The 60,948-nt window shown below is 42.1% G+C and overlaps 2 pseudogenes; one reads left to right on the top strand and one right to left on the bottom strand.

Annotated features, from left to right (window-relative positions):
* The first annotated feature begins 825 nt into the window (after window positions 1–825).
* LOC118633525 lies at window positions 826–2,117 on the top strand (annotated as a pseudogene).
* A 24,596-nt stretch (window positions 2,118–26,713) lies between these two features.
* On the bottom strand, window positions 26,714–27,882 carry LOC118633379 (annotated as a pseudogene).
* Window positions 27,883–60,948: the final 33,066 nt, after the last annotated feature.

The following is a 60,948-nucleotide window of genomic DNA, read 5'->3' as shown; positions in this document are numbered from 1 at the left end:
AGAAAGAAACGAAGAAAGAAATAAAAAGGAGTTGAAAGAAGGGACAAATGTAATAAAAGTCTGGAATGTGGATCACAGGAGCCCCTGGAGAAGAAGACCAAAGAAAGGGAACAGAACAAGTGCTAGAGCTGAGAGTCGAGAACGCTTCCCCGAAATATTTCCTGCAACGTCTGAACCGGCGGTGGGAGGAGCACAGCCTGCACCTGAGTATATTGGCCCAGAACTACCAACCAGGACCTTTGCTAGAACAATTGCTGGGCTTTCCAGAAGAGTAAAAGATTTCTCTGAGCACTTAAGGCACAAAGAGCTTGTGCCTTATGAAAGAAAGTAAATTACATTATTATCAGGCTTTTTGACAGCAAAGATTAATGACAGAGAAAATGGAGTAACAGGCATACAGGGCCTGAGAGGGAGAACAGGAGCGCTGGCGGAGAGACTGACCCGTGCTGTTGGGTCCCCCACCCAGCCTCTAGCCACAGGATTTGCTTTCTGCTTGCTCTGTACTGAGGTACCCGTGAGGGAGTTACCCGAAAGGGAGAAAGCCTGTTCCGGGTGAGCCCAGGCCGCCCCGGAAATGTGACAGCTAAGGAGTGGGTGCCAAGGACCAGACTGAAATTGAGTTTCAAACCAGGGTACGAATTCTCCTAGTTTAGATCAAGAGCTCAGAGTGTGTAACAGTGAAAATGGCATAATCTGCATTTCCATCGCACAGTTGGAAGACAGGACAGTTAAGGAACACGCATGGACTGTGGCACATGGATATGTGTACACAGAAAAAGGCATCTGAAGTTCTCTAAAGGCAGGAAGGTATTCTTCCTCACGAAAATGGGTGCCTTCTGCTGTCATCAAGTTTCAGAATCTCCAAGAGACTGTGTCCGTAGGTCCCCCTGTAGCCCTGGTGTAAAGCAGTATGTTCTTCCATGGCCACGACTGACTCTGTGTTGTGGTATTGGCCCTTACATGCACCTGGAGGGAGTGTGAATTTCACATTGATAAATTGAACTGTCCTGATTCTTTATAATTACTTCAGTGACATATCTGTGGGTCCTGGCTTCATCCCTCTGGGGTGGAAACTGGAAAATTCTTTGGATAGCAGGTATCTCCAGTGTTGTCAAATCTGCCAAGTACACAGGGCACTATGGTCACATCACTGCCAAAAGTGTCACAGGTGTGTGATGTGGATGGACCATCACTGACCTGGGATCAACAACTGTGTGGTTACCAAAATCATGCTTCATTCACACTGTTTTTCTGTTCAGCGCCACTGGGTTGTATTCATGCTGCCGTCATTTTTGTTGCGACTGTATACACACAGCCTTACAACTAACTGGCTCCCTTTGGGTGGGACACGGTAAAGCATGGTAGGAGTGCACCCGGCGAAATCCTCATTCCATCATCCATTGGGATTAGCTTCATTTGGTGCTACCCCATGTGCCTTGGGATTGGTTTTAGGAACAACCATAGCCATTGGGGTGTTGTTTTTTATCCAGATGAAAATAATTCTCAGAAAGCAAACTTCTATTGAATCATGGATTGAAGATAAGGCTAAAGTTCCTTATGATATGGGAAGTTGATGGAAGAACTTTAAACAGGTATTTCTCAGGGGTCCCAGAAGGAGATGGGCTGGAGTGGCCAATAAGAGATGGCTGTCACCAGTACAGCTTAACGATAGAACAGTTGAAATAAAAAGCAAATAGAAGAGTAAGGAATGTTCCATATAAAGCAATAGAGGATTACACAAGATTAAATAAAGGAATCAAAACATTCCTCACAAGCCCCTGCACTGAAGAGCCTCAAATAAAGCTACAGAAAGAGGAGTTTATTTTAGCCATGAGAGGGTACAATACTGGTTGATTGGAGACAAAATTCTTGATGATTCCTTTATAGAAGGTGTTTCAAGAAGAAGAGGATGGTTCCCTAGAAACTGCATGGAAAAATGTTTCTGTGATGCTGAGACAGATCAAGCCCCAGAGGGCGAGAAGAAAAACAGATGGCCTCTATTAAAATACAGTTATTATTTAAGTCCATCCCATTATTTGAAAATTGTACATATCCCTGAAGAATTATGCAAGGAGCCTACTCTGGTGAAGGTGTTCTTTTCCTCAAAGGTGCCCTAGTGCCATGATCTAAATATTTTTATGACCATTTTGAAATGGAGAAGCCATTCTGTATATACCTTTGAATTACTGCCCCTCGTTGTCACCTCTTTCTTTCTCCAAAAGAGAAAACACTTCACCTAAGCAAGTCAATTGCATTTTCTCTAGGGTTTCTAATGCACTGCATACTATAGACCTCACCCGCAAATATTGTTTCGTCTCTGCCAAGAGCATCTGCATGTGATGCTTTTATCCTGTTTCCCCCTCAGTTAATATTTCTTATGTAATATTCTAGATACTATAGAACTTAATTTGTCAGATTCAGTATAAGCTCACATTTTGTTACCTGTCTTTTAATATGCTTATTTTGGCCCTGGCCAGTTTGGCTCAGTGGTAGAGCTTTGGCCTGTGGATCAATGAGCTGCGGGTTTGATTCCGGTCAAGGGCACAAACCTTGTTTGCAGTTTGTACCTGGCCCTGGTTGGGGTCGTGAAGGAGGCAGCCAGTCGATGTGTCTCTCTCACATTGTTGTTTCTTTCTTTCTCTCTCTCTCTCTCTCTCCCTCCCTCCCATTGTATTGGAAGATAAATAGAAAAATATCCTCTGGTGAGAATTAAAAACCAAACAAACCAATAATATGCTTATTTTATCAAATCACATAATGATCAGTGGATGTTCTCTATAAATCAAAAACAGGAGAAGAAAATGGAATAATATACTTCAGATACACAAGGAAAGAAAATGTGAGCAAAACGTTTTACATTGAGTAAGATCGACATGAACTGTGTACAACACGGGGAATATCGTTCTCGTGGGCCCTTGTCAAAGTGTCTACTAGAGATCAAGTCTAATCTGAAGATTAGAGAGACATTGACACTGGGATTGATTGATGAGCATGAAACATATGGTGCTTGTAAAACTAAGGCTTAATGAAGGTTGAAAGAGGGAGATTAAAATATGTAAAGGTTATATGATTTGTCAACAAAGATCTAGTACAATCATTAAAAAAGAGAAGAGAATAAGATTAGCCTAAAAATTATGTTTTATCTAATAATACTTTGTGATGGTAGTATTATTATTGTTATTCTGAGAGACTGTTGTATAAACATTATAGATCTGAGCAAATGACGAGATATTCTAATTCTATCATCCCCAGGGGCCTTGAGAACTAGGATCCTTAGGGTGGAAGAGAGGAAATGCAATCCCTTAGTAACAGTCCTCCCATGCCCAGATTATGGTCTTGTAACACTATATTCCAGTGAAAGAAACTAGGGCCTCTTGGAGAAATGGCTGGTTCTAGTTCTGGAGTAGGAAGTGTACAAGATGAACTGGAACATTTCCATCTACCACATAGCAGGGAGGCTATCAAGGTGTGCTGGAGTTGTGGACAAAAGGCTCAGGGGTTATCTTGAAGAGGCTCCCTAGTCAAAAGTGAAACGATTTGAGCCTTAATGAGGATAATGTTCAAAATGTTTAAATCCATGATTCTATAATATTATCTAAAAAGAAAATGAATTGATCACCTTCTGAGGAAAACAGATAACAAATTCCACTGTTGTGAAATTTGTGTGAATAAAAACAAAGAACTGACTGTTTATCTTTTCTTTCCTTTATGAGCTGTGCAACTGGGTAACCAAATGGTAGATGAAGGGAAACATCTTGTTATAAAATTATTCCAGCCAATAAATGATAGTAATGTGATAAAATATCACCATACTAATGCTCTCAAATGAATTAATGAACCTAGGCATTGAGCACAAATCATTGCCAACATTAAAAAGGAGTGAAAAGCAGACATTATGTATCTCCTAGTGAAAGAACACACCGCCACTTTGTCTTGCCAAAGGAATAGACTCCGAGTCTCGAGTCTCGAGTCTCGAATCTCATCCATCCTCTGGATTCAGCAGCCAGTTTGCAGGAAATGCAGAGAATAGAGAGGAACATGCTGATCTGCACCATGAGCATGCAGTCATCAAAGTCCAGATTGGAGGAAACTTCATAGTGAAAAAAACCAGTGCCCTTCAACGGGTACATTGTAAGGGGAAGAAAAGCACAGAGTGGGATACACCAAGTTAAAAAGGGGAGCAAACTAAACTACTTCACACACTTCGGTGATAAAACCATAAAGTAACACAAGAAGGTAATTATTCTTTTAGAGGGAGAGATGGAGGCTGTGATTAGTATGGGGCAGGTGGAGGGTAGTTCACCAAGTGTACCGTCATTAACATATTACTATACTTGCTTTATTACATATGTAGCCATCTGTCTATCCCTCCATCCACCACTCTGTTTTATTTTTGGATGCATTTCAAAGTAAATTACAGACATTTTTATATTTTCCCCCTCAATAGTTTAGCACTCTATTACCACTAACTAGAGTTCAATATTTACTTACAGTTTTTCCTTTTGATGTAAAATTTACATAAAGTAAAGCACAGATTTGAAGTGTACTTTCACAGAGATTTGACAAATGCATATACTATGCAATTCAGATTCCTATCAAGATACACATTGTCATCACCCTGGAAGTCCCTCATGTTCCTTCCATGGTGATTGCAGGAGGAGGGGGAATGGGTGGGGGTGGAAGAGGGCATAGAGGGGAAAAATGGTGATGGAAAAAGTAAAGTAAAATAATAAAATCCAAATGTATTTTCGCAAATAATCAAATTTAAGAGTGAAATTGATTTCCTTTTGAGTAAAAATGAGAAATAATTTACATGCTTTACTTCTCTCACTCCCCTGACATTGCCCATTTTTGTAGATATCCTCTGGGAATCTCCCTTGGGATTATTGGAAGGTAGTACTGAGAGGCAGTATAGAATGGTAGTTAAGATTGTGGAGCCAGCCCTGGCCGGTTTGGTTCAGCGGTTAGAGCGTCGGCCTGCGGTCCAGAGAGACCTGGGTTCCCGCTAGGGGCGTGCACCTCGACTGCGGTTTGTCCCCGGCCCTGGTTGGTCGTGCAGGTGGCAGCCATTCGATGTGTCCCTTTCACGTTGATGTTTTTCCTCTCTCTTCCTCTCTCTCCCTCCCACTCTATCTGAACAAAAAATGGAAAAATGTCCTCAGGTGAGGATAAAAAAAAAAAAAAAGACTGTGGAGCCAAACAACCAGGGTTTGAATCGAAGCTCTGTCCCATATCAACAGAGTGACATTGCTTACTTCATTCATCTGCCTTGGTTTCCTCTCTTGAAAGATGGAGATAATACCTCCAGCAAAGGATGGTTATGAGGATTAAGTGAGTTAATATCTGTAAAGCACAAGAGTACCTGACACATAGTAAACAAGAAATAAGTACTTGCTTTTACTGACATTAAATTACCATTTTATACTGTGTATTATTCTTTCAAGAACTATTTTGACAATGGCCTTCAGATTTAAAATTACATTAACATAAATTATATAAAGAACAATTATTTAGACATAATTAAGTCGGAGGTTTGATTGGAGGCATCCAGTGACTTAACTATGGGTCATCCATGTCCCCTGGAGCCATTTGTTCTTGTACCCTCCAGAGACCGTCCATCTAGTATGGATCCCATGTGACCTTCTGTGAGATGTGAGGAATACCATAGACTCATGCAGGAGATTCATCAGACTCCTCACAGGATCTGCTTGGTAATAAATTAGATTATTCATGTGAAAACCTGTAGAAGTCTCTGGGAAATCAATACTCTACAAATGCCCGTGATTGCTGCTATTTATCATTCTCCAAGTGAGTCAGTCTTTTTCATCACCCAGGCATCCAAACTGTAGCCGCTGGGGTCAGCTTGTAGATCATCCATTACGGGTGTCTGCTTTCTTCTTCTTCTGTGAATCATCCTCCCCAAGGACACCCCCATCTCCACCCCCATCTTCCAGCCATTTTGCCTGTATGGCAAGCATGGTCAGCAGCCATTACAACAGCTCCAGCCCACCCACGACTTTTATAGGGGCTGTGAGACAGCAGGAAGACTTCTACAATTTCTTTGAAATAGTTAGCTTTGCAGCTATAGACTTTAGTGCAATCATCTGGAATTCTGTTTGATTTTTACCTTCTGCATGTTTACTTGAATGTGAGCACATCTCTGAGGTTTCCTGCCAGAATGTGCAGCAGAGACCTTATTCCACCAAGATGGATTTGTTTGATGTTAAAATAACGTGTGTTCTATCTTTTGAGGTGCATTGATGTCTTCTGTCTCTTAGATGTTTTTAACTTTCTGTCTTTAAAGTTAAAAACATCAAAACTGTCAATATTTATTATCTTATTAATGTCAGATTGAATTTTAACTTTTATATTTCATATGTTCTCTTGCATATATAATAAAGAACTATCAAACTCATATTAAATTTTCAAAAGTCAGTAGAATCTTATACGTACTTTACACTAAATTTTGAAAACATCAAAAATATGAAAATATGAATTCATAGTAATTCTAGCAAACTGAAGGAAACACGCCTTAAAAAGGGCTCAAAAACATGTCTATGATGTTCCTCAATCTACAAGAGTTCTGTCATTGCTGCAGAAAGGTGGTACTCTTCCCTCCCATTCTGTGGTTTCTCTCCCAGTATTTCCTTTGTCTCTCTGTGCTCCTTGTGACTGCCTATACTCATGTGATACTCCAGGTTCTATACTCAAGGATGACCACACTACATAAGGGAAAGGTGGCTGGACTGCCAGTTATGCCTCTCTGTCGTCCACTTGCACGAGCTAACACCACTGACATGTTTCTTGCAGCCGAGAGTACCTTATTCTTAGAGACACACAGAAAACTAACCTTACCTCCTATCTCCTATCTGCTCTGTGAATTTCTGGGTCCTTATGTTCTCACAGTCACCTCTACGTCTAACTTACTGTTCCGCTGAACTCTAGATGTCACCCAGATCTCGCCTCTTATCAGATGTTCTTCTCTCTGTCCTTGGTGCTTGCCTAGGAACAGAACATGGAACAGAACACCTTTGCTTTGCACATCCCAAGATGCCACACACAAAAAGCACTGTGAATCACAGATTTAGAACTACATAGAAAACAATTTCATTTATTTATTTATTTATTTATTTATTTATTTATTTATTTATTTATTGTTAATCCTCACCTGAGGATATTTTTCCATTCATTCCCCCCACCCACCATTGATTTTTTTAGATAGAGTGGAGGAAGGAGGTAGGGGGAGAGAGAAAGAAACATCCATGTGAGAGAGACACATTGATTGGGTGTCTCCCTTATGACCCTGACCTGGGCTGGGGATCAAACCTGCAACCCAGGTACATGCTCTTGACTGGGAATCAAACCTGAAACCCTTCAGTCCACAGGCCAATAATCTAACCACTCAGCCAAACTAGCCAGGGTTGTACAGAAAAACAATTTAAAAAAGTAGTTATCAGAGACTCCTATCACTCAACAACATTTCTCCATGGATGTCCCCTTTCTCCCATCACATCGTTCTACCCCTATCTCTTCCACTTTTCTTTCACACTTCCCCATCCAGTCTCATCACCAAGTTTTTCTTTATTTCTTGGGTAGAAGAGTTTAGCTATCACTTGGTGTTACAGTTTTACCTCAAACCATGACTGAGGTCTATTTTTTGGGGGGCACCTAAGTCAATTATATTGCTACACAAAAGTCTATGGTTCTGGCGAGAATTGCACCAACTGCCTTTGGGTCAGAAGAGATTACAGTTGAAAGTATTTTTTATTTTTATTTTATTTTATTTTTTTTATCCTCACCCGAGGATATTTTTCCATTTTTTGTACAGGTAGAGTGGGAGGGAGAGAGAGGAAGGGAGAGAGAGAGAGAAACATTGACGTGAAGGGACACATCGAGTGGCTGCCACCCGCATGACCAACCAGGGCCGGGGACAAACTGCAACCAAAGTACGTGCCCTTAGCGGGAACCGAACCTGGGTCTCTCCAGACCGCAGGCCGATGCTCTAACCTCTGAGCCAAACTGGCCAGGGCTGAAAGTATTTTTTAAATAGTAGTGTTTATTTTTACCTTTTACCACTTAGCACAGTACCCAGAAGTTGACTATGACCACGTTGGGATTTTGCTAGCGATCGATCTTTTTTTAGTTGGTTCTCTTTCAACTCTAAAGTGAAGTACTACAGAGGCCTTGGTTCTACCTCACGGCAGTTCAATCAGAATTGACAACATGAAAACACTAGACTGAGACTTCATAAAGTTATTACTATCTATTTATTTTTATTTTTTATTTTTTTAATCCTCACCTGAGGATATTTTTCTATTTATCTTCAGATAGAGTGGGAGGGGGAGAGAGAGAGAGAGAGAGAAAGAGAGAGAGAGAAACATCGATGTGAGAGGGGCACATCGACTGGCTGCCTCCTGCACAACCCCAACCATGGCTGGGGACGAACTGCAACTGAGGTACGTGCCCTTGACCAGAATTGAACCCGTGACTCTTTGGTCTGTAGGTCAATGCTCTACGGCTGAATCAAATTGGCTAGGGCTGGAGTTATAGCTTTTTAAAAAATATGGTTTTTTTTGCTCTGGCTGGTTTTTCTCAGTGGTTAGAGCATCGATCTGCAATTCAGAGAGACCCGGGTTTGGTTCCTGCTAAGGGCACGTACCTCGGTTGCAGTTTGTCCCTGGCCCTGGTTGGGTCATGCGGGAGGCGGCCACTTGATGTGTCCCTTTCACGTGGATGTTTCTCTCTCTCCCTCTTCCTCTCTCTCCCTCCCACTCTATCTGAACAAAAAATGGAAAAATGTCCTTAGGTGAGGATAAAAAAAAATGTTTTTATTGATATTTATTTATTTATTTTTAGAGCGAGAGGAAAGGAAAGGGAAAGAGAGATAGATACATTGATGAGAGAGAAACATGCCCCCTACTGGGATCGAACCTGTTATGTGGGCATGTGCCCTAATCAAGAATTGAACCTGTGACCTCTTGGTGCATGGGATGATGCTCAATCCACTGAACCACACTAGCTGGGCGATTTATTTTATTTTATTTTATTTTTATTATACACAATGTGTCTGTGTAGATATTTCTGCATATAACCTAATAACTTCTTTATATAATTGAATAGTATAATCTTGATTTGATAATACAAGTTTATTAAAATTGATTTGGGCTGCTGGTTCTGGAATAAGATGGACTAGATGCAGTTTTCCCTGATTCTTTTCTCTCTATATAACGAAACACACTTGGAGTTATTGAACAGATACTTATAAAAGGACTCTGAAGGCTAGAAAAAGCTATAAACTGGTAGAAAACCTTAGGACATGAGGAATGACCACATGGTGAGTTCCCTGGGTTTTCTTTTTGTCTCCCATACACCCCAGGCCTGGTTTCCAGAGAGGCCTGCAATCTGGAACCAACAACAGGCATAGACAAAAGAGCCTAAGAAAAGCCTGCTCTTTGGCCAAAGGATCAGGAGAGGGGAAGCCCAACAAAGACCCAGTGTAGAGCGACAGCCCCTGCTTACATCCTGGACCAGTAGGCAGTCCAGTCTGTTGGCAACAATGGCAACAGATCCCAGACACTGCTGCACAGCCAGGGCACTGACAGGCAGTCTGATCTGAACACAGTGGCAGGAGCAGTAAAGCCCTGTGTCTCCCTGCTTTCTGCTCAGTAGCATAAGAAGACCCAAACCCAGTAGTTTCTGCTCCATCCCCCTCCCCCAGAAGATTACCCAGTGAGAGCAGGTGGCTGAAAGAATTGCCTCTGCCCCTGCGGATGGCCCTGGCAGGAACTGAGCAGGAAGCCTAACAGCACCGGAAGAGCAAGGCACACCGGAATAGCATTGCAAAGGCTCTCAAAACCAAACTGTCACTGGAGCTAAAGCCCACAGAGGAGGTTAGAACTTACAGGATAAACCTAAACAGAGTGACAGTCTGCTAAAAGAGAAGGTTTTTACAAAAGTTTTAAGCAGGATCAAGAGTCTCCTAATGTTATAACCAAAGTATCCAGTGATCAAAGAAATCACTCATCATACCAAGAGCCAGGAAAACCACAATTTGAATGAGAAAAGACAACCAACTGATGCCAAAACTGAGATAAATCAGATGTTGGAATTTACAACCAGGATTTTAAAGCAACCATCCTAAGATTGCTTTAACAATATATTACAAATTCTCTTGAAACAAGTAAAAAAATAGAAAATGTCAGCAAAGAAAGAAAAGTTATAAAAAAGGACCAAATGAAAATTACAGAATTGAAAAAAAAATCTCATAATTGAAATAACTCACTGAATAGACTCACTAATGGAGTGGAGATAACCAAGGACAGAATCAGTGAACTTGAAGACAGCAATAGAGTTTACTCAATCTGAACAACAGAAAGAAAATAGACTAACGTGAACAGAGCCTCAGAGATCTCTAGTGGTACACTAATAAAAGAGCTAATGTTTGTACCATCAGCGTTCCAGAAGGAGAGGAGGAACTCAATGGTGTGGAAAGAGTATTTGAAGAAAAAATGGCTGAAAACTTCCTAAATTTGGTGAAGGACTGAAACTTACATATTTAAGAAGTGAGTGAATCCCAAAGGGGATAAATAAATCTATACCAACTTCTGAAACCTTCCAGACTTAAAACAATTATTGAAGTATAGTTGACATACAATTAATATATTCATTTCAGGTGTGCAACATAGTGATTCAGCATTTATAATTCTTATGCTGTGATCACCATACAAAGTTATTACGATAATAATGACTATACTATATATACAATATATAGTAATACCTAAAACAACCAATAACCAACTATAAAATGATATACTAAAATCATTATAAATAAATAATAATGGAACTCTAAAAAAATATACCCCAAAGAATTGGATATATGTCCAAAACAATTAAAAGTAGGGACTTGAACAAATATTTGTATACTAATGTTCACAGTATTATTCACAACAGCCAAAAGGTGGGACCAACCTAAGTGTCCATCAATGGATGAATGGATAAACAAAATGTGGTATATACACACAATGCTGTTCATATGAAAAATAATACAGTAATTAATAAATAATGATACAGTAATAAACTCTGTGTTGCATATACTCACAACTATAAACCTACTTTTGCCCCACCCTGTATATATAACACCACAATAAAAAGAATATAGTTAGAATATGCAACTTCTATAGCTCACTGGCAAGGGCTTGTAAGGGGGAAGAAACAGATAAATTATTACTATCCCTTACTGGCCTGCAGTAGAGGATCTGTACTCCAGGTAGGTCTCCTGAGCAGCCTGTGTTTAATGGAACCTTAAGCAATTAAGATAAGACATGGAAAGAAAAGCTACATTCTGAACAGTCAGACTTCAGGGTCTTTAAGTAGAAGTTCAGTTCTCAGTAACAAAGTCACTGAACTTGATGCAATCAGGTGACTGGGGAGAGCTTTGAATCACTAATTCCCCCTCCCCACCGTGTTTTTAGATACAAATCTGATTATCAGCCGTGGAGAGATAAAGTAGATGTACTGATCTACAGAAGAAAGGGCTCAGTGTTTTCAGCCAGGACTACTGGAAACCCTCATGTTGACCTTATTGCGCTCCAGTTCCTTTGTGCTCAGGCTCATTCATTCATTGTCTGTGTCCTTGAGCCATCTGCCATCTCAGTCAAGTGAAATGCTCAGGCTTCACTTCACCCTGGGGTCAGTGTGTCATACCCTAAGTGACTGGGGACACTGGAGAAATGGCCTGACACAGAAGGTGCAACCCTTCACCAAGACCAGACTCCCATCGTCCCTTCGATTGCACAAAGAAGGCTGTTTTGATGAGTTTTTGGCTGAGTTATCCCTGAAATTTGGCTGCTGAAAGATTAATTTGGCCTTAGCTTAATTTAAAAAAAAGTAAATTAATATAACATGTGAGGCGTTCAATATACTGTTTTCAAGAACAAGATTCTTTATATTAACATTTACTGCACATTGTGCATATGTTTATGTTGAACTATTAAATGTGTCAGTTAAGTTTTTAGACATCATTTATAGTTTTAATATATCTGGGATGTGGAATTCCATGTAATTTGTATCAAGGGAAGCATCTAATACTGTGCATTGCTAGCTGGGAGACCATCCATTCATTCATGACACATTATTTGATCAGTTAGTTTGTGTGAGGTTGTCTGCTATGCCTTGAATCCAGATCTAAACGCACCCTCCCTGTCATCCTTACTGCCACCAATATGCCAGACGCAGAAACTAGCCTGGGAGGCCTCAGCAAGACGCTTACGCTACACAGAAGCTGCTGTCCTCTAGCAAAGCCTGGGATTGCTTTGCTGACTTCTCAGGAACTTAGAGAACAAGGTGACAAGGTATTGGTGTTTGGTGCATAATGTTCCCTTTTCTTTTAATCATACCAATAAAGGGTCTTATTAATTTTCCATGTCACCAAGCATTTTCTCCTAGACATCCCTTGAAAGCAGGTGCCCACAGAGTGGAACCTAAATACGGATACATATTGGCCTACTCAAATCATCGACAGCTGGGGATCCCAGGTGCCAGGAAAAGAAGGTATCTCACTTACCCCTCGAGGTCCTGATGGTCTTTCCTCCTGTGAGATGCCTTCCTTCCCCTTCCCCAGCAGCCCTGAGCCCTCCCACCTCTTTTCTGCGGAACCCACTCTGCAGGCTGTGCCACTGTTTTCTGCAGTCTCATTTCCACACCGGGCCTGTGAGGCTGTCAAGCCGAGTGTCACACAGAGTGGCCTTCTACGGCAATGCTTTTGTAGCGATCTAAGGGAAACATGGACAATTAAAGTCTAGCTAGAAAACATGGTTTTCTATCTTTTAAAATAATAATTACAAAAAATTTGACACACACCTAAATATGTGTACACACACACACACACACACACACAAACATGTATGTAAGTTATGAAGGCTAATTATAAATTGAATACCAATGACACCAATACTCTGAATAATAAAATGTAACCAATACTATTGAAACTACCTTTGAATTTCTCCTTAATTTTATTCTTCTGCTTTCCCATTTCCACCACAGTCAACCACTATCCTGCATTTTGTGCCTGTCATTTCCTTACTTCCTGTTATAATTTTAATACATAGGTATATATCACAAAACAATGTATTGTTTAGTTTTGCACTTTTAGACTTTAGATAAATTACATCATACAGAATGTATTTTGGGTATCTCAATTTTTTTTTTTTAACTTAGCATTATAGCTTTTAGACTGAAACGTTGTTGTGGGTAGCTGCAGTTCATTTATTCTCACTGTGGTGTCCTATTCCATTGTGTGAATATTCTTGCAGTGTCTTTCATTGTTCTCCTGTTGATGGACACTTTGGTTGTTTTCAGTTTTGTTTTTTTGTCTATGTCTTTTGGTGCAGATGTGCAAGCGTTTCTCCAAGATAACTGGCATTCTTAGTTTGATTTACTCTGAAATCTATTCCTTGCCCTTCTGCTGGTCTGCTTGTATCAGAGGAGGCCAACTGCTGCAGGCAGTGTGTTTCAGGCTGTTGTATCACCTGGGAGTGGTAAGTGGGAGGCACTGAGGGAGATGAGGGCACAAGGAAGAGAGAAGCTGTGTATTTCTTCCCCTCTTTCTTTCTTGAGCAATATTTCTGGAAGTGACAGTGACGGGGTCTCCTCTATGTTCTAGGTTCTGGACAGGCCATTGTGGTTCTAGCTTCTGCCAGGAGACTGTTGTCCACATGTTTTCTATAACAATGCTTCCTCCCTATATCCCTCTTGCTAGAAGTCATCAGAGGTTCTCTCTAAAGGGCCAGATAGTACATATTTTAGGCTTTGCAGGCCCTCTGTTGGAACTACTTAACTCTGAGAAAGGCGGGGTTGTGTTTAAATAAAACTTTATTTCCCCAAAGTGGAAAACATGAGACTGTTTGATAGTTGTTCTATAAATTCCTGAGGCGCAGTTTACTTTTTTTTTTTTTTTTTAAGTTTTATTCTTTTTGTTTGTAAGATTGGATACCTTTTTTTTGTCTTCAAGTTTGGCAACATTTTCTTCTTCTATCAAGGCTATCCAGCGAACTTTCATTTCAGTTATTGTTCTTTTCAATTCTACAATTTCCATTTGAATCTGTAAAAAATATTTGTTTCATTGCTGAGATTCTTTATCTCTTCATACAGTAACATCCTGGAACATACTTACAGCTGCTTAAAGTTGTCTGTGAAATCCAACATCGGTGCTGTCTCTGGTTCACATTTTCCTGTTTCTTTGCATGTCTGATACTTTTGAATTGCATACTAGAATGTTGTAGAGACCCTGGATTTTGTTACTGTCATCTGAAAGTGGTGATTTTTGTTCTAGCAGGTAGTATAATTACTGGCAGGTCACCTTGAATTTGTGCAGAATTAGTTTTATGCTTTGTTAGGATAGAGCTGGAAAAAGCCCATAATGTGCCAAGCCCACCTCCAACCCCCTGAACTTGGCAAGACTCAAACTCCAAACCTATGTCTCCCTCACAGATCTTGTCAAGGCTGCTGAGACATCTTTTTCTTATTATTGTTTATATATTCTGGATACAAATTCTTTGTTTCTTGGGTATGTTACAAATACATCCTCTCAGACTATAACTTGGCTTTTCATTTTCTTTATGATATCTTGGTGACAGAAGTTATTAATTTTAATGTAGTAAAACTTTTCCATTTTTTTGAAGGTTAGTGCTTTTTTACCTTTTTTAGGAACTTTTTTCCTACTGCAAAGTTATAAAGATAATCTCTTCTAAAAACTTAAGTTTGCCTTTCCAAGTTAAGTCTTTAAAGCATCTGGAATTGATTTTTATACCTGGTGTGAGGTAGGAATTCAATTTAATTTTTCCATATGGAAAATCATTTGTCCCAGCACCATTTACAGTCCATCTTTCCCCCAAAGTGATATACAGTGTCACTTTGAGATAGGTTATATTTCTATATATCTACACCACTGTTTCAGGTAGTCTTTACTCTGTTTCGCTGGTTACTTTGTCAGCCTGTGTGCCAGTAAACATCACCTTCAGCACTAGAACTTTCTAAGTCTTGATATCTGGTGAGGAGGTCTCCTCATATTATTATTATTCTCTTTCGGGAGTGTTTTGGCTATATTTTGACTTTTGTTCTTTCATATATATTTTACAATCAGCTCGTCAAAGTCTGATTTATTAGGGACCTATCATGTTTCCAAGCTAAAGGAGAGTTTAGAATATGTGACTTGGTTTTGTTTTTAATGAGCTTACATTCAAATTGCCGAGAGGACCAACAGGCATGACCAGTGAATAGCAGAAGATGGTATGTGAAGTGAAGAATTGTGTGGAAGGTATTAGACATATAGGAGAAACCCAGAAGAGAGTTGGATAAAGAAGGTAGAAGAGGTTAGAGAGATCTCAGAAAGGGTGGTAGGTCTTGAAGGGAGAAAGGAAGAGGAGGGGGAGGGGGAGGGGAGGAGAGGTATGCTGAGAGGTCATAGAAATAAAGCTTATCTGAGTGTTAATGCATCCCAGTTTACAAAGTGCTTTCACATATATTATCTCATCTTGTTTTCAAATAATACTATTGGGCAAGACAGATAATATTCTTATTTTCATGGACATACGGATAAAGTGATTTGCTTAAGAATCCAGTTTGCAAGTGCTAGGCTGGAACTTCCAACCACATCTTCTGCTTTTAGTCCAGAATTTTCCCACTGCAACCCTTTCTCTCTCCATCCATAAGAAGGGTTTCTACGGAAAGCCAGGAGGCCTGGAACTGAGATCTGAGTGATGCTCGTGCCTTCTTTCTTACCCAGAGCAGCTTAGAAACCAGGACAAGCTGCTTGATCTGAGACCCTGTGCAGTGTTTTAGCCTCTAGGCCCTCTCAGCAATGGGGCCTGAAGAGATTATGGGGAGAATAAAATGAAAGTGGCAGATAAGAATCACATGTCCTCAAAAAGATCTTACATACCTCTTAGAAAATTAAATTTAATACAGAATCAGTTGTGTTAATCCAATGGCTCTATTATAAGAGACCTGTTGTTTTTCCTTAAAAGAAAAGTCACAAAGTAATGATATAGTTTTATCAGGCAAAATTTGGAGTTAGTATAATTTGCTCCGAGTTTACAATGTGCACACATTGTTTTGAGTGCAGACCTAGGCCGCCAATGCAAAACAGCTGAAGCTGATCAAGTTGATTGATACTCATCTCCAGCAATTTCCCTTCCTTCATCTACCCCAGCAATTATTGAGTTCCCCTGGTACCCAGTGTCCTCTTGATGACTCTCTCTCACTTCTAAGAAACACAGTGCTCAAGATAGAATGTGAACTGATTCATGCTAGGTAAACTGATATTTAAGTTATTTTGACATCTTTCAGGAGCATCTTCATTTGATTGAAGCAAAGCTTTAAGCTGAAGAGAGAAAGTGGTTGTCTTTCTGGCAGTCACCACGGTTGGGTGGGAGAAAACAAGTTTTAATTTTAGTCCATCACCTTATATCTGAAATCACACTAAATTAGCAAGCAGTTATTGAGTGCCTACAACATGCAAATGAGCAAACTTTTACTGAATGTCTCTAATATGTCTCATTGTGGGAAAAATGGTCTAATCTCAAGAAATTTAGGGTCTATTAGAGACAATATAAATTTAGAATTCTTAATTTAGGGTTTGTAGATTTTCCATGAACTATTTGAAATTCATGCAGTATTTGATACACACACCCCCCCCCCCCCACACACACTGTTTTTGGTGGGGGGAAGGGTTCAGACCATTCATCAGAATCTCAAAGGAATCTATAGCCCCACCCCCAAAGTTTAAAAAATTACTGGCAAGAGTTCTCTACTCTGTCTACTTGTAGACTCCAGGACTAGGGTGGGTGGGGCTCATTTCCTTCTCAAACAGTGATGTCATGGTCAGGATGTGGCATCACAACTCAAGGCTGGCTCCCGGTTAGGAGCTGTTGCAGGTTACGTTGGGAAGTAGACTCTGCAGCTGAGATTAGCATTCAGGACGTTTATTAAGGAATGCTTTTGGGCTTATCACTTGTGAAAGGGAAGGGAAGAGAGCAGGACTGGGCAGAGGGAGAAGCTGAGGTTTGATGCATCTCAGAGGACGCCGCCGTTGATCACATGGCGTTCTGAAGCTGGGGTGAGGAGCTTGGCTTTTGCCCCTCATATTGGTCAGTCATTGGACGTGGACTGCCCCTGTGAGGAATTGTTGCCTGGGTGAGGTGGCTACCTTCATTTTAGGCGGTCCCAGGGGCAGGGTGGGGTGGGGACTGACAGCGAGGGCTTTCTGCTGGAGGGTCTCTGAGCAGTGGGATTCCTTCCTTTTTAGTGTTCGCAAGAGTCTAGCCCTGGGCTGCTCAGATCCACTCTTTTGTTAAATTCTGGAAGAAACTCCCCCAGGATTGCGATTGTCATGTCCTCCTGAGTGAACTGACTGACTGGCATGGCAGTAGATTTGGTAGGCTTTATCTCCCACCCTCTGGAGAGCAGATGTCTCAACAAGTTCTCCAGTGTATTTGTCCATCTGGTCCTATTAGCATAATCACCATCTACACAGAGAATCAGTGTGATATTCTGTGGGGTTTCCAGCCAGACCACCAGGTTAATATAGCTCTGGGGCAAGGCTATAAATATATGCTATATGTAAGACTATAAATTAATACTGTTGTTTGTAGTAAGTGAATGTGAACTGTTTCTAATAATCTCTCAGAGAGTCAGAAAAGAATTGTTTCCAGATCATCCCCTGTACCTGAGGCCCCCTTAATCTGCTCTGCCATACAGCGCACTTGGCACAGCAGCTGCAGTCGGGTAGACCGCTTGGTTCAGTTTGCAGTCGTCTACTTCCATCCTCCAGGATTTGTCTTGTTTTTTTTGCAGGAGCCAGACTGGTGAATTCAATGTAGACACGATGGGGACTGTCCTCTCTGCATCCTTTAGTTCTTTAAGGGTGGCACTCATTTTTGCCATTTCCCCTGGACTCAGAATTGATTTGGATTTTCTATCTGGGCTTGGTGCTGTTTTAGGTCTCTGGAAAATAATGTCAATATGGACCCGTGTCCAACAGTCTTTTTGGGCAGTCCCCTCTCCTCACGCATGGTTACATGGGTAATAGCAAGAGACCCATTTGAGGAGGAAACGTGGGGGAAATTGCTGTGGACACTTGCTGTGAGGTCTCAGAAGCCTTCCATTTGGGAGTCTGGATTCCCCTTCAGGCAATTATTTCTGTGATTAAAAACGGGCTCAGGTTCAGAAACTGGGCAAAGGACCATGGCATTTTATTGGGGCAATAGCCCTTGGCTTCCTGATTATCCATCTTGATTTCTGTAGTTTGAGTAATACCATGTTGGCTTTCCACTTCTTTTCTCCCTAGGGATCCTATGTTCTATTAATCATCTCCATAGCTGTGTGTCTCAGGTCTCTCAGCTTCCCCTCTGACCTTGCTACTCTGTGATAATTACATCCACCTGCCCTCTGACAGTTAAGCATTGCCACCTGGCCTCTTTTGGGCGGGGGCAGTATAGGGTGGTGGGGTGGGTCCTATCACCCTCATCGCTAGACTGAGTTTAGTTTTATAATGGCAGCTCTACCATCAGCCCTGGCCCACAGAGGGCAGCCGCCCTTGAACTTCTTAGCTTCAGTAAGTGGTACATCCTCTGGTAGGTTTTCTGGTTTTGAATGGCATATCCACGCGAGTACCACCCACCCTGGCCTCTTAATCCTTCTTCCATCATCTGCCACAGCAGTTCTGGTATTTCTACTTCACTTCGTGTGGCCCCATTGCCTTTTCTGTGCTTCTGGGAGTCGTCTTAGTAATGTATTTGCACCATCTCCTGGGATCCTTGCCAGGGTGTGATATCATGAATCCCAGGAGAGTGCTCCCAAAGCTATGAACTGTCCATTGTTCAACCTTATGTTTTGCCCTCCTTGATGGAGCACCCCAGGACCCCGGCAGTGTGTGCCCTCCTCGCTGGCCTGCCCCGAAGCCCTCTGTGGTGTGGTCTCCTTCCTCCCTAACAGGCCACAGGCCCAGGCCCTCTTCTCTCACTTCCCTCCCAGCTTGCCTACACTCACAGCACTAATTAGTTACGATTACACAGCTGGATTACGTTGTGACTCCACCCTTGATAGTGGCCTAGTGACCGGAAGGGGAGGTGAGGGTGAATCCTGAGGGGGCACATGCTGCTTCGCTGGGAGAAGCCTGTGCATTATCTGCAAGCAAAGGGGAGTGCTGGCCCCCAACAGGGAGGACTGGGCCACTTCTGCAGGCTCAAAAGTTTAACATGTTCAGGTTAACCCAGCTGTCTCTATCCCATCAAAGTCCTGTTCTCTCCCAACCAGGACTCTGTCCTTGGCCTGGCAAATCCACGTTGGTGGGGTGTTTGATCTACTTGGGAGCTGAGCTGCTGTTATTATTAAGTCCTGGGACTGACCTCAGACATTTCTGCTCTCCCACTACAGGTGATAAGAGCCTCTTTGGATGCTATGAAAGAGGCCATCTGTCTTTCACACTTAGCTTTTAACTGATGATTAATCACTCTCAGCTTTTCAGTGTCAATTGTATTTAGCAACAGTAACCCAGTTTCATGATCCTTATTTTTACTATCTCGCCTATATTTCAAAGCATGACACATCGCGCCAACCAATGCCTTTCTTTCCACCAGTGTACAACCCCAGATTATAACGACTGTACTGCTGCCGTGTGCTGCCTACTGCCACACAGTTCCTCCACCGGTGATGGGAGTGTCAACTGGTAGTCCAGGTGCAAAATGCCTAACCTCGCGTTTGCTTTCCCATGCCATGCCTGGTACTGACTGGAAGATTAGTATGCAAGAGACTTATTAGGAATTGTACTTAGGATCAAAACCTGTGGAAGAGAAGGGAAGCTGAGCTGTGATGCAGTCTCAGTGAAGCTGGTCCCAGAGGGAGTTCAGAAATGGAGATGACATGGCTCTAGGATTGTCCTGAGTAGGGGCAAGAGGGCTTAATCTTTACACCTCCATGTCAAAGAATGATTACTGGGTGCAGTTTGCCCTGGTAAGGGGCCACGACTTTGGCTATGTGCCGGCTTCTACCAGGGTGATTTGCATAGGGATGACAGCCGAGAGCTTTTAGCTGGCAGTGGTCCTACAGCTGGGGGTGACTTTCATCCCCAACGGGAACAGGGTGGAGTCACAGCACCCAATCCAATAGTTAGGATTTCTAAACTCTTGGTGTGACATCTCCTGACGTCATCTGCCTTTGTTGAGGACATTGATATGATCGTCTTAAAAGTAAAGAGTAAATAGTAAACTTGAAGACTAAGCGCTCTTTTTTTTTCCCCCCTCACCTGAGGACATTTTTGCATTTCTCTTCAGATAGAATGAGAGGGAGAGAGGGAGGAAAAGAGAGAGAGAGAAACACATTGACTGGTTGCCTCCCACACGACCCCAACCGCAGCTGTGGACGAACTATAACAGAGGTACGTGCCCTTAGCGGAAACCGAACCTGGGACTCTCTGGTCCAGGGGCCGACGCTCTAACCGCTGAGCCAAACTGGCCAGGGTGGGACTAAGTACTCTTTAAGGTTAGGTAAGCTGAGTGAGAACAGGATCTGACCGTGTGGTCTTGAGCAAACTTCTCTGTAAACTAGAATGTCAATCCCTGCCCTGCTTGCCTTCTGTTCATTGAATATCTCGTTAGCCATTAGACAATGTATTTGGCTAGCTTCAGCCAACCTAGCATGGTTTTCTGTGCACAGTAGGACCAGTTACAAGTGATAGGTGGTTGAAGGGTCCCCTTTGTCCAAAGAGTTTCCCTACATTTTAAAACTTCATTTTACTGGAAGTCTTTTCAGAGTGCTAAACCTTAGAGAAAGAAAACATTTCAAGTTGCTAGTATTCATGCACACCTCGATGAGAAAGAGGGTCCCAGAAAGGAGATACAGTAGTCCCCCTTCACTGCGACTTCACTTTCCGCAGTTTCCATTACCCGTGGTCAACCAAAGTCCAAAAATATTAAATGGAACATTCCAGAGATAAACAATTCATAAGTTATAAATTATGCGCCATTCTGAGTAGCATGATGAAATCTCACGCTGTCCCACTCTGTCCTTCCTGGGATCTGAATCATTTTGTCCAACATATTCACTCTGTATATGCTCCCCACCCATCAGTTACTTAGTAGCCATCTGGGTTATCAAATCAGTTAGAGAGAGGGAGGGCTACACTCACATAAATGTTTTAATTGTTCTATTTTATTATTGTTAATCTCTTACTGTGTCTAATTTATAAGTTAAGCTTTATCATATGTGTGTACATATTGGGAAGAAAACGTAGTACATATAGGGTTTGATATTATCTGCACTTTCATGCATCCACCGAGGGTCTTGGAGTGTAATCCCTGTGGATAAGTGGGGACTGCTGTATGTGAGAGTGTAGGAAATACGCTGACCAGCCCTGGCCCTACCTTGAACACCTGAGTCACTGGCTCGATTACTAGGATGAGGGGGCTGTTGCTCACTGGGTTGCTCTGATGGAAAGCTTCAAGTTCCCTGGAAGCGGTAAAGGGGCTTCCTATTTTTCTAGTTAGATTCTAAATCACCAATGTTTTGTTCAAGTCGACTGAATTCCACAGAAACCCAGAGTCCCTCAGTGGTCTCCAAATCCCAACACTCCTGCCAGTGTGTAAGGAACTGTGCTAGGACTGGCACCGTTCACTGCTCGGTAGAATTCGAGAGGATAAAGAGAACTGATAAAATGCAGTTTTGAAATTTACCTCGTACATCATTTCTAGTGTTTTATGATAGCTAGTGCACTCCACTCAATCACCCCTCAACTCCTGGCAGGAGGTAATAATGACACCTATTTTGGGCAGAGTGGATAATGATGAAAATCCTTTGCATCCACAAAGAGCCTGCTCACAATGTTATTCTCGGCTCACAGAGTCCAACTCAAATGCAGCCTGTGTTAGTTCAAGTTCACGGAGAAGCAGACTTCAAAATGGCATTGGACAGGCAAGAGATTTCTTGGGGGTGGGAGCAGGAGAAAGCAGACAATGGGATGTGGGTCTCTCACCTGAGGAAGGAGGGAAGGAAGGAAGCAGGATCTGGTAAGAGGAGTCTTGGACTGCAGCACCGGTCCAAAAGAGGTTCAGCCAGGCCAATGGGGAGTCTTCAAACCAGTTACACATTGGAAGAGCCCCATGTCTTGCTGGAATGAGCTACCTGAATCTCCCCACTGTGCTTCATTATTGGCCGGGGCTGTCAGTCAGTTGCATACCCCACAGCAGGAGATCTGAGCTGCGTGTCTTCATGGCTGCCAGGGTCTACCCCTTGCACTGCACAAATCTTCTCTACACAGCTCAGGGAGCAGCTTGTCCATAGTTCCCATCAGTCCCTCTTCCTGAGGGGAAACCAAGAAGAGGTTAACGGGATGAACAAAGGCCCATTGTTGTGGTTGGTCTCAGTCCACAACTGGTGTTCATCCTTTCTCTCCTCCACCATCCACTGTAAATTCTCCTCACCCTCAGCCATCACCGTAGCAGGTTGCAGAAACTTACTGGTATTATGACTCAAACCTTCATATTGAGGGGGCTGAGCCCTTGGTAATCACCACTCTCAGGATGTTCTTGCTACACATATCTGTTCAAGTTACAAGGCAAGGGGATACTAGCAGGCACTACCCCACTACCCTTCTAGGCCCCGAGTAAAGGGCCAGCCACAGGCCGCAGCTCCAGAATCTTTACATATTCCCACTTAGGCCACATCTATACGTGTGCTTGGCCAAGAGCACTGCTCGGAATTCCACCCCTCGGGAAGCTGTTCCCTTCCTGCTGTCTTTCAAGGCCAACTCTGGAAGTGGCCGTAATGCAGCGGTTGTCAATTCTCAGCGTATGTCCACATACAGCTGGTGCCCCACATTAAAAAAAGAGAGAGGTATAATGAACATACCATCCAGATTGGTGAGTCAGACTTGGGTCTTTTCCTGCTCTTGCAGCTGGTGATGTATGACCAGAGGTGCAAGCTGGGAGAGAGGCACAGGTACTACCTGGTGGGCGATCTGGATCTGGGCTACCTGCTCACGTAGCTTCCTTGTGCCCTTTGACCCTGCTCAGCTCACTCTCAGATGTGCCATTTCCATTTGGGGCCTGTCCCACTTTATGACTTGGTAGGTCCAACAGAATCCAGCTCTTAGTGGACAGATGTATGGTCACTCGGCTACCCCAGGGTCAAACATTCTGTCTCTATCAGGGTCCAGTAAACACATGCAAAACTTTTTTTATTAAATTAATTAATTAATTATTTTATTAATTAATTTTTGTTACAGATGTTTCTCCTTTTCACCCCAACTGATTCCCCCCTCCCTCTCCCTCCCTGCCCTTTCCCCAGTTTGTTGTCCATGTACACTGTTCATGCATACATGCATATAAGTTCAAGATAAGTTTATCTCTTCCCCCACCACCCACCTCTTCTGGGGATTGTCAGTCTGTATCCCACCTCCACGTCTCTGGGACTACCCCATTCCTCAGACTGTTATGTTCATTATATTCCACAAATAAGTGAGATCATATGAAACTTGCCTTTCTCTGTTTGGCTTGTTTCACTTAGGATGATACTTTCCAGGTCCTTCCATGTAGTCTCAAAGGATAAGAGATCTTTCTTTCTTACAACTGTGTAGTACTCCATTGTGTATATGTACCACAGCTTTTTTATCCATTCGTTTACTGATGGACACTTGGGCTGTTTTTAAGGCATAAAATCCTTCACTACAGATGGCTTGGCCTTGCTCGAGAATCCCAGGCACCTGCATTGAGATTCTCCCCCTGGGGCTTGTTACAGGCTCCACAATGCATCTTTTCTCCACTACTAATACCCCCTCCATGATAGGGTCTGCGGGATTGTATGGCCCAAGTAGCAGGAAGGTGTGCTGTACCTGCTGTATAGCCCTTTCCTGCTATGGGCTCCACCTGAAGCTGGCAGCCTTCCATGTCACCTGGTACAGATTGGAGCAGTATTTCAAGGTGTGGAATGTGTTGCCCCCAGAACTCAAAGAGGTCTACCAGGCATTGTGTATCCTTCTTTGTGGCAGGGAATACAAGATACAGCAATCTGTCCTTTACTTTGGAAGGGGTTGTCTGGCATGCTCCTGACCATTGAATCCCTTAAAACTCCACTGAAGTGGCAGGTCCCTGATGCTTCCCAGGGTTTATCTTGCACCCTCTGCAGCATGTGTTTTACCAAGGCCTCCAGCAGACTAGCTGCCTTTTCTCATCCTATCATCGATGGGATGGATCAGTGTGATGTTCTGTGGGATGTCCAGGTGGCCAGATCTCTCCAGAGTATGTCATGACACAGGGCAGGAGAACTAACCTAACCCTGAGACAGTATTGTAGATGAATATTGTCATTGGTTCTATGTGGATGCAGAACTGAAAATAGTGCATTTGCCGCATTACTAGACAAATACCTGTACTGAATCCTTATTAGTGGGCTCTAGCATTAATACTGTGTTCAGCCCAGCAGCTACATCAGGACTACTATTTGCCTGAGCTTCCGTCTACAGGTGTCCTCCAGGATCCCTGCAGTGTCTGCAGGGCCAGACTGCTGAATCGAATGGAAATCGGATAGGTCTTGCATCCTGTAGGTCTTTAATGATGGCACTACTCTCCATCCCTCCCCAAGTGATATTGACTTTGGTTTACTATCTTGGCTTGTGGGGGCTCAGTTTCAGAGTTACTGCTTAGTCTTCTTCACTATGATCTCTCTACCTAACAGGCTAAGGACTCAATGTGGGGATTATCCAACTTCCAAGTATATCAATTCCAATTATACATTTAGGGACTCAGGGAATGATCACTGAGTAGAGCCCACTGTGAGCCAGACTGGCCCCACCTAAGATGATAACAGGATGCCATGACAATGCTTTGGGTCTCTAGGTATCAGTGTTAACTCAGAGTCTGTGTCCAATAGTTTTCAGAAACTCTGGAAATGTCCATATCCCACTACATAATCAATGAGTAAATGGCCCTAGGTCCTTCGGAGAAGGACTAGCAGAATCACTGTAGTATGCACTTGCTATGCTGTTGTGGGTCCGAGGGTCCTGGCCACCTTGCCTGTTTTAGGCAGTGAGTTCCAGATATGAAAGTTTCCTTGGGTCTGGGAACTGAGAAAGGAAAGTGACGTTCAAAAATTAAATGCAAATTTTATTATGGACTTCCAACTACATATTTAAAATTTCTTGAATGGAATAGAACCGTTTTGGAATTGGAGAGATGGCATAGATGAACACTGATATCCTTTGAAACCCCAACCTTATTAAGAGAACAATTCCGCAAACCACATTACCCTTATATAACAAGACAAAATAGTATCTACTCCCTTACTTTGGCAATAGCTATTTCCTAAAGAAAAAAGAAAATAGTGGTTTTGCTACTTAAAAGTCATTAAAAATGGGATCCTATCTTTAGCTTAACATTATTATTTTTTTTAACTTCAGCTATGTTCAAATAAGCTATGGGTACAAAAAAAATATTAGCACAGAATGTCCAATCAAAACAACCAAAATCATTTTAAAAATAAAGAGGAAAAACATAAAGTGTTTTCATGGCATTTTCCTCTGTAAACCATTGCAATTGGTTAAGGATTTTTAGCAGTTAATTAAAATCTCAGGAGTGAAATAGGTAGTACTATACAAATAACAAAATGTATTCATATTCTAAGATCTTAATACTAAATTTTCAAAAAGGGACATCCATCACTTCTAAAAACGAACCTAATGTCATTTTATTGCGAGCAGAAACTCAAAGCTGTTCTCCAATCACAATCTAATTAGTCCACCCTCACTGCCAAAACTTTAAAGTTCACCACAAAAAATTAACAGTAATTAGCCTGAGGTATTTTATACATGGCTCTGCAATCTCAAATTTAATGGCATTTCTCCCCCTAAAAACAGTCTGTCTTCTATTTTAGTACCATTGTCTCTACAATATGGTCATAACTGAAATACCTGAAAACAATCCTTGGACCTTTGGAAATAGTTGCTATCCATCCACTTCTGTTACAAAAGGAGCCACACCAAGAGCACTGCCTGGCCAGACCCAGAATAAAGGACTTAACTTCTGTTTTCCGGTTTCTCTATCAAACCGTGGTAGAGTTAAAGGCTGAAGGTCATACTTGTGGTGCAAAGGGTCCACATTTTTCAGCTTTTAATAAGGTTGAGAAACATTTCATGTAATTTAACTTAATATGTCTAACACATGTGCAGTAGTTAAGTAAGCAGTACTGTGCATTTTAATACGTAGTAAACAGATACCTGGGTAACCAACATATTTGTACTATAAACTAAGAATGGGAATTAACTGGAGGCTTGAGACCCTCTCTCTTTCTAACTAAAAGAAACAAAACTTAACTTAAACTTTATTAAAAAAATATTTTTTACATCATTGGTGTTTGTGTTTTACACTTTCTTATTAGGTGCAGTACACCTCTTCCAAAGTTGGCACCCTTTTCTTCAATATGATGGTAAATTGGGTACAATACCTAGTTCAAGCTAGGGCTCCACTTCTGTCTGAATTAGTACAAAATTATAAGACATTATCTTTTGAGAACTAAAATTATATTTGAGAGTTTTAGTTTAGGCTGCAAAACCAAAAACAAGCAAGCAAATAAACAACAAAAAACTAGAAATGAACTTGTCATATCCCTCCTGTCCAGGGAACAGAAAGCAGACCCGTGCAGGTCATCCTCCAGGCCACATGCATCCTGCTTCACTGCTGCTTGCACTCGGCTGGGTTTTGATTCTTCTTTGAGTCATAGTCTGGATCATTTTCCTCATCTTATTCTTCCCCTTCCTCATCTACTTTTCATCATCATCATCATCATCATCATCATCAATCTTCAATAGCTTCTCCAGTAAAGAACAACACCAATCTTGGAATTATACACTCACGTAGAAAGTGACCAATTTAAAGTCTGCAGCAAGGATAGCTTCAGCAGCATCATCCAGATCTCCACTCTCAGGAACTTCAGAAGGGGCAAAAAAAAAAAAAAAAAAAAAAAAAAAAATTAAAGAACAAGTCATTGGAAACCGTTTGGTCACAGTTCACAGTACGAACTGTCCCCCTTCCCTTGTGTTTCTGTTTCTTTTTAACGGGTTTCAAAGTAACATTCTTCCCTTTTTCCTAATCTATCTGGCGCCCTGTACAACCCATAATTTCTAGTCCATCAAAAGAAAAGGGATCAGAATCATCTGGTTCTGACCTCATCCTGTATGTCTTTGTCAACACTTCATTTGTGAAATATTCATTGGGTTCAAAGTGAAATTCTAAAACAAAACTCATAGGCTGGCCAGCATCTGAGAACTTCACTTTAATATCTTTCAAGTGCTTCAGAATAGGTTCATCATGTTCCTGAACCGTATCACTGAGTAAGTCAACATTCTTAAAAACAGTCAACCAAAATTCAGGAATTCCCTTGGGGTCTTGTTTTTCTTCATCTTTTTTCTCATCTTCAATCTTGGCCTTTTCTTTCAGCTCCTCTGAAATTTCCTCATCTGGTTTCCATTCACATTCTTCTTCTGTAGGTTCATAAATTGCATTAATGATCTCAAATCGCTTATCAAATAGAGGCTGATAGAGAACAGCATACCAAGATCACAAACTTCCTCATAGAACCTGGCTTCTATCTGTGTACATTGAACTTGAAGGTTTTCAGAGCATTAACTCATCTTTTAACTACCTTAGGCGAGCTTTCATGTATCCTGTCGGTGTTTCTACCGGACCATCAAGTCTTGGAGGGCTGCAAGAATCTGAGGATTTTCCATCATCTGAACAGTCAGCTGATGCTCTTTGATTTTTGTTTCTTCTTCTTCTTCTTCAACATCATCCAAATCTTGATCAAGCTCAGACTGTTCTTTGTTGTCAACGTCTGCCATGTTGTAAGAACTTCCACGTATCGATGGCTAGCACGGGGAGCCAGCTGGCCAGAGCTGCGCAGTCAGTGACTCAGGGCATGGGTGGGAGGAGCAGGAGGTGGCATCATGTACAGATGGTGCTAAAAAGGCGAAAAGTGATTTTTTATTGAGGTGACCCCACTCAACCTCTTGTCCCTCCATTCTTGCCCCTCCCCCCTTTTTGCTTATAGATGTTAAATGAAGTAGCACTCTTGATGGCTGCCTATCTATTTTACCTCTAAGACTGCTATGCTCTATTATGTATCTCCAGACTCTGTGTGTCAAGGCAGTCACCCTCGAGGGTCCCCCTCGCCCCCATAGACATGAACTAGCCTAGCTCTGTGATTGCCTTTCCTACCACTCAACGTCTTAGTGATGTCAGGTGCATAGGGAGTCTGTGAGCCATAGGGCCTGGTGGAAGTCGGTGTCTTGCTGGAATGAGCGTGCCTTAGTACCCCTGCTGTGCTCAGTCCCTGGCTGGAAGCAGCCAGTGGAAACGTGGCACACACGTGGTAGCAGATGTAGGTGAGGAGCAGCTGGGGCCACCAGTCGGTTATGCTCTCTGCATCAGGGGACCTAGCAGTGTCTTCCCGGCCGCTGCACAGCCTCTCTTAGGGAGGCATACAAGAGTGAAGAAGGCCCCGAGCTCATCACATGGTAACAGGAAGAAACAATTGCACCCAAATCACTAGCCATAGTTTGTATTTTGTTTTTCCTTAAAATATTTCTGGAAACCTAACTTTCAGCCACTAATTCTTCTATGTGCCCAACACTTAAAAAATTTGACATATAATCCACATTGCATACAATTCACCTATTAAAGCATACAACTCAGCGGTTTTTACTATAGTCACAAAGTTGTGCAAGCATCATCACTATCTAATTTCAGAACATTTCATCACCCCAAAAGAAACCCCATAGCCATTAACAGTGACGTCCCACTCTTCCCTCCCATCTTGTTCCTGGCAACCACTAATCTACTTTCTGTCTCCATGGACTCGCCTATTCTGGACATTTTATATAAATGGAATCATATACTATATGGCTCTTGTGTCTGGCTTCCTTCACCGAGCATAATGTTTTCAGGGGCCATCATGCTGTAGTGTGTTTTGGTGCTTCAGTCCTTTTTATGGTTAGACAGTATTCCATTGTATGAATAAACCTCATTTGTTTTATCCATTTATAAGTTGATGGACATGTGAGTTATTTCCACTTTTTGGCAGTTATGAGTAATGCTACTCTGAATGTTTGTATACACGTTTTTGTGTGAATGTATGTTTTCAGTTCTCTTGGGTATAGGAGTGAATTGCTGGGTCAGAGGGTAACTCTATGTTTAACTTTTTGAAGAACGGCCAAACTGTTTTCCAAAGTGTGTGCCCAACATTTTAATATGCATTTTGGAAGACACAAAAGTGAAACTAATTCCTCATTCCAAAGAATTTATAATTTACAGTAGATGGGGAGAGGAGATTAACATGCACACACAAAAGAATAACTATAATATAGCTTAAGAGTCAAACCACGTTAAATCTAAATTAAAAGTGGATCTAGCCCGGGCTGGTGTGGCTTGGTGGTTAGAACAACAGCTCATGCACTGAAAGGTTGTGGATTCAATTCCTGGTCAAGGGCACATACCTGGGTTGCAGGTTCGATCCCTGGCCCTGGTCAGGGTGTGTGCGAGAGGCAACCAATCGATGCCCCCTCCCCCCTTCTACTCTCTTTAAAAATCAATGGAAAAAATATCCTCGGGTGAGGATTAACAACAGCAACAGCAACAGCAACAAAAGGTGTATCTACAGTATACACTCTTAGAGCTGGAAGAGGAGGGAAGAGGAGGGAATGAGATATTAAATGGTTAGGGCTCTGCCCCGAAAGCCTGCGTTTCTATAATCCTCTGCAACAAGACCAGGATGGGTCTGCTTGAGACAAAGAAGTAGCAAGAGTTTGGAACTCTGGAAAGCCTGCCCCATCTCAGGGATGTCTTCTGCTTGCTTCAGCTTATGTTACATTTTAAGATAAGAATCTGATGTGATGGACATAGTTTAAACCTACGTTTTAGATATTTTCTCCATAAGTGGACATACATTTGAGTAGAGCTACTCCCATTCATTGCTCTGTTCTCCCTTGTGACGCATGGTACACATGTGCTGACTGACTTGTTGGCATTATGGTTCAAATCTGCAGCCAGGAGCAGAGGGAAAGCTCGTTTACAGAGGAAATGAGCCCTGAACTATGCACTCAGGGCCATGGAACAAAGTACCTTGGGGTATTTTCTATTTCATGCTAAAACAATATTGTCACATTAATATTCTGCCACTGTCCTTCCTCTAGCGATCTTCTTAATGGATGGAGTCAAATACTTTCCATTTTCTATCCATTTATCTTTCAGAGACCATATAAGTGGTAGAATGGAAGTTAGTCCCACTGAATTATTCTGAGTTCCTCCTTAAGTAAAACTGGCATCACCTTCGGTCCATTGCACTTTGATGTTCGCAGGTGATTTCCCACTCTCTGGATCTCACCCCTTCTCTCAACATCGGGACCAGTGCCCTCCTTGGAGGCCTCGGCCGCCACCGGCAGCTTGGAGGACCGTGCTCACCGCACACCCTCCCCTGAAATTGCTCACCTACTTTGTCCTTCACAAAGAGATTTGTTTTGAGCTTTGCCTGTCTTCCTGTCTGAGCTTTTCCGCCTTCTTACAAGGCCAACATTCATTCTGAATTTTAAGTAAGAAAATATGGTGAGTGAGGGAGAAAGAAGCTTCTCTGCTTGTGCACTAAGAAGCATGTCCTGTTTCTCTTTGTGAAGGAGCAGAGACAGGATAATGGGCTGTTTCCCTTCACTTGCTAAAATCCTCATCTCTTAGTATTTAAAAAACCCCACCAAATTGCATGGTGAATCTGTCTTTATTTTCTCCATGACTAAACACTGCATTTTCCAGCACTTAACAAGTCATTGTTCTGAAAAATTGGTTTCAGATCAGACCCTTCTTCCTAATGAGGCAATGACTTAGTTGGTAATACATTTTTTCCCCTGGACTGTAAACAGCAGTACACATGAAAAAGGGCGCAAAAGATGGGTAGGAAATAAAATTTATGCAATTGCCCCTTCCCTGTGGGCTCTATGAGTAACAAAGGATTGATAGAAGACCGCTTTTTTTTTTCACTGGAATTCTATTAATCAGAAGTGCTAATTAAACAACTGCTGTATGTATGACCAACCCTGGTCATTGTTTGTTGAGGACCCAAGAAGAGGAAAGTTGCTACAATCTCATCTGGGAGGCAAGGTTTCTATCTTGTTATTTCTGGCCTTCCTAGTTCCATCACATCAAGTCTGAGCCCTTCGTTTCTCTTGGAGATCTTTCATAAACTGTGGTTCATCTGCCCTTTCAACTTCTCATTTTCTTTTTTTTAAAATCCTCACCTGAGGATATTTTTGCATGTATCTTCAGATAGAGCAGGAGGGAGAGAAGGAGGAAGAGAGAGAGAGAAACATTGATGTGAGAGAGACACATTGACTGGCTGCCTCCAACCGGGCCGGGGACAAACTGCAACTGAGGTCCATGCCCTTAGCAGGAACCAAACCTGGTCTCTAGTCCGCAGACTGACGCTTTAACCACTGAGCAAACCGGCCAGGGCTCAACTTCTCATTTTCTTGCCCAAAAGAAACTCTCCTGAAGTCCGTCTTCTCATGTGCCATTTTCATCGGCCTTTGCTCATTGCTTTTTGAGTCTGGTTCGTTGGGAAACTTCTCCAATCACAATAGCATTTACTGATCATTTTACTCTATGTTCTCAACGTCACAGCATGAATCTAGGTTAAATAATTTGGTTCTTGCTTAGACATTAGTCTATAGTGTTCAGCAGTCCTAAGTGCCCCATGAAAATTTCCTTTAGAGTTGAGGAAATATGTTGCCTGTCTCTCTCAGAACACTTAATATCCACCCACCAAATCAACAATTTATTTATTTATTTATTTATTTATTTATTTATTTATTTATTTATTTATTTATTTTTATCCTCACCCGAGGACATTTTTGCATTTATCTTCAGATAGAGCCGGAGGGAGAGGGGGGAAGAGAGAGAGAGAAACATTGATGTGAGAGACACACATTGAGTGGCTGCCACCCACACAACCCCAACTGGGGCAGGGGCAAACCGCAACCGAGGCACGTGCCCCTAGCGGGAACCGGACCCGGGACTCTCCGGTCCGCGGGCTGATGGTCTAACCGCTGAGCCAAACCAGCCAGGGCTCAACTATATTTATTAAGTGCTTATTCTATATCAGGCCTAGTTCAAGTACTGGAGATAGAAAGAGTGGGATGGGATGAAGTTTCTGCCCACATGGCTCTTACCCTTTAGTGGGGGCGGCAGACCAAGCAAATAGATGATCCGACGCTGGGCAGTGGTGGGTGATGAGCACGGTCTGGAGTCCATGTGAGTTCTTGATAAACTGCTTATTGGGAGACAGTAGTGACTGATTAGAGAACAACTGTAAACAATCTCATGTAAAAAAATCTCATATTAAACAATTATTTACCATTTTACATGGATGTATGGCACCATCTCAGGCATTTAACTTTGCAGTGTTTTAGTTTCTTCATCTCTAAAATGTCTATCATGTTACTTTCCCCAAACCAACCACCCAGCTTTTGGGAAGCTGAACCAGGTCACATCTATAGGCGGTACTGATTCTTGAAGATAACCATCATGCTCATGTTCCGTAATGTGTACATACATAATCACATCGACAAAAGATCATTAGCCCTTTCCACACTCCAGTGATCACGCTGAGTAACTTGCATAATTCACTGGTTTACCAACTGTTCAATACCAAGCCTCTGATAATTACTCTCAGTTTTGACTGAGATTGGATTAAAGGGTCTTTAGCATCACCTGATCCACTCCCTCACATTAGAGGTGGGAGAACTGAGACTTGCAGTGTAGCTGTGTCATGCCCTAAGACCATAAAGTGACTTACTGGCATAATCAGGATGGGAACCTTGACTTCGGATACTTTTTTTTGCCCACTGCCCCCCTATGAGTTTACCATCTAATCTGAAATGGCTCTTCCTGACCCTTACAGGATGCCAAGGCCAGTGTGAGAACCTGCTGTATTTCTGACATGGAACTATTTTCCCACCAAATAGTACACTCAGAAAGCCCACCTAGTCAAGGCTCTGTCCCCATGGTGTACTTCCTGGCACATGGTATATCCAATAAGTGTTCATCAAATGAAGGTATTAATTAGTCATTTAGTGTATATTACTTTGCAAGAAATACATTTCTAAAAAATGTGAAAATGAATTTCAATATACTGAATGTGACTCTTTTCTTGATTCCCATTCAGAAAAAAAAGATGACTGTCTTCATTTCTAATTTGCCTTTGCTTCACACTTGATTCCTTACATTTTAAACTTTAAACATTTTTCTACCTCAGCTCAGGCACTTTGTAAAGCAGTTCATAGTGTATAAACTACCACTACAGTATCCAAAAGGAACTACTACTTAAAATCATTGTGATTAGTTTTTTTGTTTATTGAAGAATAATATAGTCTCTCTCTTTATCACTCCTGGATTTCAAATATTGAATTTTCTTTTTTTTAATCCTCATCCGAGGACATTTTTCCATTTTTTGTACAGACAGAGTGGGAGGGAGATAGAGGAAGAGAGAGAGAGGGAAACATCGATGTGAAAGGGACACATCGAGTGGTCGCCACCCGCACAACCAACCAGGGCCGGGGACAAACTGCAACCGAGGTACATGCCCTTAGCGGGAACCGAACCCGGGTCTCTCCGGACCGCAGGCGGACGCTCTAACCGCTGAGCCAAACCGGCCAGGGCATAATATTGAATTTTCTTAAAGCGAGGCCCACCTTTGGTGTGGTGTGTGTGTGTGTGTGTGTGCGTGCGCGTGCGCGCGCGTGTGTTAAGAACCAAAGTCACAGGTGGAGGGGCCCAGCTATGAGGAAGAGGGAAGTAAACCATGTCACACAACAGCAGTGTCAGCATAAAAGGCTAGCAAGAGAGACAGAGGAGTAGGAAGTAGGCTGAGTCACCTTGGATAGAGCCTTGAGTGCCAGAATGAGGGAATGGCATTGCATTTGGTAAGTCTTTGAAGAGTTTCAGCAGTTTATAATGCCCTTGATCTGCCCTTCACCAGTTTTTCTAGCCTCATTCCTTACACATCCCCACTCCTGGCAGGTAAACACCAACTGAAATGATGAGCTATTTGAAATTTACTAAGCGGTCCCTGGCCTAGTGCCTTGTGTCTTCACCTTCTCTCTCATCTCTTTATTTATGATGAGCCCTGACTTATTCTTGCAGTTTCACCTAACACGTCTTCCTGAAGTCTTCCCTGTCTCCTACTGACTGAGTTGGACATTGGTCCTGTGAGTCCCCCTCCCCCACGGTCACCCTGCCATACCACCTACAACTCTGAAGTCTAATGCTTGCTGAGTTTTCAGTATCTATCCCCAGATAGTAAGCTCCTTGAGGGGGGCTGCAACACACCGCTGTATTTCCATTGCCTGGCACATAATAGCATATGTATTTGATGCATGAATAAAAGAAACAACAAGCAAATTACTACCTAAATGCAATAATATATTGGTGTTCACTTTAGGAACATTTCCTGGCAAGATGAACGGAGAAAAGAGAGAGGCTAGGCAGGGCCTATGGTAATGTGGGTACATAGGGATGACACTTAAACTAGCAGCAGAAAGAGTATGAAACGGGGATACAAGAAAATCTCAGAGGACATCTAGCAACTGATTGAACGTAAGAGTGAGGGAGCAGGAACAGTCCGAACACGAGGTTTTGAGCTTCTAGGAATAGTGGTCTGAAGGAAACCAGGAAGTCAGAAGAAAACTCCAGTTTTGGGTGGTGGTGGTAGAGGGACATGAATTTGGTTTTAGACACGAGTATATTGAATATTCTCTACTAACGCTAATTTTGTGGTTAGTTTTCCTGATTCATGAAAATGTGTCAGAATTAAGCAATTCGTGCTTGAATGGATCTAGTCTCCTCTTCATCCTCATTGTTAATCCTTAGATTCTTCCTTTTTCTGGGTGAATTTTTAGGCTATTTGGGTAAATCAGCTGCTTTTTGCACTTCAGCCCAGGCGAGATCCTGTACACCCAGGAAATTAATGTTTCGAGCCTGACTCAAGGGATTCAGTTGGAATTAAGCCCATTTACACAAGAGGCCTCTCACACGTCACAGCGATGGCAGTCCTTCGAGGACAGCGCCTGTGACCAGTGATATTACCTCCCCTCCCGGCACCCTGGGTCAGACACATGCCGAGACTCTGCAGAGGTAGAATCACTGGCCATGGCACCGACACTGTCAGGTCAGATGGCAAATGAAATGTCCTCTCTGGTAGGATTACCCTCGGGATTAACACTTGGCAAAAGAGCGATGCTGAGGAAGTTTGTCTTTGGCGTTTTTGGATCACTGTTTCTCTCCACATTCTTTTTTTCACATCCTTCTCCTCTTTGACACTCAGTGTCTGACCCGGGCAGGAAGTCTCTCTAAGCTTCTGGGATATCTAGAAAAAATAAGATCATACCAGTCAAACCGAGGTGTTAATGTTGAACGGTAACTTATTTTCTCTTCTCTGTAGCATTCCTATTTCAGTAAGGGTCAGCTTCTTAGTGATAGTTGCATGGTCCAGCGTTTATGGCCCCTGAGGAAGGGGGGGTCCTGGGTTCGGGTCCAAGCACTATTATTGACAGACTTTGTGCCCTGGACAAATTGAATGGATTCTCAGTTTTTTAACTTACAAAATAAGGTAGTTCAATTTAATCAGTAGTTTTTAGCCACATCAGCCATATCAATGGCTTCCCTTTCATAGGCTCCTCTTTTACTATTTTGAAATGAAATTCAAACATAACATGTTACCTATATACATAATTGAAAAATCTATACAGTACCTTAACTGTCATATAATAGAGAAATAAAAGGAAAGTATTTTACCTAAAACAATATGTATTTCAAAATGTGAATGCTCAGTCCCACCTACACCAGACAGCATATTAAAGGAGCGAGATGTTTGCAGCTATATATAGAATCACCATAAATGTGACAGCTACAAACGTTACAACTGTGAGTGTGTGGTATTGGCCCTCATTTATCATTTTGATTGGCCATCAAATACAACTAGTGGCATTGCTGTCAGTAATGTGAATTTCTGAAATGGTGAACATTTCTTGGTAAAGTTCCAAACAAAATAAAGTGTGATCTTCTCTTCCTATTTGCTTTTATTAAAAAAAAAAAAAAGTATATATTTAAACTGTGCTCCCCAAATACCATGTGCTTATATATAGAAGGGAGTTTTGTTCTAGGCTCAGATAGTTAAATATCTGTTATTCACTTATGTGATTGACGGGCTGGATGTTGGAAGGTCAAAGAGTAAGTGAGACAATTCTGTGTGGGTGGGGCTCTCCTCCTCACTGCGGGATGTTGAGTATCCCTCACCACCACCCACCAAATGCTAGTGGATTCTCTCCAAATTATTGGGAGAACAACAAAAACACCCACCACAATTTCCGAAACACACTTGCAGGAGATGGGGCAGGCAGTACTACCTCCCTTGAGGATTGCTGAATGAAGTGATATTCTAAGTCTCTAGAGGCTATACCAAGGGCAGATCCAGTTATTGTGAGGTACTAAACTCCTTCAATTTGGGGGCCCCTTTTTTAAAACAAAATATCAAATACAAAATTAGGTATTTACACTGAGGAAAAAAATTGCAACAAAATACAACAATATTTTATTATTTTTAATCCTCATCTGAGGACATTTTTGCATTTATCCTCAGATAGAGTGGGAAGGAGAAAGGGAGAAAGAGAGAGAGAGAAACATCGACGTGAGAGAGACAGATCAAGTGGTTGCCACCTACACAACCCCAATTGGGACCGGGGACAAACTGCAACCAAGGTACGTGCCCTTAGTGGGAATCGAACCCAAGACTCTCTGTTCTGTGGGCCGGCACTCTGCTGAGCTAAACCAGCCAGGGCCAAAATACAGTAATATTAAAAGCTGATAAGTACCACAAACTGGTAAGTATCATAAACACCTAATATATATACATTTTTTAGTAATTAACACTCTGATATACTTAAAAAAAAGTTCTTACTGATTTTATTTTATTTATTTTATTGAATTTATTGGGGTGACATTGGTTAATAAAATTATACAGGTTCCAGGTGTACAATTTTATAATACATCATCTGTATATTGTATTGTGTATTCAATACCCCAAGTCAAGTCTCTTTCCATCACCATTTACGCCCCCCCTACCTTCTTTTACCTCCCCACCCCGTTCTGGCAATCTGATATACTTTTATAATACTTTTTCCCCTTAATATTTGGCAGCCTACTTTATCTTTTTACATGACAATGAATATAATTTTCTTTTTAAAATTTATTATTATTTTTAAATTCTCTCCCGAGGATACTTTTTTCCCATTTATCTTCAAATAGAGTAGGAGAGACAGAGAAACATCGATGTGAGAGAGACACATCGATTGGTTGCCTCCTGCATGACCCCGACCAGGGCCAGGGACCGAACTGCAACCAAGGTACGTGCCCTTGGCCGGAATCGAACCTGTGACTCTTTGGTCTGAGGGTCGATGCTCTACTGCTGAGCCAAATCAGACAGGGTGACAGTCAATATAATTTTCTATAGATAATTCAGTCTTTCCTTTAATATGGTTAATCAAATTTTGTTTCTATCAGTGATAATTTAGAAAGTTTCTTTTAGCTTCAGAGCTCACTATTGATTATCATGTACATTTTTAGGATCATTATCAATTTTGTAAAAACTTCTAGTTTCTTTTATATAAGCTGTAAGATAAAAATATTTTTGCACAGTGACTAATCTTAAGTATTTCCCGAATTGACAATACTCATTAACTGGTGTGTCATTGATGTTTACATTTTAGAAGCTTAATATAAATTTATATTATCTCTACTGAAGTCAGTATTTCATGTCAGGACAAGAATTATGACAAATTCTACTGTGTATGATTTCCACAAAAATAGATAAAAATGGTGTTTTTATAATTATATTGGCTTTATTATCAAGTATATTTATTTTAGGAGTGGACTTCTCTTTTGTAATGGCATCAGTGAAAACTTTGCCCCACATTCACAATTGTACATGTGTGATGATCAGGAGAATTTTCCATAGACTAGCTTCTAGTTATGCACATTTCAAACCTTGTTTCTCCTACACTGCACACATACTTCTGGGCCTGGGTGCCACAGGACATGTTCACATCACGACGTGCCCTTAGTTCTGTACTTTTATGTCATGAGAGGTACCAGGTAAGAAACAGAATAGAGAGTGGAAGCATTCCTAGAAGTCTTTCTTACACTGTAAGTAAAAGCAAAAACCTAACTCGACATAGAAGTGAATCTGAGCTATGCAAATATTTCCCAATAAAGCAAAACTAAATATATCCATAATTCAACTCTCCCTTATCAAGATTCCCCAGATGGCCTCTACTCCAATGGTACCCAACTCTAGAAGAAGTAAGTTAGAAGGGAAGTCAGAATGGAAAGACAACATCCTTAACCATTGTGATTGAAGTATTTTACTTCTGCAAATGACCTATTTAAAAAAAAAAAAGGGTGTGTGTGTGTGAATGTTTCCTCTATCTGTGATAAGACAGGTTCTTCTCTACTTACATGGCCTGTTGCTTTTTTTCCCCTTAAGATGTCCACAAATTCTGGGTGCTAAACCACTTAATATTTCTTATATGTTTTATTCATTTTTTTAAAGAGAGAGAGAGAGAGATTGCCGTGAGAGAGAGATATTGATCAGTTGCCTCCTGAATGCACCTCGACAGGGAATTGAACCTGCAACCTGACCAGCAATCAAACCTCAACCTTTCATTGTGTGGGACAACACTCCAACCAACTGAGCCACACTGGCCAGGGCACCACTTACTTCTGGCAAAAGAATAAATTGATATATTTTGAAAATTTAAGTACAACAAATAACAAAAATCAGTGGTCCCACGGCTTCTCCCGATCTAAGATGCAACCGCCTTCAACATTTTAAGCCATTTTGTTTTTCAGGTTTGCTAAGTTTTAAAAAATAATATTTCTATACTATGACCTCTTGGGTCATCACTTTAGACATTATTTATTATCTTTATTATAATAGATGTTTAGCTTTCAGTTTCCTATTTTTTTCCTGGAGGTATCCCTTCAGCAGCCCTCTGTCCTTCCCTCCCGCGCTGCACCCATGCTCCTCCGGGACAGCAGTACAGGGTTTCCTAGGACCTCTCTTTGCTCTCATGCTGGGAAGTCCTTTTATCTCATCTTTCTCCTTGTTCTAGCTCCTGATTCTTGCCTTCCTATCTTTCTTCGTTCTTGGTTTACTCCTCCATTTTAGTGAAATAAGTCTTCTAGTAGCTTCCTGAAAAAAAGAGTGTATGGGAGATAAATCTTGAGAAACTGCAAATTCTAAAATGCATATTTCCACCCGTGGTTTTCTGGGTGTAGAATTCTAGATAAAAAAATATTTTCCCATCACATTGGAATTCCGAAGGCATTGTTCCAGTGCCTTCCAGCTTCAGTGTTGCTGTTGAACCAGTCCGATACCATTTGACTCCCAGTTCTTACTAGGTAAGCTGTTTCTTCTTTTGTGATGTTTCAGGATCTCTAGTTTGACCCCAGTGTTCTGAAGATTTAGAATAATTTGACTGGTCTGTGTTGTTTTTCAGGCATTGTGTTGGCTGCTTGGTGGGTGGGCCTTTCAGTCTGCAGGATCGCGTCCTTTAATTCTTGGGAATTTTCCTGTATTTTTTTGGATAATGTTTTTGGATAATTTCCTTCTCACTATTTTCTTTGTTCTCTCTCTGGAATTATTATTTAGAAGTTTGACCTCCAGGATTATTTCTTTTTTTTCCCTTTCTTTTCAATATTATTGTCCTTTTTGTTTATTTGTTTTACTTACATTTTAAAGGAGATTTTCCTAGATTTAAAAATTTCATTTAATTTGAAGAGTTTTTTTTTCTTGGATTATTACTTTTAAACTTTTATATGTAGTAGTTCTGTTATTTCAAGGATGAAATATCTTTTTAAAATTTTTCTGGAATTCTTAATATTTTCTCCTGCTCCCTGGGTTATATCTGTTTTCTCTGAGTTTTTTTTGTTGTTGTTTGTTTGTTTATTATTTTCTCTGACCATGTTAAAAGTATTTCTAGCATTTCTCATATGTCTGATGATCCTAGGCTGTCTATTCATATTTAAGGATGAGGTCCAAAGAGCTGTTTGTGCCTCTCAAAACATATCTGAATCCTGTCACTTCTCACTACCTTCACCTGTGCCATCATCTCTTGCCTAGATTATTGCAAGTCTCCTAATTGGTCTCCCTGTTTTTTTTTTTAATCCTCATCCAAAGATATTTTTCCATCAGATAGAGTAGGAGGGAGGAAGAGAGGAAGAAGGAAGAGAGAGAGAGAGCAACATTGATGTGAGACAGACACATCGATGGTCGTCTCCCGCATGACCCCAACCAGGGTCAGGGACGAACCGCAGCCGAGGTATGTGCCCTTGGCTGGAATCGAACCCAGGACTCTTTGGTCTGCAGGTCGACACTCTAACCACGGAGCTAAACTGGCCAGGGTGGTCTCCCTGTTTTTATACCTGTGCCTTATAGACTATTCTCAGCAGAGGATAGAGTGATCTTTAAAAAATACAAGTCATATTACATTACTTCTGCTCCGAATGCTCTTATGCTTCCTATCTTATTCCAAGTAAAAATCACAAGTACAGTGATATATTTGTCTTCTGTGCTGTGTAACAAGTTGCCATAACTTTAGTGGCTTAAAATCATACACACTTATTATTTCACAGTTTCTGTGGTTCAGAAGCCCCAGCACGACTTAGTTGGATCCTCTGCTTAGGGTCTCACAGGCTGCAGTGAAGGTGTTGGCTGGGGTTAGGGTCTCCTCTGGAGGCTCGGCTAGGAAGGCACCTATTTTTTAAGTTGCGTTATTGTTGGTAGCACTCAGCTCCTGCAGTGGAAGGATTCAGGGAAGCTTGCTTGTTCAAGCCAGCAGGGGGAGATAGAGAGACTAGGTGAGTCTTCTAGCAAGGCAGAATCTTACATAATGAGACATCATCGTGAGAGTGACATACTATCACTGATACCGTACTCTTGGTCAGTCACAGGTCCTATCCATGTGCAAGAGGAAGGAATTACACAGGGGTGTAAACCTCCAAAGTTGGGGATCGTAGGGTGCCACCTCGAGTCTGTCTCTCTCAAATGGCTCCCAAGGCCATACATGATCTGGCTCCCTATTACCTCTCTGACCTCATTTTCTACAGGTGTCATTCTTATTCACTCTGCACAGCCACAGGAGTCTTAGGGCTGTTGTACTTCCTCATTCCTCTGCCTGGAACTCTCTTCTTCCAGGTATCCACACAGCTCATTACCTCCTAGGTCGTGTGCAAGTGTTAGCTTCTCAGAGGTTATTCCTCTGACCACTTTATTTAGAACTACTGGCACTCTCTATCCCCCTTTGCTACTTTATTTTCCTCCACGTATACCATGCCACTTACTTAATTGTTGTATTTTTTGTCTATTATTGTCTACTAAAATAGAAACTGTATGAAGATAGGGATTGCTATCTGTTTTGTTTACTACTGAATCTCTTGTACTTAAAATATAGTAGTAACTCACCCTGGCCAGCTTGGCTTGGCGGTTAGAGCATCGGCCTGCATTCCAGAGAGACCTGGGTTCGGTTCCCGCTAAGGGCATGTACTTCGGTTGCAGTTTGTCCCCGGCCCTGGTTGGGTCATGTGGGTGGCAACCACTCGATGTGTCCCTTTCACATCGATGTTTGTCTCTCTCTCTCTCTCCCTCCCACTCTATCTGAACAAAAAACGAAAAAATGTCCTCGGTTGAAGATAAAAAAAAGAAGAAGAAAATGTTAGTAACTCCATAAATATTTACTAAATAAATGAATGTATATGTGCCAGTTGTTTGATGAGCTTAACAATGGGACAATTGGATGGGTGGCCAGCTAGCTTTTTTGTTGGGGACCCCCAAATGTCAGCATCTGTAGGTCTTTGATTCAGTTCTCCAATAAAGGATCATCTAACTTCTTGACCAAGGCAGGTAAGAATCGGGCTGTAAGAATCTTGGTTGCTGTTACTTTATAGCTATGCAGTGGGAATGGCTGAGGTTCTCAAGTTCAGTATGCAGATTTTTACTCGATCTCCCAGTTTGTAGTTCTGTTCTTCAACAAATCCCCTCTACTGTGCCAGGCTTAATGTCCTCTGAGTCAATCTTCTATGGTTCAGTTCTCCAGAGACTACACCTTCTGTCTCTGGTGGGAAGGGAATCAATTGAATATACCAAGTGGAGGTTGAGATTGAGGGGCTTATCTGCTGCTTCTGGCTCACCCCTGCCTCCTTTTTTAAATCCTCACCCAAGGCTATTTTTACATTAATCTTCAGATAGAGCTGGAGCGAGGGAGGGAGGGAGGAAGGGAGAGAGAGAGAGAGAGAGAGAGAGAGAGAGAGAGAGAGAGAAACATCAATGTGAGAGAGACACATCAACTGGTTGCCATCCACACAACCCCAACCAGGGCTGGGGATGAACCACAATCAAGGCACGTGCCCTTGGCCGGAGTCAAACCCGGACTCTCTGGTCCGCAGGTGATGCTCTTACCACTGAGCCAAGCTGGCCAGGGCACCCCTGCCTTTTGTTTTTATTTAATTGATTGATTGATTTTAGAGCGTGGAAAGGGGAGAGACAGAGAGACAGACAGAGAGAGAGAGAGACAGACACATTGATTTGTTGTTCCATTTATTTATGCATTCATTGGTTGATTCTTGTATGTGCGCTGACCAGGGATGGAACCTGCAACCTCGGGGTATCAGGACGACACCCTGACCAACTGAGCCGCCGTCCAGGCCCTCGCCCCTGCCGTCTCTCTCCTGAGTCCATCCGGGGTTACTGAGGGGGATAGCTTCTCTTTTACTGGCACCGTCTTTTGTATGCCCTCAGGTTTGACCTTTCTCTGTTCTGTGAGGTCATTCATCCTTCCTCCATCCACTTTCTGACTTTATATGGAGTTTCTCTTTCTGTTTCCTTTTCTCCTCATTTTGGAAAGAGTTTTGAGAGAAGAAGGCCATATTGATACTGAAAATCCTTAAAAAAGTTCATCCAGATGTTTAACATCTCCTTGGGGATAGGCTTAAAGTCTAAAAATATCAATGGCAAAAGGAAAGTCTTGTCAGAGGCAGCCTGATTCTGTACTGAAGGTGAACATTAGGAAAAGGGTTCCAGATAATCCACGTGTTAAATGTGGTTGGAGGAAGACGTGAGACATACCATTTACAGTCAACGCTTCAGGTGATTCATGCCTTTGACACCGTAGTTGCCCTCATAGGACCCTGTCTTAAAGGAATAATCAGAAATGTGGGCAAAAGGAAAAGTGCAATCCTGTTGATCACAATACTAGTCATGTGTTCAAAGCTGGAGAAACCATAGCAAAATAAAATATGATACATTCACTGGCATATTATGGAGATGTTAAAAGAGATATTTTTCTCCTTCCCTGACGCCAGTGCCTTTTTTTTTCCTTCACAGACGAACAGGGGCCCAGGGCTCCTCTGGGGCTTTATTTGACACCACTATGTTTTAATACAAACAGTCCAGAAAGAAAGTCAAGTCCCTTTTGGGGAGGGGTAGTGGGAAGAGTGGTTTGTGTTGCTTGGGAGCCCGGCCTTCAACCCACAGGGGGTGGCGAGGGCCCAGACGGCCCGCATGGCAGGGAAGATGGCACCAAGGTGGACACAGTGCGTGGCCCAGTGGCCAGGGGCGAGGCTTGCAGCACTAGGCGCCTCCAGCTCTCACAAGTGGGGTGCTTTCCAGGCCCCCCTAAGCCCAGGATGATACAGAGGAAGAAAGTTGAGCCCCAGGAGGCTGCTTCTGTCCCTCACGTCCTCTGCTTCCTCGGCCAGCATCATGTCCACAGCATCCAGAGCAGGACAGCACAGGGCAGATGAGACTCACCATTGCCACCAAGCAGGGGAAAAAAGGACAGTCTTGGGAGGGGACAGAGGGTGCTGTGGTCCACAGGGATGGTAAGGAAGGACTCCTAGACACCCAGGAGGAAAAGTCATCCTCCAAGTGACCTCTGTAAAAGGGGTGCTGAGACAGATCATTATTCGGGCCTCCAGCCTGACCCCAAATGAAACCTTTAGGTACCAGCTAAGGTTTCTAGCCCTTAGTAAGGCCCAGACAAAGGTCCTTCGCCTCCCCTGCCCTCTCTTGGGACCCAGCAGCATCAGAGCTTCCCCTTCTCTGAGCTGGTCTACAGCAGAACTCTTCTTCGACCTCCCTAGGTCAGTTTGGCTAAGTGGTTGAGCATCTGCCTACAGACCAGAGAGTCCTGGGTTCAGTTCTCACTAGGGGAACGTACCACCGAAAGAAAAAAAAAGATATTTTTGAAGGTACTTTTGAAAAATCAAACCCAGAGATTTTTAAGACTGTTTTAATGACACGAGAAAGAGGTCACCCTCTATTAAATGATAAAAACAAGATGAGTATATTATCGCTTTTATTGTAAGAAAGTTTTTAAAGGTACAACTAAATTAGAAGACATTTAATTTATTTTAAACCATTTAAAATATTCTCAAGGTACACAAAGTGAGTATTATATGCACCAGAAAGCACCAAATTATGGTTTATAAATTAGTTCAAAAGAGAGTGTCTGTTTCCTTTCTTAGGCACCTATGGCTCCCATAGATAGATGTGACAGGGAATAGCAGTCCCTCCTTTTCAAGGGTATCAGTTACCTTCCCTTCAGACTGTTTGGTAAACTTCTAAGTCTTCACTTTCCAGATTTCCAAAATAATCTTGGTACAGACTTGAAAAGAATGGCCTTTTCCAATAGTCTGCCGAGCGTTTAAAAAAAGAACGATTCTTGACCAAGTATGGAACGCGCAGAAGTGTTCAGCACCGAAAGTTGGTGTGTTCGTTTCATAGAAAAATTCTCCAGCGTATAAGGCTGTTTTAGAGTATGCAGATAACGTGCTCTGATCTTCTGAATGCTGGATGAGTTCAAGTCAGGAAAAATTTCTTAAAAAAATTTTTTTTTCTTTATTTTTAGAGAGAGAGGAAAGGAGAGGGAGAGAGAGATAGAAACATTGATTGGCCACCTCCTGCATGCCCCACACTGGGGATTGGGCCCCCAACCTGGGCATGTGCCCTGACCGGGAATCGAACTCTTGGTGCATGGGTTGATGCTCAACCACTGGGCCACACCAGCCAGGCAGGAAAAATTCTTTACTCAATGAAAGTTCTTGTGCTTAAACTCTTCCCTACCTTAAATAGGTGTTGGGAAATATCATGGCTCAGGAAATAATCATCACAGAGAATTTTCATGCTCAGCCTACATTGATCTACCCAAGACATAGTACCTATGAATCTAGTTACTACATCACATAGTAAGTATTCACAGGAATAGTAATTGCATGGGTTCTAGGAGGGAGGGTACCCCAGCCCTTGTGGGAAGCAAGAGCTAGGATGATAAGCAAAGGTTACGTTAGGGTATGCTTTCAGTCCCTGTCTGTTTTTCCTTCTCTAACTCTTTTTGTTCTTTCTCTGCTCCGAGCCCCGCAGATGATGGGTTCTGCTTGTGTTTGCTACTCCAGCTCCAGGGGGCGTCTCACACACTCACAACCTGGCACGGTTATCTATTTCCTTCTTCCATCTTTTACAAGTAAATACTGTGTCAGATGCATGGCCCTGAGGAGCTTGGGCACAGTTCAGTATGTACCCTGTACGGTGTGGGTAGACAGGGAAAGAGATTGTAGGGGTAGGTGCTGTAGGGACTTGCTTCTGCTTTGGGCATTTCGCTTTTTGGACGAGGGTGATTGTCCTCTTTTGTTAGCTTAAATTTGCTGTGACAGCATGCTTTTGCATATGCTCATGAAGCGGTGTCTGTTGGGCCAGGCCTAGCAAACAGATTTCTTGGTCCTTGAAAGTTGGATGCTGACTGCTGCAGACCTAGAGTCGAGCGAACTTCCCCTGCACTGCTGCAGGATGGCAGGATTTGTGCGGCAGAAATGTTAGACGCCGCTACTTTCACCAAAAATAAAGAAGCTGGACTAGTTAAAAATAGGTTGAGAGTCTCAGTTTTTATACACAACAAACACTTGAAGTATGTTTGTTGAGAAAATGGTACTGATCAGAATAAAATATCTGAATCAGCCATTTTAGCGCTTCCATAGACCCGACCTTTTATTTATTTTTTACTTTTACTTTTTTATCCTCACCCGAGAATATTTTTCCATTGACTTTTAGATAGAGTGGAAGGGAGGGAGGGGAAAAGAGAGAGAGAGACAGAGACAGAGAGAGAGATTGAGATCGAGATCGATGTGAGAAAGACTCATTGTTCAGTTGCCTCTTGCATGTCCCCAACCAGGGCTGGGGATCAAACCTGCAACCCAAGTGTGTGCCCGTGACTGGAAATTGAACTTGAGACCCTTCAGTCCCTGAGCCAACGCTCCAACTGCTGAGTCAACCAGGTCAGGGCTAGACCAGGCTTTTACTTCTCTGACTTGCCTTTGGAGGATCCAGCATCTCTCTCTTTAAAAATTTTTTTTAAAAATTGATTTTTGTTTTAGAGAGAAAGGAAGGGAGAGGAAGAGAAAGAAAGAAACATCGATGAGAGAGAAAATCAACAACAGCAATTGGCTGCCTCCTGCACGTCCCCTACCTGGGACTGAGCCTGCCACCTGAGCATGTGCCCTGACTGGGAATCGAAGCAGCGAACTCTTGATGCATGGGTCGACACTCAACCACGGAGCCACACCGGTTGGGCAGGATCCAGCATCTCTTTAATATTCTTGGATTCATGTGGCAGAGTTGTGGTTTTTCAGTGAACTTGAAAGGGGACGTTTGAGATGACAGTGGCATTTCCATGGTTCCGTAATGAAATCTTGTTCACAGGTCTCTACACATGAAGCAGGGCATCCTGGAAGCCCTCTGCAACACTCCCAGCTGCGGATGCAGATTCAGTGTTAACTCGGTCCATCTTGCACCTTTGCAAGGAGATTTAGATTCTGAGAGACACTTAGTAAACATTAAGTGCACAGGAGGAGTTTAATACATAGCTGTTCCTCAAATGATGAATCTTTGGGCAGCAATGCTATTATATTTTTAAAGAATTCCCAGCTCTAGCCTGTTTGGCTCAGCATTGGCCTGCGGACCAAAGGATGGTGGGTTCAATTCCCAGTCAAGGGCACATACCTGTGTTGCAGGTTGGATCCCTGGCCCCAGTTGGGGCTGTGCAGGAGGCAACCGATCGATGTGACACTGATGTTTCTCTCTCTCTCCCTCCCTTCCACTCTTTCTAAAAATCAATGAAAAAATATCCTCGGGTGAGGATTAACAGCAACAGCAACAAAAATTCCCTATGTCATGTAAAGCAGAGCTCCTTTTGAACAACTTGTTTGTGCAGCTACATGGGACCAAAAGGCTACAGCTGAAAGTAAAGAATGTCTATTCTGCTCTACAAGAAGAGGCATTTCACAGCCCATCCTAACCCCTGAAGCCTCCGTCCACTGGGTGCTCATGTTTGCCCTCAGTGTTCAGATCACATAGGCTCCGCACACAGGTGACGACTCCATCGGTATGTCGAAGCTCCAGCTGTGCTTGGTGATTGCTTTGTGCCGGGAGCTGCACTAGTGCCAGGTGGGCAAAGCAGACGTGGTGCTTCCCGCCCTCCTGGACGTCCCCAAGGAGAGAGAAGGGCAGGCAGTGAACAAGCTCCAAGCATGAGCAGTTCATTGAGGATTCTCGATTCATTTGGATATAAACTTGAATTAGCTCTGTTTTCTTTTTTTCCAGTGACTGCTTTCAACCTTGCTCACCCAATTTCCTACCTCTTAGTGAATGTTTGGCAGATCCTATAACGTTCCAGTCAGTTTGAGTGGTTAAAATGCAGCCCAGGCAGGTTGAAATTCCACCTGACTTCTGATTCAAAGAAAACCCTCCCCGCTTTCCATGCTGTACTCTGTTCGGCAGCCCATCTGGGAAGAGATTCTCAGGGATCCTGGTTGGACTTTTTTCCCAGGAAAACTTACAAGAGCGAAGTTAGAGGGATGAAATGCCTCTACCTCCCCTGGTCTCAAGGCTGCAACTGGTCAATGTATCCTTCCTCTTACTGGTTCTATTTTTGTTTTATTCCCTTTCTTATTTTTAAAATCCTCACCAGAGGATATTTTTCCATTTATCTTCAGATAGAATGGGAGGGAAGGAGGTAGGGAGAGAGAGAGAGAGAGAAACATCGATGTGAGATATCAACTGGTTGCGTCCTGCATGGCCCTGACCAGGGCCGGGGACCGAACCACAACCAAGGTATGTGCCCTTGACTGGAATCGAACCCACGACTCTTTGGTCCACAGGCCGACGTTCCAACCGCTGAGCCAAACTAGCCAGGGTACCCCTTCTTTCCTTTTATTGGGGTGACATTGGTTAACGATTATACAGGTTTCAGGTGCACAATTCTAAAACACATCGTCTGTACACTGTGCACCCCCAGTCAAGTCTCTGTGTACTGGTTCTACATTCCCCTCCCTCTGGCTAGCACAGCAGCTGGCTTACCGTCTGTGGTGAGGGCTGAGCTCCTGGTCATTCCTGAAATATCTGAGATTCAAGTCTGCTGTACTTGTCCATGTATCATCACATCGAGAAGGGGATACCGAGACATGTGCCAGAGAGCCAGCTGGCTGCCGAGCACACTCTTCCCTGTCCCTCCTGTGTAGCAGCAGTCCTGTTAGCCAGTAGGGTAACACCTTTCCTTGCCTGGTGTTTTTTTGGAATAAGGAACTCAATGTGACTAGGTAGCAGCTGTAGGTAATGGTTAGTGGGACTCTCTTGTCTCCCCTGGTGGAAGTGTTGTTCCTATGGGAAACAGGACCTCTAGCCCCTTCTCTAGTCTGAAGTTGGAGGGAGAAGAAGCCACATTCTCTTAGTGGGTCACTGGGGGTGATAGCAAGTGGGGACACTCCTACTTTTATCTTTTGGTCCCCAGACCCTTGCATTCCTCCTCTTGGGACCAGCACAATGTGATGGTCATTGCTTTAGGTGTAAGCTCTGTGTGTACCCTGTGGGTATCATCTCTAATCTAGCACCTCAGTTGCAGCTTCAATAGGCTGTTGTCCACTCTGAAAGTGGCAGCTTCTAGAGAGATGAACAGCATGATAAGACAGAGGGTCTCTGCCTCCCCGCTCACCTCCTTAGCTGTAGAATGCGCTTCTTGGTCTAATGCACTGTTTTGTGGGATCCTGTGTTGGTGGACCAGACACCCTGGAAGCCTCACCCAATCATGCTGGCCAAGGTCATGAAGGCATGAAAGGCAAAGGTAAACTGTAAAATCCCAACAACGAATTGCTGCTCCAGGTGGAAGGGGTCCAGTGCCATCAGCTTGCCACCAGGTGGCTCGTTGGTGTCCTCAAAAAACAATGCTGTGTCAGGCATCAAAATTGGTCTCCATTGTTGGCAGGTTAGACGTCAGCAGCAGTGGCAAGATCAGCCTCGGTGAATGAGAACCCGTGTGTTGGACCCACGCACATCCTGCATCCCCGAGCCATGACTACTCCATCCCTGAGCCATTGTGCCAGGTCTGGAGCAGCCAGTGACAGAGGCTGGCTGACGGCAGCCAGCTGCACTGTTCCATCTGCTTGATTGTGGAGTGCGTCTTCCGGGGTGGGTGCTGTCTTGTGAGCATTAACATGGGCTATAAGCATCTTCACACTTTGTCTTTCTACCTATAGCTCCGTCCTCATGCCTCTTCTCCAAACCTCCTTGTCCTTCCATGCATGTGACCAACCTGTCAGGTCATCCACTTCTGCCCATACGTTGATGTGTATTCTTATTCCAGGCCATTTCTATTTCCACATATAGGGGGTGAGCAGGTGTAAGACCCATAGTTGCTGTCTTTCAGTGTTACCCCAGAGTGCAACAGTGGTCCATTTTCTGCTTGCACCTACACGTCAAATCATTATCTGCGAACCATGCTCTGCCTTTACCCTCCTCTGTCAGCTGTTCACGAAGGACCTCCCAGGTGGCCAAAGTGGTGGAGGACCTGGGGGACTTGGCTAATTGCTTCATGAAGCTTTGTTTTATGCCCTCTGTCCTTACTCATGTTCAACCCTGGGTGTACTACTCCAGTCTTATAATGAATCACTGTTGGGCCCATCAAAACTTATGACTTGGTGGGTCTGACACAACTCTGTTCAAGATGGGCAACTCAGCCACATGACCACTCAGAGTCTTATGACCAGACACTTCATCTCTCTCAAAGCATAGTAGTGTACTAGAGGAAGTTTTTTTTTTTTTTTTTTTTTAATCCTCACCCGAGGACATTTTTCCATTTTTTTGTTCAGGTAGAGTGGGAGGGAGAGAGAGGAACAGAGAGAGAGAGAGAAACATCGATGTGAAAGGAACACATCGAGTGGCTGCCACCCGCACAACCGACCAGGGCCGGGAACAAACTGCAACCGAGGTACATGCCCTTAGCGGGAACCGAACCCGGGTCTCTCAGGACCGCAGGCCGACGCTCTAACCACTGAGCCAAACCGGCCAGGGCTAGAGGAAGTTTTAAAGATGGTTTATAGTTCTCTGCTGCAGATATTATGGCTTTGCTCTAGAACCCCTGGGATCTATGTGGTGATTTCCTGCAGGAGTTTATCAAAAACTCTTCATGGCATTTCCACCCCTACCCCCACGCTCATCACAAATCCACCTCCAGAATGGTAGGTTTCTGCCAGCGTCTGCCGAGTCACAGAGCTGAATGCATCACTGCTTGGGCCTTCTCTAGAGCCTGTTTCTACTCTGGACCCACTCACACCTTGCAGTTTTCAATGCCACTTAGTGAGTTTGGACCCAGATGTGCTTCCAGAACTCATGGGCAGACATGGTCAAGGAAGACGCCTGAGTATATCCAAGCAGGGAGGTTTTGTCAGGGGAGTGCAATAGAAGGAGAGGGGCAAGGGCGTTGAGGGAATTTGTAAGGAAGTGGTTATAAAGATGGAAAATGGAATCCAAAGAATGTAGGAGGGAGTGGGGAGAGAGAGAGAGAGAGAGGAGGGCAGGGGAGGGGAGGGGAGAAGAGAAGAGAGGAGGGGATGACGAATGTGGGAAAGGGCATTACGGTTCCAGTGATGTTGAAAAATTGCTGTAGTTGAGATACTTGAGCAAGTAGATTAAAAGAATAGGAGGTTGGCCCTGGCCGGTTTGGCTCAGCGGTTAGAGAGTCGGCCTGCGGTCCAGAGAGACCTGGGTTTGGTTCCCGCTAAGGGCATGTACCTCGGTTGCAGTTTGCCCCCGGCCCTGGTTGGGTCGTGCGGGAGGCAACCACTTGATGTGTCCCTTTTGCATCGATGTTTCTCTCTCTCTCTCTCCCTCCCACTCTATCTGAATAAAAAAAAAAAAAAAAAAAAGGAAAAATATCCTCGGGTGAGGATAAAAAAAAATGAATAGGAGGTTGGAGTTTGAATTTGGAAAAAACAGAAGTGATGTGTGATAGGGTCAAGAGTGTCGGCATGAGGGTAGGTAGGTGGCTGCAATGGGATAGGGGAAAGAATTATTTGAAATTAGGAGATAGAGAGGCCAGCACATTCCTCTGTTTTGCTAAATTCCTCAGGGTGTGTGTCTCCCCAGTGGTGCCCAACACAGTGCTGAGCCCATCGTAGGGGTTTAACATATACACGAGAGGTACAGCCTTATGTGCTCATGTTACCCATGGAAAGAACAATGTGAGATTCTAGACCAAAGAGCTGGAGCTGTTTAAACTGAGCTACAGTGGTGTGTTTAGCTGTCAGCAGACGGTGTTACAGTTGTAAGGCTGTCGGAGGAGTAGCCATGGAGAGTAGATTTAACTATTCTTGATGTTTGCATTTGGTGATTGGGGAACAGGAGACATGGCTGGCACACAGAATCAGTACAGAGGTTTTCTTATGTAATATTTCCAAACCGCCTTCTTTTCTTGTATACAGTTGTTGGCTCATTATTTTAAATAACAAGGACGGCCTGTGTAGATGTTTCTTTTCCCCTGGTGTTACAATTTTTTTTTTTTTTTTTTATCCTCACCGGAGGACATTCTTCCATTTTTTGTTCAGGTAGAGTGGGAGGGAGAGAGAGGAACAGAGAGAGAGAGAAACATCGACGTGAAAGGAACACATCGAGTGGCTGCCACCCGCACGACCGACCAGGGCCGGGGACAAACTGCAACCAAGGTACGCGCCCTTAGCGGGAACCGAACCCGGGTCTCTCAGGACCGCAGGTCGACGCTCTAACCGCTGAGCCAAACCGGCCAGGGCTGATGTTACAAATTTGTGTTACCTTTCTCCTCTTCCCAAGAAAACTGGGGAAGGGTTTGATTTTAGGGGCATGGAGAAGCTTCTTTAGTTGGGGTGTTTCTGTTGGGGGGAGCAGATTTTCCTTAAAGTGGTTGGCTAATGCTGAAAATTCTTTTCACTGATGTGTTTTTCTTCCATGAAAGAAAAGGCTTAAAATGCAAACTCCTGGAGGGAAAGATAACATAAAGCCTTAAATACATATTAAGGTGCAAATGACTGAAGGTAGAGTCTTATCTAAGAGAAAGGGGAGGCGGGTCAGAAGACAGTGATGGGGTGGGTGAGGGGAGAAGTTGCTGAGATGCTGGAACTAGCTTTTGCCCCGTGCTGGCTCTGCCTCCGTGAGCCTTTGGGTTGCAAGTTCAGTGGCGAATGTCGTTTGTGAGCCCCAAAGTCATAATTTTGAGACCGGTGGAAACACTTACCTCTCTGAAGGGCTGTGCTCACGTACTCTTGCTCCTCCAGGCATCCCCCTAGTTTATCAAATTGACATTTCCTCAAGTGTGTGAACATTCTATGTCCATCTAGTATTTTTCTCCGTTCCAAATCATTCTTTCAACTATTTTTTTATGGCTCATGTATGCAGAAATGAGTCAGTTTGCACAGAGATAAATCAGTCATCACATTAGAATGGGACTTGTCCCAGTGCTTAGAAAAGCTGAATTCTGAGCTTTAAAACAAGTAAAATCTTTTTAGAAACTCTTTTCTTGCTAAAGTCAACAGAGATTCCAAAGATCTGAGTTTTATTTCTAGTTTTATCACTAAATAGTCATACAACATTGGATGAGTTATTTTCCTTTGGGGGTGTCGGGACTCAGTTTCCTCATCAAACAGGCCGCATGAGTGCAGTCAATGTATATCAAAGTGCTTGGTCGACTCGGAACTGCCGTGTGACCATTAGATGGCATTGCTAATGTTGTGGCTGGACTCTTGGTACACATCCCACATTTCATAACTGATTCAGGAATGCGGTCAGGCTTTTTCGGCTTTTGTTTGTTTGGTTTTGCACCCATTTTAGGCGGCCGAAGGCAGTATTAGAATCATTGATGAGCTGTATTTCTGGCGTACTCTCCTGAAAGCCAATTCCCAGGCTTAAAGGATCTCTCTCAGAAGTGGTGTTGACATCTCTGGCTTTTTACTTCTGCTTTCCCTCGAGGCCTCTTAAGTTTGAGAACTAATTTAATTCTCCATTTCCAGTGGGGAGTGTTCTTTTTTTTTTTTCTTTTCTTTTGTTAAAATGGGCTTCTTTTGTTCTTAATGAAAAATTAAGAATAAGTATATGTCACAACAAACAAATACAATGAACTTCTAGGTGCCCATCACCCCAGATTCAAGAATCATCAACTCATGGCCAAACTTATGCCTCTACAAACCTACGAATCCCCCACCCCCGCCCAAAATTATTTGAAAGCAAATCCCGGACATTATATTATTTTACCCATAAACTTTTCATTAAATATGTATATATCCATTATTATACCTTTGAAAATTAACAATAATTCTTAACCAGGATTCAAATCTTCCTGTTATCTCATAATTTTTTCTTTAAAGTTTGTTTGAATCAGAATCCATACAAGGTCGACACATTGTAATTAGTAGATGTTTCTCTTAAAGTCTTTTAATTCAAGGAAGATCCAGGCACAGGGAAAACACTTCTTAGCACGTGAATAGTCCGGAGGCTACAAGTCCAAGATCGAGGTGCTGGCCGATCTGCGGTTGGTGCGAACCGGCTTTCTGGCTGGCTGTGTTCTCCCATGGCAGAGCTGTGGGAAGTGTTCTTGAGTTCTTTTTTCCTCCAGGGCCTGTGAGGAGACTGCTCGCCCATTCCTGGTCTTTTCCTTGTATCGCCAGAATTGAGCACAGTACTGGATGGACTTCCACTTTTGGCAGTTTCCCTTTCTTTTCTCTGTTAGTCTAGTCTCTAACCATTGTTGTGTCCACTTTTACCTTTAGTTAGATTCAATGAGTCCTGGACATGGGGTTCTTCCAAAAGCTGTCATTTATAGCCCCACTCCTTGACTTCAGTTCAGATACCCTCAATGACCAGAAAGTGTGAGTTTTTTCCCTTTCTTTCCATTTCTAACCCTATGGCTCCCACCTGACTGTGGACTCTGGCAGCATGCATAGAATCCTACCAATCTGTGTTTGGGACGGATTGAGTTTACCAACCTTGGCGTCACAAGATACAAATTTCCATCCCGATTTGCCAGCTACTCGCTGTGGGATATCAGGGGGTTCACTTAATCTCTGAGTCACTTGATTCCTTATCTGTACAATAGGTGTCATAATTTCTTGCCTATTTCACAGTTAGGATGATGAAATGAAACAAGGTTTGTGATCTGTAAAGTACTGTATATGCATGTGATCTTTGTCATTATCATTAGTGTTATGGCTGATTTTCCAGGAGTTTACCATTCAAGTCACCAGTGATGGGACTCTGAGACAGGCTGGTATGGTAATGAATAAGACTAGGGCACTAGGTCATATCTTTTTTTTTTTTAAAATTTTTTTTATAAGTCTATTTGAGCCAAATTGATGACAATTGCCAGAAAGTAAAATCTCAATGGATTGAAAAAATGCTCCCACTAGGTCATATCTTGAGCCCTGATAGGAGCTCCTGTCGTCCCCCACAAGGCCTTCTCCAGTCTCTCTCACCTTTAGAGTTCACTGTCAGTTTCTGATTTCCCATCGCACTGGCTATCCGTCCATTTATCTGATTAAAGCAGGGTAATCTATGCTGTTTATCTTTTAATTTTCATATTGTTTCTCACCTACCAAATTACAAGTGTTTCAAAGCCTAGAACCCTGTGTCTTATTTCATAGTTATGACACGTCACAGTGATTTATATCTGGTAGGCACTGTTAATGTGTGGTATTCATACAGAGCTGGGCTGTGTTTTTCTTTATTAAAGATTGAAGAGCCCTGGCTGGTTTGGCTCAGCGGTTGGAGTGTCGGCCTATGGTACAGAGAGACCCGGGTTCGGTTCCCACTAAGGGCACGTACCTCAGTTGCAGTTTGTCCCCAGCCCTGGTTGGTCATGCGGGTGACAGCCACTCGATGTGTCCCTTCACATCAATGTTTCTCTCTCTCTCTCTCTTCCTCTCTCTCCCTCCCGCTCTACCTGAACAAAAAAATGGAAAAATGTCCTTGGGTGAGGATTAAAAAAATAAAATAAAATTGAAGAGCCCAGCTGGTGTGGCTCTGTGGTTGAGTGTCATGCCATGCACCAAGAGTCACCAGTTTGATTCCCAGTCACAGCACATGCCCGGGTTGCAGGCTCAATCCCCAGTGTGGGGCAATCGATGCTTCTCTCTCATCAATGTTTCTCTCTCTCTCTCTCCCTCTCACGTCCTCTCTCTGAAATCAATAAAAACATTAAAAAAAAAAAAAAAAAGGGATTGGAGAGAAGAAAGTCTTCTCTGTGTGCTCTGATATTCTTTAAAATTTTTAACTGTCATGCATAAACATACATTGAAAAGTTAAATAGTGGTAAAAGACTTATAAAAACAGTAGCCCCTGCCAACCACACATTCTAATCTGTTCCCCAGAAGTAGCTACTTCTTAACTCTTTAACTGTTTTCTCCTTCATAGTGTTGCCCTTCATATTTATAAATAATATACAGATGTATGTGTAGATATTATTCACCATATTTATAAAATATATATATATATATATATATATATATATATATATATATGCCAAATAATATTCCATTGTCCATTTACCTAATTAAAGATATCTTGGTTGCTTCCAAATTTTGGCAATTGTAAATGTGTGCATATATAAACATACACACATAAATAATATATGTAAATAATATATATTATATATTACTGTCTCTTGGTTTATCAATTTTATACATTATCTACTAACTTTAAAAATTAATAGATGGAGCCCTGGCCAATATGGCTCAGTTGGTTGGGCATCATCCCATGCTCTGAAAGGTTGCTGTTTCGATTCCCAGTCAGGGCATGTGCCTGGGTTGCTGGCTTGATCCCTGGTAGGGGGTGTGCAGGAGGCAGCTGATCAATGTCCTGCTCTCATATTGATGTTTCTCTCTAAAAATCAGTTAAAAAATAAATAAAAATAAAAATTAGTAGATGGAGATTTTTATCTTCTTTTCACTTCTCCTTTTCTCTTTCCATAATCCAATATCGTTAGTTATATCTCAATTATGGTTAACTCAATTTTCAGTGTTCCAGTGATCTAATCCATTGCTGGTTAACAAATCCTCACAAAACTCAATGGCTTAAAACATCTCAATCATTTTATTCTCTCCCACAGTTTCTGTGGGTCAGGAATTGGGAAGGGCTTGTCTGGCAGGTTCTGGTCCCAGGTGTCTCACAAAATTATAGTCAGGCAGTGGATGAGGTAGAATGGCAGGAGCTGCACAGAATGTCACAGAGTTGGAATTGTACAGTACGATTGGCTTCTCTCACTTAGCAACACACATTTAAGGTTTCCCCATGTCTTTTCATGCCTGGAGCTCATTTCCTTTAATGCCAAATAATATTACATTCTCTGGATGTACCATAGTTTATTTGTCCATTTTACCAAAGAGCATCTTGATTGCTTCCAAAATTTTGGCTATTATAGATAAAACCGCTTTAAACATCCAGGTGCAGGGTTTTGTGAACATAAGTTTTCAGTTGTTTTAGGTAAATGTCAAAAAGCGTGATTGCTGGATTATATGATAAAAATATTTTTAGTTGTGAAAGAAGCTGCCAAACTGTCATCCAAAGTAGCCGTACCATTTTGTATCCCTACCAGCAATGAATGAGAGTTCCTATTACCCCACATCCTTGCTGGCGTTCGTTGTTACCAGCGTTCCAGATTTTGGCCATTCAAATAGGTGTGTAATGGTGTCCTTGTTGTTGTTTTAATTTGCATTTCCCTGGTGACGTATGACATGGAGCATGTTTTCACGTACTCCTTTGTCATCTGTATATCTTTGGTAAGGTATCTATGAAGGTCTTTAGCCTATTTTAAAATCAGGTTGTTTGCTTCCCTATTGCTGAGTTTTAAGAGTTCTCTGTATGTTTTGGATATACAGTTCTCTAGCACATATTTCCTCCCAGTCTGTGGCTTGTCTTCTAATTCTCTTGACATTGTCAGAGAGCAGGAATTTTTAATTGTAATGAAGTTTATAATCTTGATTTCATGGATTGTACAGTTGGTGTTGTTATCTAAAAAGGTATCGCCATACCCAAAGTCATCTAGGTTTTCTCTTATGTTATCTTTTAAGAGTTTTTATATTTTTGTGTTTTACATTTAGGTCTAGGATCCACTTCGAGTTAATTTTTGTGAAAGGTATAAAATCTGTGTCTAGATTAATTTTTTTTAAACATGTGGATGCACCATGTGCTCCATTGTATTGCCTTTGCTTCTTTGTCAAAGATCAGTTGACACATGTATGGGTGTATTTCTGGGCTCTCTATTCTATTCTATTGATCTATTTGGCTATTATTTTTCAAATACCATAATTAAATTTTTTTATGGGAAGTTTCAATCACAGTTTCAGGTATACAATGTAGTGATTAGACATTTATATAACTTACAAAGTGATCACCCTGATAAGTCTTGTACCTATCCACACTTTCTTGATTATTGTAGTCTTTTAAATAAGTCTCAAACTATATAGGGTAAATTCTCCTACTTTATTCGTCTCTTTCAATATTGTGTTGACTGCTTTGGGTCTTTTGGTCTCCATATAAAGTTTAGAATCTGTTTGTTGATATCCACAGGATAACTTACTGGGATTTTGGTTGAGATTTCACTGAATCTATAGATCAAGGTGGGAAGGACTACAATCCTGACCATCATGAGTTTTCCTATCAAGAACATGGACTATCTCTCTACTTATTTAGTTTTTTCACCAGACTTTTGTGGATATGTATTTTCTTTTGAGTAAGTATCTAGATTGTAAATGCTGGATGAAAGAGTAGGTATACATTTACCTTTAAAATAAACTGCTAGAGCTTTTTCAAAGAGATTGTACCATTTTACATTCCTACCAGTATTATTAATTGATATCCTTGTCAGTATTTGGTGTTGACAGTCTTTTCAACCACTCTTGAGTTATACATGGTCTTCATTCTAGATACAAGCCCCTTTTTTCAGTTTTTTCCCCCAGCATTTCCCCCCAATCTGTGGCTCACTTATTCATTTTTTAATGGTATTTCTTGATGAGCAAAAGATTTTAATTTGATGAAGCCTAATCTGTCATTTTTTCTTCTTATGGATATTGCTTTCTGTGATATAGAACCCTCTGCCTACCTCCAGTTTGCAGAGATATAATCCTATGTTTATTTAAAATACATTTATAGTTTTAACCTTTTATATTTTGGTCTATGATCCATCTTGCATCATTTTTTGTGTAGTGTGAAGTAGGGGGTTAAGGTCTTTTTAAAAAAATCCTATTTGGACATCTAGTTGTCCCAGCACCATTTGTTGAAAAGAATTTCCCTTTCCAATTGAATTGCTTTGCTGAATTTGTCAAAGGTTTATTGACTGCATATGTGTGGGTCTGTTTCTAGACTTCCTTTCCTCTTTTCCACTGATCTCTTTATCTATTCCTATGCCAATTAATGTCTTGAATACTTTAGCTTTAGGTTAGGTCTTGAAGTCAAGTAGAGAAGGTCCTCCAAATCTGTGTTTTTTTAAAAAAACATTTTTATTTTGACTCCTCTAAGTCCTTTACACTTCCACATAAAATTTTTAATCAGTTTGTCAATTTCAAACTAAGTAACCTACTGAGATTATGATTTTACTACACTGAATCAATAGATCAATTTGGGGTGAACTGACATATTAATTCAATTTCTCTCAGCAATGTTTTGTAGTCTCTTATAGACAACATATAGTTGAGTCGTGCTTTCTTATTTAACCTGAAAAATCTATTCCTTTTAATTGTAGTATTTAGTCAAGCTACATTTAAAGTAATTAGGTAGAAGAGGGTATAGGGAGGGACAAATGGTGATGGAAGGAGACTTGGGGTGGTGAACACATAATATACAAATGATGTATTATTGAACTTCTGGTAAATTATGTATTTCTGGTAAATGGTAATGTGTCTGAGGAACTGCCCAGCCTCATTAGAGGGTATTTTTCCATTGATTTTTAAATAGAGTCGAAGGGAAGGAAGGAGAGAGAAAGAGAAACATTGATGTGAAAGAGACACATCAATTGGTTGTCCCTGCACGACCCCAATCAGGGCTGGGGATTGAACTTGCAACCCAAGTACATGCCCTTGACTGGAATCAAACCCATCATTCTTTGGTCTGCGGGCCAATGCTCTAACCACTGAGCAAAACTTGCCAGGGCCTTTTTGCATTTCTTACAGTGAGGCTGCAATTTTCATTTATTTGAAACTAGTCAATTTCACAATTTCCTTTTTGAAAGATATAGAAATCTCAGTTGAATGATATTTTCCTTTAACGCTTTAAAGACATTCTTTTGTTGTTCTTAAGTCTATATGTAATGTATTGTGGGTTTTTTTGGCAGCTTTTGAGATTTTTTCTTTTGTTCTCAACAGTTGAATCATAATGTGCCTAGGTATATTTTTTCCTTTGTATTTATCCTGCTTGAATTATTATAAACTTTTTGGATATTTTTCACCAAATTTGGGAAAATTTCAGCAATTATTTTTCAAACATTATTTTTGCTTCATTCTTTTTCTCTCCTCTTTGTTTGGCACCTATGTTTGATTGTTTCATATTAAACCATGTTCCTGACTTCCTTCAATTTTTCTTTATTTTTTTTACCTCACTGCACTTTGGACTGGATAAATTACTACCAACCGATCTTAAATTTCATGGAGTCTTTTTTTCTTCTGCCATCTCCAATTTTTTCTTAAACCACCTGGTGAATTATATAATTTCAGTTATTATATCTTTTAGTTCTAGATTTTCCCCCATTTTTTATAGATTCAATTTCTTTGCTGAGATTCTGCTTCATTGCATTTATTATGCCTATTTAAAAAAAAATTTAAGTCATCAAATATAATGAAAGTGTTATTTACTAATTCCAACCTCTATGTCACCTTGGGATTGGTTTCTATTAATTCCTTTTTCTTTTTTCATCTTCTTGACTAAGTATCACATATTTCTGTTCTTTGTATGTAAAATCACTTGACTGTATACAGGACATTGTGAAGAATGAGTTTTAGAGACTCTAAATTCAGGTACTTTCATCTAAAAAGTGTTGATTTTTGTTCCAGTTAATTTGGCTAGACTCAGATTCCACATTCGTCTCCCCTGAGGAGGGCAATAGTCTCCACCGAGTTCCTCCAGCCAGTGGCTGCTGTGTCTTCCAGCTAGTGGCTGCTGTGTCCCGTCTCCTGGAGTCTTCCTCAGGAAATCGTACGGTGGTCAGCAAAGGATTTGGGCAGCGTTTATACTCAGATTTTTGGATCATACTCTCTGAGGAGTCCTTCTTTCTGGGCTTTCCCTTATAATTTTCCAAACTCTCTGAACTCTGCCCTCCAACACCCGAGGACTTCTTGTTTGTCACCTACACTGCACAGACAAGGGGCGCCCTCAAGCAAAAAGCCACCCACATCACATCTCACCCAGGGCAGTTCCCATCTTTCAAGGGTTAACTTCTCTCCAGTTTCTGCCGCCTTTTGGTCACTTTCCCAACATTTGCCTAGTT

This window comes from Molossus molossus, unplaced genomic scaffold, assembly GCF_014108415.1.
Source record: "Molossus molossus isolate mMolMol1 unplaced genomic scaffold, mMolMol1.p scaffold_m16_p_18, whole genome shotgun sequence".
Taxonomy (NCBI): Eukaryota; Metazoa; Chordata; class Mammalia; order Chiroptera; family Molossidae; genus Molossus; species Molossus molossus.
Note: the sequence above shows the minus strand (reverse complement) of the source record. Positions and strands in the feature narration are given on the sequence as shown.